General features: G+C 44.7%; 1 protein-coding gene across 1 annotated transcript; it reads right to left on the reverse strand.

The window, feature by feature from the left end:
* Nucleotides 1-11452: 11452 nt before the first annotated feature.
* Nucleotides 11453-39983, reverse strand: lmln (leishmanolysin-like (metallopeptidase M8 family)). The gene is made up of 16 exons (XM_079518339.1): nucleotides 39568-39983; nucleotides 37803-37909; nucleotides 33633-33663; nucleotides 33156-33241; nucleotides 32426-32543; nucleotides 31277-31455; nucleotides 29089-29194; nucleotides 25849-25943; nucleotides 24193-24310; nucleotides 23804-23911; nucleotides 21422-21609; nucleotides 18971-19103; nucleotides 18635-18794; nucleotides 15434-15564; nucleotides 13559-13784; nucleotides 11453-12045 (listed from the first exon to the last, which is right to left on the reverse strand). Exons 1-16 carry the CDS (start codon nucleotides 39673-39675, stop codon nucleotides 11948-11950), a joined length of 1992 nt encoding a protein of 663 aa, XP_079374465.1. The 5' UTR covers nucleotides 39676-39983; the 3' UTR covers nucleotides 11453-11947.
* Between the last annotated feature and the right edge of the window lie 32106 nt (nucleotides 39984-72089).

Below are 72089 nucleotides of genomic sequence, written 5' to 3' on the forward strand. Positions count from 1 at the left end.
GAATATATTTTGGGGGGCAAGTGGCCATGACCTTTACTTGCCCGACGGGCAAGTGCCTCTGAGACCTTAGTGTCAACCCCTGGGATCTCCAGCTCCTGATGTAGTGTTGCAGCTGCTGCAGTCGCAAATGCAAGCTCCCAGGATGCACGTGCTTGACATCAGGGGTGGCAGGTTCCTATAACGGCAGTGGGTGCCCCCCGCCCCGCCCCCCAGCCACCCCGCCTCCCTGCCACCCCCCCCCCCCCCCACCCCCCCCGGCCGCAGCGGGGAAAAAACCTTTTTTTTGGTACTTTATTTACAGTTTGCTAATAAATACAGCGGTGCGCGCTTTCAGTTCACAACAATTAACGAACACATTAAATTGTTTCAGCATCTTGTTTCAACATTTCAGCATGATCAACAGTAAATAATTAAATTGTTTCAGCCATAAGCGGCGGGTGGATTTTACCTTTAGCTAGGTGGGACGACGCAGATTTATTTATTTATTTCCCCCAGATGGTCTAACAATCTCATGATTTGACCAATGTATTACCAATCTCGTACACCATTGCTCACGAAAGCAAGATCCTTGACCAAATTACAGCCACTGCATCTTACCTTTTAATTAAAGTAAAAGTAGTCTGAGGAAAGGGAACAGTTCTGTTCCCCGGACATTGTTTTGGGATATTTTTGCTGAGATGGCTCTGTTTGTCAAGTCTCAAGTCAGTGTGGAGATTGGCCGGCGGTGTTGCTGCCCTCCCCTCCCCTCCCGACTCATGGCTCTTTACAGACGGGCCGACGGTACACAGACAGCAGCCTCTCCGCTGACTGTGTTAGTGTTGTGTTGCTGCAGGAGACGGAGTGTGAATGAACCGTGCGGTCACTGGAACAAAGCCACCGTATTAGCATTCGAATACGTGTTCTGTGAACACCTTAAAGGTGTGTGCCTACGTGACAAAATGACCAGGGGGAGGGGATCTTCAGCCTTAATCTCAGTGGGTGCTATTTGCCTTGTTCTTTTTTCAGTGGGTGCCCAAGCCCTCAGGCACTCCCAAAGTTGACGCCGTTGCTTGACATGGCTTGAAATGCACATCAATGTGCAAATTACAAACATGCAATAACCAACCCCAAGAAGAGGACCTTATTATCACAGAGGTAGCCTTGACTGACTCGGAAATAAAGGACTGAATTTACCAGTGCTCCCATGGGCCAGTGCCCGTGGGAGCCTGGGCAGAGGACTTTTGTGGCGGTTCTGGACAACCGTGGGTCTGACCGACTCGACACCGGGCACTGCACTTATATTGTAAGGACCTCTTTAAAAACAACATTGCTGATAAACTGGCACTTCTTGTTTGTCTCTTCATCTCGAGCAAGAATGCCTGCTTGATTTGCTAACCCTACTGGCCGCCACATAGAACTGGCCATGGCTGAAGAAGTCCCTCATGCAGAAGACCCCAACACGGTGTAGTGTCTGGCCCTGAGACTTATTGAGTCATGCCGAAGCAGGGTCTCACTGGAAACTGTTGGCGGGGCAGAGTGAATGGATAGATGTCGGTTGGACACAGGGTGATGCGTGGACTGAGTGTGCATCCCGCATTGACACCAATCACAGATCTTGCAGCTTTAGGCGTGCATCTCGTGCTTTGTCTGACTCAGCTCTCTGTGCACGCGTGTGTCGAATTTGAAGTAGGTGGGGCGAACGCCGGTTCTCGTGTTACATGGATTACAGACGTACAGCTGTACAGACACAGAGACTTTTATATTTACATTTATAGTTAGATGATACATTGGCTACTACCGGTATATGGACATTGAATATTCCCTCGTTTAAAACCTTTGACTTTGACATGTTAACAAAATGAAATAAGAATGTTGACTCTGTCAATACAATATTCAATCCAATATTTGGATTGAATATTGATTCGGGAAAGTTAGGCAAAATCAGGCATATTTTCCTATATAATACCTAATTTGCATATTTAAATATACAATTTCAGAAAACTTGTAATACAATAAATCATTGTTTGCATGTAATTAATCAACTAGGGAAGTTTCATGGTGATCACTAGTTCTTAATTTTTTTCATCCTATTCACCCATCACGTATATAGGTGAAAATAACAAAATGTGTGATAAATATGAAAAAGCTGCTCCTGTGGAAGTGTTATCATATATTAATTTACTTATATTGACCTTCTAAACAATTTAATATAGGTATGGTTTTGCCCACTCATTTCGTAATGAAAACTTGTCCGGCTCATGGACTAATATCTCTCTTTAGTAATAGGTTGTGGTCACCGTGTATTCTCCGTTTTCGATTGCTGTTGAGATTCCCTCCACCAGTTCCATTACAGCCATCGAAGTGGACCTGTTTGTCCTCAACCCATATTGGTGGTTGCTCATTAGATTGTGTTTTTCAATGAATGGATCTAGTCTTTTAACAAATAGTTTTTCAATTATTTTGGAGAATTGTGACAATAAAGAAATTGGTCTGTAGTTGTTAAAGTGTCTGTCTCCGTTTTTAAAAATCGGAATTACTTTTGCCGTTTTCATTTTGGTTGGAAAGATACCGGTTTGAAAAGATTGGTTGCAAATGTAGGTGAGAGGTTTTGCTATGTTTACTATTATATGTTTAACTAGTGACATATCTCGTCATTGTGTGTTGGCTCCACAATCTCTTTAGCCAAATTAGACCCCACATTTGCAAAATATATATTAAATTTGTCAACAATTTACTTTGGTTCATTTATAGTTGTATTATTATCATTTATGAAGTGATTAGGATAATCAGCTTTTTCTGATTATGCTGTTAATTACCTTCCATAAGAGTGTCACTCTTATGTTTTTCCAATAATTTGTGGTGATATTCCTCCTTCTGTAGTCGTATAATGTTTTATCAATTTGTTTTTATATGTTTTATATCTATTTTCGGTTTCTTTAGTTCTGTTTTTTAAGAATCTTTTATATAATAGGTTTTTCTTTTTACATGCATTTGCAATACCCTTTGTAATCCATGGCTTGTTTGTATTCTTGTGCTTTATGGCTTGTTTTTTCATTGGACAGTTTTTTTCATATAGCTCTAGTAATATGAATAAAAAGGCATCATATGCTTTATCGGGGTCTTCATTGGCATAAACCTCCTGCCAGTCCTGGTTGCTAAGGTCCATGTTGAGGGCTGAAATGGTTTCCGGTGTTTTTAGTCTAGTAAAATTGTAAATATTTTGTTTTGGTTCTTTTTTGGCGTTGAAAGAATTATGGAATATTGCAAAAACGGGAAGATGGTCACTTATGTCATTTATCAGCAGTCCCCCTGTAATTTAACTGTCAATTTCGTTTGTAAATATATTATCTATAAAGGTGGCGGTATCTATCGTTATTCTACTAGCTACTAGCTGTACATTTGGTCTATAAAATCTATTGTTTTTTTATTGCCATGTGGATTAAGAATATCTATGTTGCCTGTAGCTATATGTATTTTACTGTTGTTTAAATTGCCAAACATACCAGCTAGTTTCTTATTGAATGTGTCTAGGCAAGTACCTGGAGTTCTATATATACAGCTGATCATCATGTTTTTAGTTTTCTCTGCAATAATTTCAATAGTTAGATATTCTATAATATTGTCTATCGTATCTGACATGCTATCTTAGAGCTGTATCTACATATATAGCAACTCCTCCTCCTGTTGTACTACTGTCCCTATTTGTTGTGAACAGCTATATATTGTTATAACATTGAATTTATTGAGATATGTTTTGATTTGTGAAAAGTTTTTGTATAGGCTTCTGCTGTTGAAATGTATAAGTGACAAGGCACCTTCCATCACTACGTTACTGATGCATTGTTCATCCGTGTAGTACTCACAATTATTACTTATATTATTATAAAAGTGGTTATCAGGATCAACATCGTTATCAATTCCATATAGTTTGTGCTCATTATGATCAAAAGTTTTAAAGTTCAGATTTTCATATTTAGTATATAATGAGTGCACATCCTCCATACAGGTGTGATCAATGTCAATGTCTTCATTCATATCATGCATGATGAACAGTCAGGAGTCATACAACGCAAGCCCAACCACCGCATGAATGATGTGCTGCGAGCGTGCCCACCCACACACACGTACAGCATACACACAGACGTACACCGGTACGCAGCACAGTACAGCCACACACACACACACACACACACACACACACACACACACACACACACACACACACACACACACACACACACACACACACACACACACACACACACACACACACACACACACACACACACACACACACACACACACACACACACACACACACACACACACACACACACACAGAGAGAGAGAGAGAGAGAGAGAGAGAGAGCGTTAGTTCTTTTTAAACGAGAAAAAAAGGAAAATGAAAACGCCACACTCTCCACTGCCTCCAGTTTCAACCTCAAGTCCTCAGGTGGGGTGAGAAGGATACAATAGAAAAAATGTTCCTTAGCGCCGGGAACAAACCCCGCATACTCCCATACATGCAGAAGCACTGTTCCAAAACGGAAAAATAATCCTTTGCCTGTGTTTAAGACCAATAATCCTGAGAAAAAAGCAGATAGGCCTAAGCGATCATGCCATCTGGGTATAGCCAGTAGAGATGCCATAGCAAAAATAGTCCATGCAAAAAACATTTGAAGGTTAATCCATTCATGCATTTCTTCAGGCATAGCATAGGAATGCGATATTGAAAAAGAAAAGGAAAAAATAACATGCAGAAGGCCTCCACTCAAACGCCATATCCCTACATAGAAATAGTCTGGGCTATAGCTTCTTGCATAGTTTTTGAGAAAACATAAATCGTTGTATGTCATGAGAGAAAACGAAAGGATCCATGCACAGTAGTAGGGCTGGGTGCAATAACCGCAATATCGCCATACCGCCGGTATACAACGCATACCGCGGTATCGGGTTCGTTACCGCGGTAAAAAAGTTTTTACGTTTTTTTTGTCCGTGCTGTTCTGGCGCCCTAGGTTCTAACCCTAACCCTAACCCTAACCCTAGTTCTAAACCTAACCCTGGGTTCTAGGCCTAAGTGCATATGGTTGATATGAAATAAAGTGTATCATAATAAACAGTGAGGCTCAGTCAGTCTAATCATATGCCAGCAACACCAGAGGGAGTTCAACAAACCATGTGCAACCCAGATTCGGCACAAACAAGTATTGATTGATTGATTGATTGAACTATTTATTAACAGTTTGCAGAATTACAGTAGCCTACATTTCAAGCACAACTCAATACAAAGACTGTTAACTGCGAGTGGACGACCCAATAAAGCATTACACTTGTTTACAAGAGGGTCCACCTAAATTAATTTCACTCCTATGCCACAATAATGTGGAACGCCCTACCAACTGTCATTAAGACATGTAAATCCCTTGACTCCACCCACCCCTTTTCCCCCTCACTGTATATGTTTTTCCCCCTTTTTACCTGCTTTATGATGATTTCCTGTTTTTGGCTTTATAGAAGTGTAGTGTACAAAATGTTATGATTAATTGAACAAGGTGGACCCTCTTTGTAAACAAGTGTAATGCTTTATGGTGTCGTCCACTCACAGAGTAACAGTTAACAGTTTTTGTATTGAGTTGTGCAAATGTACTGTAAACTGTTAATACAAACTTAAATCAATCAATCAAGCAATAATGTTAACTCATGGCTTGGGGACTGGGGAGGCGCGCAGTTGCTGCGTGGTGTGGAGCGGCTGGAAGTTGAACCTTTCAATTCATCATATATTAAATCTATCAGTTAACTTGGAATTTGTTTAATATGTTTAAGATTTTAGGTTCCATGATGAGGGGACGTTTTTGAATGGTGAGGTGTTTGTTTCATGCGATGCGCTGCTGAGCGGGCATTTCATTGGAGTGAGAATGGTTGCCATTGCGATTCCAAGTGAGACAGTGTGCGGGATCCTTTTTTTTCTCTACTTCTCAGTTCCAGTTATCCAACGCACCTGTCCATTGTAGGTGTGCAGAAGGACTTTTTCTTATAGTCAGTCAAAAGATAAAAACAGTTCTGTCCGTCCTGTCTGTACAGCTCTCTCTCTCTCTCTCTCTCTCCCCTCCCCCTTTCTCTTCTCTCGCTGACAGACATCAATACAAAGTTGAAACCGTTACAATGATGCGCCCTTATCCATAGGCTACACGTTTAGCCTAATGTTTCTCTCTCCCTTTCTCTTCTCGTCTCTCGCTGACAGACATCAATACAAAGTTGAAACCTGTTACAACGCTGCGCCCTTATCCATAGGCTACACGTTTAGCCTAATGTTTCTCTCTCTCTCTCGGACGGTCTGAGCAATGCACGATGCACCTGGCTGTTACAATAGCGCGAGGTATTAATATTCGCTCAAAACAAAGTCGGACAATGTTTTAAATTAGGCTACTCCAAACCAGACCCACCTATAAATGTTGTCTGTTGTGACATCAATGGGATCGCAGGAAAAAGACGCTCAACACAACTTGTCTTGATCTGAAATGATGTGAAATCCGTTCGCTTTTTTAACAGCGTGCTGCGGGAGATGTCTGACGCAGTTGATTTGATTGACACCAGAACACGTGTTGCGGCATTGACATGCCAATCTTTCCTTAATAAAACAGTAGTCCATAATATCCGTTCCAAAACTCTGTTTGCCTGCACCCCCCGTTACCTCCTCCTGATAGCTAACGCCCCCCCCAACGCCCAGAATGGTTATTTGGCCCAAAAGGATTTATATATATTATAATCACACAATCAAAGTCCGGATCGTTTGCAGCTGGGGTTAATTGCCTCGCGCTGCGCAAGGGTCTTCACAATAGCGCTGTTGTGGATTTCATTTTGGTAAACTGGATAACAACAGAAAAACGTGGAAAAGCTATACGAGTCGTCTTGTCTCTGTAACGGTGCCACTGTGTGTGTGAGCTGTGAGGGGAGGCCGCGCAATGGCGCGCATGGAGGAGGAATGACACTGGAACTGCACTAGAGACACACAGCTGCTCATACATCTCCGTACACGGTGTTTTACCGGATTTTGCAGACCTGCTCTATACATCTCCATACACGGTGTTCCACCGGACTAAATAACACTATAAAACCGGAGGATTTTTTTTTCACGCGCTGGGGGGGAGGTGCGGTAATTATCGCCATACCGGCGGTATGGGGGCCGACAATAACCGCGGTAATAAAAATCCCATACCGCCCCAGCCCTACACAGTAGGCTAGTCTGGTTAGACCAGGAGATTTCAGAGAAAGCGGCAGCATTATCTGTATGGATCTAGGTCTTTGAGTTCTCTTACCATGACAGCTTTAGCTTCTTCCGGGGTCGATCCATTCAGCCGAATCGGAACCTTGCACTTCCTCGTCCAAGTTGCTTGCATTTTTCCGCTTCTCTTCAGAGAGCGGGCCTCGCGTGCGATGTCGGCATTCTTCTTGGTTAGATGTTCATTCAGGTAAACCTGGGTGTCTTTCAGCTTCTTCCACTGCATCATTAGTTTGATTTTGTGTTTGATGATTGCAGGTTTGGACTTTTGGACGTTCCCGTCACGGTCCACTACTGCCTTCCGAGGAAGGGTGTGGCACGCTGAGATGGCACGCTGAGATGCCGTTCGGGTCGACGTGGATCCTTACTCTCGAGGAATTGCAGAACCTGCATCTCCAGCGCTTGCTGGTCTTCGATCCCAGCGTCTTCGCTGACTTGTCCTCCATCAGCTGCAGCTCTCGCATAGGAACGGGGTTTAACTTCCAGTCCCGAAATTATGACATCTTCCATGCGAGTATATTGCTCCAAGTCCTGCACTCTTCTTTCCAGACCCTCCTGTCAAACTCCTGTAAAACCGCCTTCAAACCGCCGCCCGCTCGGAGTGACGTCAGCACGTCAGCGTAGAGCACAGAGAGAGCTGTACGCTGTTCAGCCAATCAAATCATCGCTATGGGGTGATCAGCCAATCATCAGCCCCAATGTTTGTGTTCACACAGACCCACAAAGCTGGGCACAGGAGGGGCTAGCGCCACGCAAAACCCCCACAAAAAACAGACAAACCACAGTACTAGACAGATGAAGATTACACACATTATTTATTTTGATACACAAGTTTTTTTTTTTTTTTTTTTTTTTTACAGTATTCTTGATTTGTCTTTAAAGAGCAGCCCTTCTTCTAAACAGAAACATAAACACACAAACATAATGAAGCTACCGATACACATCTTCCAGGGGCAGTGTGGTTCTTATTTGTATCCTGGGGGGGTTCTAATTTAGACCTGCAGGTTCCCCAGGGGGTCATGGAATCTGTACACTATAAAACTATAACAGCTGCCGGTGGTGAGCCTAGAGAGCCAGACCTGAGAATCCCTGCCTGCCTTTAGAGTTGAAAACCTTTTTAAAAAGCAGTGGTCCGGGGACCACCGGTGGTCCTTGACGGGGATCCGGGTGGTCCCCAGCTAAATGATGGAGAGTTGGAAACCAAATGGACTCAAATCAGGAAGCTTCAGAGTCTGATAATCAGGCTATAGGCAAATTCTCCTTTAGTCTTGTTTTTGTTTTTTTACAGGCCGTTAATCCTATTTTAGTCTTAAATCGAGTAGTTTTAGTCTTGAAAGTGCAACGCAGACACATATTCATAGTTGTAATATAAAACAGGTCTTGTTTTAATTGTAGTATCAAATGACAAGAAATAAGTACACGACCTCGATCCAGTGTTCATTCTGACAGCACATTCAAATTTAGTCTTAAGTCTATTGAATAACAAAACATTTCGTTTTAGTCCTATATTTAGTCATCTTGAAATCGTCTAGTCTTAGTCGACTGAACGTCAAAATATTTAGTCTTTCAGTCTTTTTATAGTCTTAGTCGACAACATGAGCACTGGTTCCAGTGCTTCTCAGGGACCGCACAAACACACGACACCAGGGACTTGAAATAAATAAGACGTTATTCATTAAACAAATAATAATTAATAACTAACAATGCCTTCAACCACCAGGCCTGAATCGACAGCAGCAGAGCAGCTTTGACGCTGTTGGTTACAACCTGGTTTTAGCAGTGGTGGAAAGTAACTAAGTACATTTACTTAAGTACTGTACTTAAGTACAATTTTGAGGTATTTGTACTTTACTTGAGCATTTCCAACACTTTTACGTCTACTCCACTACATCTCAGAGCCAAAATGTGTACTTTTTACTCCACTACAATTATTTGAAAACTTTAGTTACTATAGTTACGTTGGAGATTTTCATTTTGATTAGAAAACATACATGAACCACTTCAACCCTATATACATTTCGGCCATTTGAAAATAGCCGATCTACGAGCTCACAATGCGTCGCAAAGCGACGCATTGTGAGCTTGTAGATCAGCTATTTTCAATAGATTTTGTACACATTTTTAACTTGTGAAATGGGACATTCTGCACAATGAGTACTTTTACTTTTAGTACTTTAAGTACATTTTGATGCCGATACTTTTGTACTTTTACTCAAGTACATTTTCAATTTGTACTTTTACTTGTAATTTAAAAAAAAAGTAGTTTTAAATTGCAGTATTGGCACCTTTACTTAAGTAAAACAATTGAGTACTTTTTCCACCACTGGTTACAACCTGGTTTTAGTGTTACCGCTGCAGGGTACGAAAGGCTCTTTTTCCACCACTGGTTACAACCTGGTTTTAGTGTTACCGCTGCAGGGTACTGGTTACAACCTGGTTTTAGTGTTACCGCTGCAGGGTACTGGTTACAACCTGGTTTTAGTGTTACCGCTGCAGGGTACGAAAGGCTCTTTTTTCAACCGACACTATAGTCTCGCGTTGCCAGACTGTCGTTGCCTCCATTATCAAACGCTTCCGTCATACCAAGGCCTCACTCAGACCTGTACTGCATTGCTGTATGCTTGTTGGATGAATGTTGTGTAGTGTCATGGCCGCCCCAATGCATTTCCAATGGGAGTCACATGGTTTGACACAACATTTGTGTTGTATGAGGGGGAGGGGCGCAGTCGAAACACAGCCGAAAGCCATACAACAGCTTGTAGTCCAAAATGTGGACTACAAACCACGTGACTTCCTTTGGAAATGCATTGGGGCGGCCATGACACTACACAACGTTCATCCAACAAGCGTACAGCAATGCAGTAAAGGTCTGAGTGAGGCCCAAGTCTGGAGCGACGGAAGCTCCGATCGTGAGCGAGGCGATAGAGCGGAAGTGAAGCCTCCTCCCCCGCATTCGTTTCGTCTTTACAGTCAACGCACATGCATCCTAATGATATTAATCGAAAAACCACGGCTTTTCTGCTTAGCAGAAATGTAAATAAAAATAAATAGTGAAAAGATATTTTAAAAATGGCGTTCGGAGATTGTGAAATAGTCGTCTGGCTATAGGCGAGACTATACCGACACACTGATGGTTCCGCTGTATGACGTGCCGCTCTATGGCCAATGAGAACTCTGGCGGCGTTACTTTGCTAAACTATGAACGCCATAAAAAATAAAATCACTCTTAAATAAATACTATAATGTGTTCTAGGGATGCACCGAAAGGGACATTCTTGGCCGAAACCGAATATAGGAAACAATTGGCCGAAAACCGAATAAGATTTATATAATATATTTTTTTTCCCTACCATTGCTGTCATGGCCGTACCTTAAAGCTACCTGATTTATGGCAAAATAAATGGTTATGGCAAAACTTCACTTAAATAATAACCACTATTATGGGTCCATAAAACATTTATTCGGCTCTTTTGAATGCATTCATTGCGTAAACTATTCGGTGATATATTTTCTGCCCGAAACCGAATAGGCCGAAAATGCTTGTCTAGCCATTTTCGGACGAATATTTTCTGCGGCCGAATATTCGGTGCATCACTAATCTCTAATCTGTTCTAATAAAAGGCTAGTTAAACAAACCGGCTGAAATGATACAGCCCCGCTACAATGAACAGCACCGTTGGAATGCTACCAGAAGAAGTCTTGTTCGCACTGCAGGAAAAAAAGCGGGTTGTTTTGTTTTGGGAAATGTGATCGGTTGGGACTGACTGTCCACTCTGTTGTTCAACGATGTGATCTTTAGGACTGAATGTCCACTCTGTTGTTCAACGATGTGATCTTTAGGACTGAATGTCCACTCTGTTGTTCAATCTCTAGGGGGGGGGGGATGCAACTCTCTCTCTCTCTCTCAATGCCTCTGCGTTTTCCTACAACGGAGAGGCTGAATGGGAGGCATGGCTTGTTTCAGCTCATCCACACACACACACACACACACACACACACACACACACACACACACACACACACACACACACACACACACACACACACACACACACACACACACACACACACACACACACACACACACACACACACACACACACACACACACACACACACACACACACACACACACACACACACACACACACACACACACACACACACACACACACACACACACACACACAGAATGGGGAAACAAACAGCTCAAGTCCATTCAGTTCACAGTCTGTGGTTCTGTGTGGATGAGGAGGACGTCACGTCTGAAATGCGAGTGCGGAACGATCTTCGCGTTTCAGTAAATGGTCACCCCCCCCCCCCTCTCCCTCCCAAGTACAGTTTTAGACCGTGACGGGGGGAGGGAAGGTGACATCAGGCCAGAACACGGGAAGGAACGAACAAGGACATTAATAACAGATTACAAGGAGGAAATAAGGAAGTAAGACGAAACTGAAGGACGGAGGGATCAAGGAGACAAGGAAGGAAGCAGTGAAGGAGGTGTGGGTGATTTGGGGCACTGACCCATTTTGGGTCCCAAAGAAAACAGATTACACTTTTAAACGAACAGATATTGGGTCAAATATCTTCACGTCAGTTTGTCTTGTCTTGTCTGTGCGTGTGTGTGTGTGTGTGTGCGCGCGCGCGCAGGTGTGTGTACTACTGTGTGTCAAGTGTGCAGGCTTTCAGCTAGGAGTGGCACAGCAGGATTCCGGCCACCAGGGGGAGCAGGTTGACCAGCAGGAGCCACACAGTGAAGACCAGGGCCGGAGCACCGGAGCAGGGGTCTGAAAGAAAACACGGGAGACGGATCAGAAGAACCTAAAACGGATCAGAACTAGGACTTCAAATCAGGACTTCAAGATTTAGCTTCTCAGACCCATTTGAGCCACGGACCACCATTTGATGACATTTAGCCTCTCAGACCCATTTGAGCCACTAGCCTCTTAGACCCAAAACTGAAGAATATTTTGCTGTTGTTAGATTGTAGATTTTGTCCACAATTCCATGCTGTTGGCAAACGATCAAAAATAACAATTCTTCTACATTCTCTAATTAGCCCTTCACTAAGTCCCTCCCCAACCCTTCCTTGTCCAATAGGCACGTTAGCAGCGAAGAAAGCTTGACCTGCATAGCAACCGTTGCTAAACTATTTGGATTGGCATTGGACAATCGCTTTTTGGGGTGGGATTTAGTGAAGGGCTAATTGTGTAGACTTAGTAATGTAATGCAGATGTTTAACAATAATTTAACTCTTGTCTTGAGAGCGTTAAAAAAAATGTACGCTCTCAAAAGTTAAAGATCTAATAAGGGTCCATTTGGTTACAACAACTCTCCATCATTTAGCTTGGGGACCACCTGGAACTCCCCCTCAAGGTCCCCGGACCACTGGTTGAAACCCACTGAAAGGATCAGGGATCTACTGAATGTGGGATCTACGTTCAGTAGATCCCGTGATCTTTGGTGGCCAGATGTAATTTCCTGGGGTCTAGTAGTAGGACCATAGCAATTAACAATAAATAAATGAACACTCATCTTTTACTTTCTCTAATAACAACCTAAAACACGAACCTTGGTTCTTATCATCATGACGCAACATGTCGATTTGCTCGTCTAGATATGAAAATATCAATGTATTGTCAATGGCATTTAATGTTTGTGTACTTTTACTATTTTTTTTTTCTTTTTGGGGTGGGCTCCTAGGCCCTGCTTTACCAGGTTTGTGTGAACACAAACATTTGACCCAATTTCTCCTTTCATCTTCAATGGCAAATATTGAGACCTGTGCGACCAAAAGCTGTATATAGGAGGGGCTAGCGCCCCTCAAAAATGTGCGGGCGGAAAAGTCAGGACGCAAATTATGATTGGACGGACTGAGATGATGTATCATGATAAGAGCGCCCCTCACTTCACACGGGTATGATAAAAAAACCAAAAACAACCATTTCATCTCTTTTGAGGAATAGGAACATTGTCCTCGCAATCTACTCTGTGGGCTCCATTTTCGTCACCGCTAAGCCCCTTATGCTAAACTTCTTTGCCTTTTTTTTTTTTACTATTTTGCAAAACATTTTTGAATAGTTCAAATGGCCAGTCTACAAGCTCACAACGTGTCAATGTAGATTGGCTAGTTGAACTATTCAAAAATGTTTTTCAAAATAGTAAAAAAAAAAAGGCAAAGTAGTTTAGGGATAAGGGGTTTAGTGGTGACGAAAATGGAGCCCTATATCTCAAATCCAAACAGGCGCACACACACACACACACGCACGCGAGGAGCAGGGGCTGTGCCGTTTTACTGACCAATGGGCTCGCTCCTGGAGGTGTTGCCGGGCAGGTCGGCGGCAGCAGCAGCAGCAGTGTGGGCGGGGCAGTGAGGGCAGAGGTCGTGGCAGGCGGGGCAGAGCAGCGCTCCGCGGTACACCCAGTCGTTGAGGCGCACGCTGACGCTCAGCAGCTGGCCCTGACGAGAGCACAGGAACGAGCGCTCCTGCACGAACACCACCAGGCCCTGGGGAGAGCACGCCACCTGCGGGACGCACGCCGCCATTACAGCCTGAACCGTTTAGGGCCCATTCTTAACAAAACATGGTTTCTAAATCCTGTTTCTATGTCAGTGGTGCTACAATACTTCATGTCAAGAAACCCACAAATTATATGTAATTGGCCACCGACCACCATCTGAAAATATGTATGTTCCAGGAACCCCTCAGAAGCAAAGATTTGAGTTAAAACCCTATATATATATATATATATATATATATATATATATATATATATATATATATATATATATTCAAAGATTTGTGCCACATTTTCACGAATATTGTTAAAAAATAGCAGATCTACAAGCTCATAGCGAGCTTGTAGATCTGCTATTTTTCAACAGCTAAAGTACAACATAATGCTTAAAACACCAAAAGGGGTTCCCGCCCAAAATGAGTTAACCCGTTTAGACCTGAGGCCCATTCTAAAAATGTTCCATGTATTTCAGTTTAAATGTCAGCGGTGCCCAACCGTCCGCGGACCGGACCCTCATCTGAAAATATGTTTTCCCCCCCAGCCCAGAAGCAAAGATTTGAGTTAAAAACGTTCGCTCTGAAAGAATATAGTATTCAAAGAAAGAAAGAAAGAAATAGCAGATTTACAAGCTCGTAGCACGGCACGCGCTATGAGCTTGTATTGTATGTCTGCTATTTTTCAATAGCTAAAAGTATAACATAATGCTTAAAACACCAAACGGGGTTCCCGCCCAGAACAGGTTATCCATTTTGAGCGGGAACCCCTTTTGGTGGTTACATACATTATGTTATAATTTAGCTATTGAAAAATAGCAGATCTACAAGCTCATAGTGTGCCAGTCTGCTATTTTTGAAAAATCGTTAAAATGTGCCTCAAATCTTTCTGAAAATTGTCATGATTTAGAAAACTTTTTTTATAAGGAACCAGGTGGCCATTTGCAGTAGGTCTTTTGAGCGGTGCCTCCGCTCCATTACGGAGCTATGTGTGTCACTCCCTACACGTGTCCCTGTGTCTGTCTGTCTGTCTGTCTGTCTGAGCACGGAAATACTGCAACACGGTAACTGTCATTTCTCGACCGTTTCGGAACAGGGCAGGGCTCGCCGGAACAGGGCAGGCCCCCCTCCTGGGCATGTTCCTGGGGGTCTGGATGTTCCGGGGACCTCCCTGGGGACCTATGGAAGGAGGTAGGGCCCGCACACCATTCTTTTGGTAAAGAATTACTTTATTGAATAAATAGACAACGTTTCGATCTTGACAGATCTCCGTCAGGTCAGTGCGTGTAAATAGGTATGACCTCCCTGGGGACCCCCACGCGTTAACCCCATTTTGATTCTAAAAATGTCTTCTACATCCTGACAGTTTTCTGAAAAAGCTATGTTTCTATGTCAGTGGTTCTTTGATTTTTCAAAAATAGCAGACCTACAAGCTCGTAGCGCGCCACTCGGTGGCGCGCTATGAGCTTGTAGATCTGCTATTTTTCAATAGCTAAAGCATAACGTAATGCTAACACCAAAAGGGGTTCCCGCCCAAAATGGGTTAACTCTGACATTTCTCCTAGCTTATAAAACCCGGAGCCCCAGTCAGTATAGGTTACTATCCTATGGTACCTTATAACACCCGGAGCCCCAGTCAGTATAGGTTACTATCCTACGGTACCTTATAACACCCGGAGCCCCAGTCCGGGTAGGTCATTTTCCGGGTGCACTGCTCCATGACGAAGGCAGACTTCTGGTACAGACACACGGAGTCCGTTCCGTACTGCTCCGCTCCGTAGTTTCTCCACCAGTCTGTGAGTTGGAACACACACACACACACACACACACACACACACACACACACACACACACACACACACACACACACACACACACACACACACACACACACACACACACACACACACACACACACACACACACACACACACACACACACACACACACACACACACACACACACACACACACACACACACACACACGTCGTTCATGAATTGCCTATTTTTACATGCAACTTAGCATAAAACTGGATCTCTTGTCCACTAGTCCCTCCCTAACATTTTAGTCTAGTTTTTTATTTGTTGACGAAATTGTCAATATATTTAGTCATAGTTTTAGTCATCGTAGTTTAGTTTTCATGTAGTTTCCATTTAGTTTTAGTTGGTGAAAAAGGTAGTCGACGAACATTTTTCGTCTTAGTTTTAGTCAACAATGGTTCAGTAGGATGTAAATTGTACCTGATTGGTTCAGCAGGAGTTAGATGTTATACCCGATTGGTTCAGCAGGAGTTAGATGTTACCTGATTGGTTCAGTAGGGCAGTGTTTCCCAACCTTTTTTGTCCCAGGGCACACTTTTCATAGCCTAAAAATCTCAGGGCACACCTAGATATACGGTGTATCTATATACACACATACATACACATGTATGTATGTGTAAATATATATATATATATATATATATATATATATATACACAGTGTTGGGAAAGTTCATTTATTTTAGACTTTATTGAATATAAAAAACCTTGGGGGATTAATAAAGTGACAACTTTTACAATATCTCCATTATTTTTTTAAATAAATTTTGGAGAAAAAAATAGCTCATATGCAATGTGAAATGCCACCTAATTCTTAATCCTTTTCCTTGTCTTTATTATGGGCCAACTTGTGAAAGCTGCATGCTTTTATTGTGAAGTGTCTCAGTTCTCACAGCCTGCATATTTCCACGTGCTGAAAATAGCTGATCGACAAGCTCACAACACGTTGCGTCCGCAACGCGTTGTGAGCTTGTAAATCAGCCATTTTCAGCATGGAACAAGTGTACGACGAAGAATAAATCAGGCATCACTGCGCTTCTGTGGAGGATTTTGTTCGCCGAACGAGGCGACCATGTATGGACACTTGGACAGCTATTTTTCGTGGCACATTATGTTTAATCACAACAACGTCACGTTTACTTTACCTCCTCAGTGTTTGGGTCGGGACATGTAGGACTGTATGTGTCTGCTGTCTACGTGCGCTCCAGTCTTACTGGAGGGGGCGAAATGTAGCGTCTTCTGGATGCATCTCTTTAGCATTATCATTTCAATGGCCGAGGGTCGTTAGTCTCTATTGTTCCGTAGTTGTTGTTATCGCACGTCTAATGGTTAGACGTGTGACAACAACAACGATTGCTTTCGGGGGAGGGTTAGTGTTATTTTCGGTCAAATCAGGCGGCACACCTGGACACATTAAACGGCACAGTAAAGTGCCGCGGCACACAGGTTGGGAAACACTGCAGTGTAGATCATACATGGGCAACTGGCGGCCCAGGGGCCACATGCAGCCCCCACCTTCACTTAATGTGGCCCTCAGGTTAATGTCAGATATAATATTGGTTTCAGCTGTTGCAATTCCACAACATGCAAACAAGACCCGCTTTAATTACTTACAGTCTAAATTAGTAGCTCAATGCTCAACACAAGTATAATTAAAGGCATTTGAAATTACATAAAATACATTTTTCAGGATTCAAATTCAAAAATAGCAATCTGTATATTAGCGGTCCTATGGATGCCAAAAACCAAAACCAGAAAAAAAAATAAGGAGGTGCGCATGGACTCCTCCTGGGGCCTCTATGAAACATGTTCTGGTCATTTTTTACTGTTTCTGTCCTGAGATAGAATCAAGATGCGTTTGAATCTTAATAATAACCACTTTAATGAATTCCTTGAGTCCAAAATATATAGAAAAATGTGGCTATTTGACTTTGAATGTTGTTTAGTTCAAGAGTTATGGTATTTCTATTATCTCCATCTTATGGTTTGTTTTCAGGATATGTGTAAGAAAGGGTTAAAATGAACCCCTTGTGACAGCATTTGACCTGGGTAAAAAGAAGACATCTTAACTAGACACCATAAGGGTCCTAAAAAGCATGTGGTAAAAAATAATACACCTCAAACATTTTGTACAAAGAGAAGTATAGATGTGATTTGAATGTGTTCTGGTAATTTTTTGCTTTTTCTGTCCAGAAATAAAGTCAAGATGTGCTTGAATCTTAATAATAACCACTTTAATGAATTCCTTGGGTCTAAATTATATGGAAAATGTGTTCATTTGTCTCTGTATGTTGTTCAAAAGTTATGGCATTTTCTGTTCTCCATTTTATGGTTTGTTTGGGGGGTAGGGGTAAGAAAGGGTTAAAATGAACCCCATGGCACATTAATTGACCAGGGAAACAAGACGAAATCGTATCTAGACACCATTAGGGTCCTAAAAACATGTGGAATAAAATAATACACCTCAAACATTTTGTTTAAAGAGAAGTATAGATTGGATTGGAACATTTTCTGGTCATTTTTTGCTTATTCTGTCCAGAAATAAAGTTTAATGAATTCCCTGGGTCCAAATTATATAGAAAAATGTGTTCATTTGTCTCTGTATGTTGTTTAGTTCAAGAGTTATGGTATTTTGTGTTAGCTCCATTGTATGGTTAATTTTGGGGGTAGGTGTAAGAAAGGGTTAAAAATAACCCCCATGGGACATTATTTGATCCAGGCAACAAGAAGAAATCATAACTAGACACCATAGGGGTCCCAAAAAAACATGTTACGAAAACATGTCACTCGGGTGCTGTCGGAGCCTCTTAAGTGCCCTACTAAAGGCACCAACCAGCACATCGGGAGCAATTAGGGGTTCAGTGTCTTGCTCAAGGACACTTCGACAGCAACTCTGGGGGAGCCCGGGTTCGAACTGGCAACCTTGCGGTTGCCATCCGGCCACTCTACCCCTGATCCACCGCCGCCCTAGTGAGTGAGTGTGGAAATACAGTGGCCCTCTCCATCGTCAAAAGTTGCCCACCCCTGGTGTAGATGTGTTACCTGGTTGGTTCTCAGCCAGGCGGCAGTAGGAGTTCCTCTGGTATTCTCCACTCAGACTCCAGCTGAACTCCTGGCTGAAGGGACAGTAGTCGGCGATCTCCACAGCCCCTCCGTACCACGACAGCTGATCCGAAGATACCTCGGGGATCTGGTCAAAATACTGACACGCGCACACACACACAAACACATCACACACACACAAACACGTCACGCGCACACACGTTAGTCTTATGCCCAATTTACACTGGCAGCCAAATCCAGCCTGAATCAGACATGCAGATTGGAATCCCATTGGTTTAAAAATGTGTGTGTGTGTGTGTGCGTGCGTGCGTGTACCTGGTACTCCACTGGCAGCTCGTAGGGATATTTCTGCAGATTGCACACGGCCACGGCCAGCTGGTCTGTCCTACAGGTCAGCTGTAGAGGAGACCCTCTGACTGTCTGACAGTACGGAGACACCGTGTGATGTCTGGAATTAAATAATATGAATATTAACCCATTTTGACCCGAGATCAGATTCTAAAAATGTCTTCTACATCCTGACAGTTTTCTGAAAAAGCTATGTTTCTATGTCAGTGGGTCTTCGATTTTTCAAAAATAGCAGACCTACAAGCTCGTAGCGCGCCACTCGGTGGCGCGCTATGAGCTTGTAGATCTGCTATTTTTCAATAGCTAAAGCATAACATAATGCTAACACCAAAAGGGGTTCCCGCCCAAAATGGGTTAATGTAAATACTGTTACAGTACGGAGACACTGTGTGGTGTCTGGAATTAAATAATATGAATGTAAATACTGTTACAGTACGCAGACACTGTGTGATGTCTGGAATTAAATAATATGAATATTAATGTAAATACTGTTACAGTACGGAGACACTGATGTCTGGAATTAAATAATATGAATAGTGGTCTCGCATATACAGCCAGCCAACTGTTTCACAATCTCCGAATGCTATATATAGAGTCTGGAACTACACCTCCCGAGTAAGGAAGCTGGCATTTCGGTTCACGAGAATATATTTAAAAATATTTATTTACTTTTCTGCTAAGCAGTAAGCTATGTATATATGCTTAGATGATGTATATTTATGTTAGGATACATTTGCGCGACTGTAAAGATGAAACGGAAGTGGGGAGGACTCTCCACTTCCACTTTATCGCTTACTCGTGATCAGAGCTTCCGTCGCTCCAGACCGTATGACGAAAGCATTTATATTTTACTCATGATCAGAGCTTCCGTTGCTCCAGACCGTATGACGGAAGCATTTATATTTTACTCATGATCAGAGCTTCCGTTGCTCCAGACTGTATGACGAAAGCATTTATATTTTACTTGTGATCAGAGCTTCGGTTGCTCCAGACTGTATGACGAAAGCATTTATATTTTACTCGTGATCAGCGCTTCCGTCGCTCCAGACCGTATGACGGAAGCATTTATATTTTACTCGTGATCAGAGCTTCCGTTGCTCCAGACCGTATGACGGAAGCATTTATATTTTACTCATGATCAGAGCTTCCGTTGCTCCAGACCGTATGACGAAAGCATTTATATTTTACTCATGATCAGAGCTTCTGTTGCTCCAGACTGTATGACGAAAGCATTTATATTTTACTCGTGATCAGAGCTTCCGTTGCTCCAGACTGTATGACGAAAGCATTTATATTTTACTCATGATCAGAGCTTCCGTCGCTCCAGACCGTATGACGAAAGCATTTATATTTTACTCGTGATCAGAGCTTCCGTTGCTCCAGACTGTATGACGAAAGCATTTATATTTTACTCGTGATCAGAGCTCCCGTTGCTCCAGACCGTATGACGGAAGCATTTATATTTTACTCATGATCAGAGCTTCCGTTGCTCCAGACTGTATGACGAAAGCATTTATATTTTACTCGTGATCAGAGCTTCCGTTGCTCCAGACCGTATGACGAAAGCATTTATATTTTACTCATGATCAGAGCTTCCGTTGCTCCAGACCGTATGACGAAAGCATTTATATTTTACTCGTGATCAGAGCTTCCGTTGCTCCAGACCGTATGACGAAAGCATTTATATTTTACTCATGATCAGAGCTTCCGTTGCTCCAGACCGTATGACGAAAGCATTTATATTTTACTCATGATCAGAGCTTCCGTTGCTCCAGACCGTATGACGAAAGCATTTATATTTTACTCATGATCAGAGCTTCCGTTGCTCCAGACTGTATGACGAAAGCATTTATATTTTACTCGTGATCAGAGCTTCCGTTGCTCCAGACTGTATGACGAAAGCATTTATATTTTACTCATGATCAGAGCTTCCGTTGCTCCAGACCGTATGACGGAAGCATTTATATTTTACTCATGATCAGAGCTTCCGTTGCTCCAGACTGTATGACGAAAGCATTTATATTTTACTCGTGATGTTGATTCTACAAAGCCTGACAGTTTTCTGAAAAACCTGTGTTTCTATGTCAGTGGTGCTAAACCTTTTTCATGTCAAGGAGCCCCAGAATGATATGCATTTGGCCGCGGCTCCCCATCTCAAAATATGTTGTTGCCCCCCCCCCCGCCCCCCCCCCCCCAGAAGCAAATATTTGAGTTAAAAACGTTCCTTCTGAAAGAATATATATTCCCAATTTGTGCCACATTTTTCAAAAATAGCAGATCTACAAGCTCGTAGCGCGGCACTCGGTGCCGCACTATTAGCTTGTAGATCTGCTATTTTGCAATAGCTAAAGTATATCACAATGTTTTAAAAACACCAAAAGGGGTTCCCGCTCCGAGAATGGGTCAAGTGTGTGTGACCTGTGAGCCTGGCGCTCCATCCAGAACTTGCAGCTCTTCATGACGAAGTCGCAGCCCAGGCCTCGGCCCCAGTCCAGCCTCTGGGCCAGGCTGTAGTTGGCCCGGTACCAGCCAGAGTCCTCCATGATGGCCAGCGTCAGCCGCGAGAACACGCGGTTCTGCGTGTGGGAGCCCGTCATGGCCTCGTTCTGGAAAAAACACACGTTAAAAACCCATTTTAGACCCGAGGACGATCCTACAAATATGTCTTTTAAATCCTGACAGTTTTCTGGAAAAACCCCTGTTTCTATGTCAGTCTTTCTCAAACATATGTATTTGGCCGCCGACCCCCCATCTGAAAACATGCAGTGATGTAAATAGGTTCTCAATGTAATGAGTCCCGGGATGCAGGGATGGTCTTTTAGACGAGTCCCAGGGAAATGTTTTGAGTCCCACTTCAACGACGTTATAGGAGTCATATTTTGCCATTTTTACAAATTGCAGCATTTAACTCCCATTTCATTTCATGTAGTTATAATGTGGTTATATTCATGTAGAAAACAGAAGAAGAAATGATTATTATAACTAAAGCTAGCAAAATAAACTAGAATAAAAAACAGTACAGTAGTACAGTAGTGCATCACGTGGATGCAGAAGTCGTTGTTTTATTGCGTCCCTTAACTATAAACTGCGTTTTGGGATGCAAAATGCACCCCATTTTAATCTCTGAATATGTTATTCCAGGAACCCCCCAGAAGTTCCCTCTGAAAGAATATACATTCAAAGATTTGCACCACATTTTCATGATAAAAAAAAAATAGAAAATAGATCTACAAGCTTGTATCGCGGCACCGAGTGCCGCGCTACGAGCTTGTAGATCTGCTATTTTACAATAAAGTATAACAAAATTCTTAAAACACCAAGAGGGGTTCCCGTACTGAATGGGTTAACTCCCATGGTAATCCATAATAAACATCGCTTCCCTGCTGTGTTTTTTAGTGGTGCAACCACTCCTATTCAGTATTTTAGCCGTGACGTAAGCGCCCCCTCCAGAGATACTTCCGGGTCCCACTTTTGCGTCCCCATAGAGTTATACTGTGTCCCTCCGTCGGACTAAATCTGAGACGAAAACAACCACGAAAGTCTAATTTTACCGCTTTCCTTGCAACAACAAAGCTACTGGTCTCCCAAATCTGGCTGTGACAGGCCGTCTGCCCCACACTGAATACTATCGCCATTTTATTTCATTGTTTCAACTAAATCCTCATTAATGCAAACTAGATTCAACATACTCAACCCTGCACACATTCTAAATATGCCCCCGAAATATTGTACTGAGCAAATGGACTGTTACCACCTTCAATAATAACAATAGTCTTTGTTGTCTCCACATCATATATTTTCTTTGTCATGGACACTTGAACACTTGAACAGAACATTAATAATTCTACTCGATTTGGAATCATTAACACTTTAATTGCCCGGAACTATTTAATCCATTACATTCATGCGCCCAGTCGATTTATAAACACGGACGCCTTTTCCGGACGGACCAGCCGGAAGTTCATGATGTTGTGTAGCAGCTAACAATAGCCACAGCACTTTAGAATCGATCGACAACAACGGGAGACAAGAATAAATCTATCGAGACTAGCGACTGGACCGCGGAGCGGCGTCTAACACAGGATCTTTTTTCAGAAAAAGACGGGATGATTTAGATCGCGATTTATGAACGTTTTAAGATTTTCGTTTTCATCAGCTAAACAGAGGAGGGAGTTTTTTGATGACGTCTCAGTCTTGCGCGTCACCGAGGAGAGCCCAGCAGGCGCGCCTGGGCTATACAGCCAGGCGATCTGTTCTCGTATCAATAAACTTCGTCTTTAGGACAATACTTCGTCCTGAGCGTCGGGCGTTACTAATAGAAAGGACAAAGAACTTCGTCCTGGGCGATTAATCTGTTAAGACCCATTTTAACCCTCAATGGCTTCCTTTCTGAAAAATAACGTCATTGTGAAAAGATTCACGCGTTTAGATATTCTATTTATTGACTTAAATACAGAATAGACAGCTATGTGTGTCCCTGGGTCCCTGCCTGGCAGGGTCCGTCCGAGCACGAAAATAGAGTTTGGTTTGGTTGTCACCACCACACACATATTAACTTTATATATGATGATTTTTGGGGTGTGACAGTACAGTACAGTAGAGGGACCCCCTGGGGACCCCCACACGGTAACTGTAATTTCTCAACCATTCCGGACGCGGGGCGGGTCGCCAGAACCGGGCCCCCCCCCACCCTGAGCGCGTTCTGGATGTTCCGAGGACCCCCCTGGGACCCCCACACGGTAACCCTGTCATTTCTCGACCGTTTCTTGCGCACGCACGGTCGCACGCACACGCGTTTACCTCCAACAGTCTCTTCTCCCAGTGGTTGAGTTGAGTTCCTGTTCCTCCCTGGTTCTCCAGTTCCATTCCCTCCAGGATGGGACAGTCAAAATGTCTCCTGGCCTCCTCCTGTTGACCACACACACACACACTGTAACCAAATGAACCCCCGGACCCTACCAACCCTCCCGCGTGCTCAGATCAGCCTGACACAGGGAGGCTGGAAGTACAGTCCACAGCGCTCCGCACTTCCCAAACTCTTCTCCCTTCTGCCTCCAAAACTATGGAATGAACGTCCCATTGCGATCCGCGCGCGCACGCACGCACGCACGCACGCACGCACGCACGCGCGCACACACACACACACACACACACACACACACACACACACACACACACACACTTCTTACCACGACGCGGGGGGTGACGAGCAGGTGCACTTGATGTCGGACCATGACCCCCCCTCTGATGTCCCACAGCCTGGTGACCGTCCTGATCACCCGATCACTCCACTGGTAGAGACCCAGGCTGAGAGAGAGAGAGAGAGAGAGAGAGAGAGACATGAACATTCAGGACATTTCAGAATAAAAGGCGCCAAGCAGATGAGACTCTGACTCCGCCAGATTGCGGCAGTATTGAGTTCACCAGTTCCCTCCTCCTGCCTGCATCTGGTCTCTCTCAAGCAGAAACGATGAACCCGGAAGCAGCGCAACAAGAATCTGATATCTCCATAATAATTTCGAGTTGTAGTCCTGTTAGGTTGTGTTTTACAGGTGCGCCGTGGCAGCGCTTCAATACGTCACCAGTCTCGGCGTTGGTCCCGCCTCTAGCGGCCGCGTACGACCGCGTATCGCTCCGATCAGCATTTTGTTCGGAGCACATCGTCTCTGCCCGAGAGAGTCCAGGTGGGAAGCAGGAAGAGGAACTCACTGCTGCCACCATCTGGCGGAGTCAGGTTAGATGAGGGAGGCGTTGCCTAGTCAACGGCCGTTGACTCCCTGGACGTCCTAGGCACCAGAAGTGTTAATATACAATGAATGCTCATCTTAACTAGCTAACCCGCCCGCACCTGTTTGTGAGGAGAAGCACATCAACATTTAGGACAGCAGTTGTATTAATGTTCTATGAATGTCTTTATTTCCATTATTAGGGCCCTTTTCAATTGAATATTAACACTTTTGTATGCCCCGGAGTGCCCAGCAGATGACATGAGGCGGATTTTACTCTGAAAAGCCCCGCCAGGTTGAGACGTTCCATTACAACCTCGCGCTAATAAGGCTGATCTCTCTCTCTAGAAGCATTAATATTCCAAACGAGATGCATTGGTTAAGTCAGAAATGAGGACAAGAACATCTGCGTTCTGATCAAAACCATGGACAGCGCCGTAGATTCAGAGATGATAGCAAGTTTTGTCGGCCGTAAAAGCAAGGACTATTAAAAGAGGACGGGAAGCGAAGACCGTACGGTGGACTCCATGTTGCTCCCTGGAAGGAAAGAAACATGCGCAATGGGCTATATGCAGCCAACACATCCGCGTTCAGCTTCCTCTGTCTCAACTGCGCATGTTTCTTTCCTTCCAGGGAGCAACATGGAGTCCACCGTACGGTCTTCGCTTCCTGTCCTCTTTAGATAGTCCTTGCCGTAAACCAAGGACTGTCTAAAGAGGACGAGACGCGAAGACCGTACGGGCAACGCCATGTTGCTCCATGGTGCTCCATGGAAGGAAAGAAACATGCGCAGTTGAGACCAGGAAGTTGTACATGCCCCCAAATTTGTGCATGTACAACTTCCTGGTCTCAACTGCGCATGTTTCTTTCCTTCCATGGAGCAACATGGCGTCGCCCGTACGTCTTCGCGTCTCGTCCTCTTTAGACAGCCCATGCGGTAAACCAGGAAGTGAATGGCTGCGTGCGCAGCTAAACGGCTCCGGGACGGACGAGCAAGGCGTTTCCTGCTGGCCACACCTCTCGTTGAAGGCTGTCAGGGTCATGGTCAGGGGTCAGGGGTCACCTCACCTCTTGTTGAAGGCTGTCAGGGTCATGGTCAGGGGTCAGGGGTCACCTCACCTCTCGTTGAAGGCCGGCAGACCGCTGGCGAAGCGCGGCGTCAGAGGCTTGCCGTCGTCATCGTGGTAGAAGGCGAACAGGCCCGCCGAGAAGCCCTGGTGGACGACATGTTTACAATGTAGGCATTCAGCAGACGCTCTTAACCCATTTAGACCTGAGGACGATTCTACAATTGTCTTCTACATCCTGACAGAAGAACGCATGTTTCCATGTCAGTGGTTCTCAAACATTTTCCATGTCAAGGACCACCAAGATTATATTGTAATTGGCCGCCGACCCCCCATCTGAACATATGTCGTTTCAGGGACCACCCCCTCAGAAGCAAAGATATGAGTTAAAAAGTTGAAAACGTTCGCTCTGAAAGAATATATATTCAAAGCTTTGGACTACATTTTCCCGATTTTTCAAAAATAGCAGACCTACAACGAGTACGAGCTTGTAGATCTGCTATTTTTCAACAGCTAAAGCATAACATGCATACAACACCAAAAAGGGTTCCCGCCCAAAATGAGTTAATCCAGAGCGACCTACATAAGCAAGAACAAAAAAGCATGTCTCCCCGTGTCCCCTAGGGTAGGAACCCTCACAAAAAACATGCAGTAATCCTGGTCTCTAAACTGCCTCCCCCTGGCCAGCCGGGGCGCCTGTTGGAGGGGAAAGGAACTTCCCCCCCCGTCAGGTGTAAAGGAGCAACTTGGACACTCAGGCATGAAGGAAGCATGAGTTCAAGTCCGTTGCTCTACCCCTGTCCCCCATATATGGGGACTAGGTTGGCGGAGGGTGTGTAGAGCCCAGGATCGCATTAGATAATTGACACAGGGATGAAAAATGGGTTACAAACAAAAAAAAGTGTATGTGCGTAGTGTGTGTGTGTGTGTGTGGGGGGGGGGGGGGGGGGGGCATTCCGGGCAAACACCGTCTTTTAAAGTGAACGCGTATGCTGGCACTGGGAACTGGGGTTTATGCTAGCAGCTAGCGGTAGAGATAGTTATGTAATGTGTATGCTAAGTAATGCTTGTTTGACAATAATTTAACTCTTGAGAGCGTAAAATGAAACCAAATGGACCTGTACGCCGTACGCTCTCAAGAGTTAAAGATCTGTGAGGGTCCATTTGGTTACCAACTCTCCATCATTTTGCTGGGGACCACCTGGAATCCCTTCTGGTTGAAAACCACTGATTTGTAGAATACAACAGACACAGACACACAGGAACGCACCCAGGGTGCCGGCCCGATTCCGGCGAGCCGCCCCGCGTCCGAAACGGTTGAGTTACCGTGTGGGGGTCCCTCTACTGTACTGTACTGTACTGTCACTGTACTGTACTGGCACACCCGAAATCACCATACAGTTAATATGTGCGTGTGTGTTTGTGTGTGTGTGTTAGGTTGTGCACAGGTGGTGAAAAACAACCATGCCGTTTTCGTGCTCAGACCCACCCACCCAGCCACCCACACACATAGCTCCGTAAGGGAGTGGTTGCAGTTCTACCATTCAAAAATTCAGCCCCTGCATATAGAGCGTCGCAGTCCCGCCCCCTCGAGAGTCCCGGAAAATAAATCCCTGTTCATTTTCCTCAGACTTTTCAGAAAGTATTTATTTAAAGACGTTCACGCCGCGGACAAAGCCAACTCTTGTCGTGACAAAGCATGACAATAAACACAATGTTTTGGGCCAAACAAAGAATTAGAAAGTAGAAAAAAACCGCAGGTTACAACACTTTTGTTGTGGTTTTTCTTCTTTGTAATTATTTGTTTGGTCCAAAATATTGTGTTTGTTGTCATGATTTGTCACAACTCGAGTTGGCTTCGTACGACGCTGAAAAGGTCTTTAAATAAATACTTTTTGAAATGTCTATGGGAAAAATGCTTTGGGAATTATTTCCTGGGCCTGGCGTCGCCATGAAAGGGGGCGGGACTGCGACGCTCTATAGCATTGCATTGGAGAGAGATTACCCATCGGCCCACAGAAGCTAGTGTTGTTTTTTGGCAGCAAAATGTCTATTTTAGTTAATGCTGGGCCGTTATCGGCGTTAACGTGCTGCGTTAACTCGAGACTCTTAATGCGCGATAAAAAAAATATCTCCGTTAATCTATTCTCAAAATTGGGTCTAGGAGCTGGGTCTGCAGCAGCCAGAAGGCGGGCTGTGTGTGCGTGTGTGTGCGCGCATGTGTGTGCGTGTGGGGCGCGTTCGGAAATAGCGCACTGAGCCCACTGTGCAATGCAAACTAATAGGCGAGTGCACTCCGGTGTGGTATTTCCGAACGCGCCCACAGGAGGCGGAGCACAGTCGGAGACTGCACGGAGACGGAGTCAGACAGTCAGTGCACTCGCCCCTGACTTGTAGTCTGAGAGAGGGACGGTAAACAGCAACGCCAACAAAACGTTCTACTTACTAGAAAAGAAAGAGGCAGCGATGGAGCCATAAGTCCATATCCATATTCCATATCCAGGCAGCAGCCTGTTAGCTGTTGTGTGCTAAGCTAAACCACCATCCATGTATCACAATATGATCACAACACCAGGGTTGCCACATTTCGTGACTGAGAGAGAAACAAGCAACCAGGTCTATGAAAATGTTAACAGGCCAGATCAAGTCAGAAAATCCGAAAAAGTCAGAAAATAAGTCTAAAATAAGCAACTATTTTGCTGACTGTCAAACATCATTGTCCAATGTTGTTTTAGAGTAGTGGTTCTCAAGCATTTTCATGTCAAGGACCACCAATATTTTAAAGAAACTTTACAGATAGACAAGTCAAAAGTAGCTTATAATGACTAGACTTGGCAACACTGTGAACAGTTCTACAAACTCACAATATGAAATATAAGGTATTAATAGGCTAGTTGTATCCATAATTAGGGCTCCTGGTCTAAACCTGTTCACAAGGACTTACTTCTGGACATTATTTAGGTAGCGCACACATATTTTCAATGCATTCGGCAGAGTTCAAATGAGCCATTTTAATCGCGATTAACTCCAGGATTGCAGTGCGATTAATCGCGATTAAAAAAATTAATCTATGCCCACCACTAATTTTAGTTTAGTCATAGTCTTTGGAATGAAAATTATATAAATGCACCATTTACTACAATACCCCCTGGAGGTATACCATGTAATATTTACGTAGTATTCAGAGGTATTTCTACAGGTAGTACTGACCCGGGCGTGGATGATCTCGTGTTAGTAGTAAATAGTACTAGTACTAGTAGTAGTAGTAAATAGTACTAGTAGTTGTACTAACCAGGGCGTGGATGATCTCATGTTTGACGGTGGACAGCATGCCTTCAAACTCCTGCGGCTGGGAGGAGATCATGGCAGGACACAGGTTGGCATAGCCAGCTATCGGCCTGTAGGGGGAGACACAGAGCATAGGAGGCCTGTTACAAGACCAACTAGAAAAAACAAATCGCTGCAAGCAGCGATAAGGCAGGACCAAGCAGGAAGGCAATAAGAATAATATGCACAATAAGCCATAGAAACATGGAAGAAGACTGAGTGTGTATGTGTGTGTGAAAGTGTTCTGGAAACTGTACTGCCGCGGAACGCGAACAGCGCAGCGCATCGTGGGAGGAGAGCTTCGACCCCTCCAGGAAATACATGAGGAACGTTACGTGGCAGGGCTCGAAATTGCGACCGTTTTGAACCGCAAAATGCGCCTGAATTTGAATCTGTGTGATATAATATAATTGGGAGCACCAGTGCCACTGCAAAATCATTGCTGTAGAACGACCAACACGATCGCAACCAAAACGGTCGTGGGCCGGTTCCGTCCCGCGAGATGATTTAATCCGACATTAATTTCTGACATACATTTCTGAGCATGTAAAAAAAAAAAGGAAGTTTCTAGTCCATTCCTGTCAGAAGTTATGATTTTTTTTAAAGAAATCTCTCCTTGTTCTGCTCTCCCTCTCCAAAATCCAGGAGAGCTGTCCTTGGTGGATCTTCTGCCATCCAAAATTTCTAATTTAATTTGTGCCTTTGTACCACGACGCTCCCGCCATGTAAAAGCTTCTGACGAAAAGGTAAAAAGTGTGTGCTTGTGCTAATGATACTATAGTGTGTGTAGTGAGTGTGTGTGGGGGGGGCAAGCTCCGACTCTTAACACAATCAGCGCCGGGATTTCTTTCAAAATAGCAGCTCGGGGCGCCGCGCACATATGGCAGCTTTTACTCTGAAAGCCCCCCCCACCTTCCGTTCCGTACAAAAACCGGGAGGAATAATGTTTGCCTACCTCGCTATGACTACGAGTCGCTGAATAATCCCGAGCTCCCTAGATTAGGAGATACGAGGCATCCTTTCTGAGCCGTAAACAGGGAAGTGAACGCCAACGCGCATGCGCGAAACAGCAAGGAGTATGGTGCACAAGGAGAGGCCAACACCCCCCAAAAAAATAAGATAAATAAATCCCGACTATTTTTCTCTCGTTTGATATATATCAAAGAAAATGCGCTAGGACGTGTGTACTGTACACGTCCACGTAATCTGTCGGTTGGATTAGCTATGACGTTTCCACATGTCCTACGGTCTAACATGGGTTAAAGTGAACGCGTATGGTGGCACATGGACCTGGGATTTATGCTAACAGCTAGCCGCAAAATAAAATAGTTAATATATATGGGCCTACCTGTTAGGGCTTTATGCAACTAGTCGACTATTCAACTAGTCGACTATTCAACTAGTCGACTAGTAAATCCACTAGTCGACCTTTTTTTCATTTCATTTATTTATTTAGGACTAGATTTAAAATGGTAATAAAACAAAAAAAAATAAAACAATGGATATCTAATATCCTTATAGTTTATGTTCGAAAAAGGGATAGGAAGAAGTTTAGTTAAAAACGTATCGGGTCCTACCCCTTCTTTGTGTATAAAAAAAAAAAGTCTGGGTCCGAGTCCACTTCAATTCGGCATAGAGTAGTGCAAACATCTCTCACTCTCTGCTGCTTGTACACCCACACAATCCTCTCTCTCTCTGTCGATCTAAGTAATTAGTCTCATGTCACGCAGCTGCGCATAGTTTCTCCCGGCGGATCCTGCCGGGAGCTGCCTATGCCATAAAAAGCATAGGTGAGTTCCAGGCTAAGCATATACTGTACAAGAAGACCCTTGAGGACATACATTTATACACACAAAAACGTATGCGTACACACTGTACCCAGCTATTCTATCCTATATATATGTATTATATCCGTTTTAAACATTTTTTTAAACTTATTCCATGTTTCACATTGTTTCAATTAGTCTTTGACCTTGTTGGTACTAGTTGACTTTGTAGGCCTCAATATCAGGTAGATTATAGTTATAGTCACCAATGTACACAGTTTTCAAATGTACAAATGTTATTTTCCACATAATAGGTAGTTAAACAACTAGTCGACTAGTAAACTAGGCAACTAGTCAACTAGTTAAAACTGACTAGAAGTGAACTACCTGTCCATCTGGGCCTCCAGTTGGCAGTAGGCTGCGTATGCCACGATGTTCTCCTGACCGCATCGCTCCGTGGTCACCCCGCTGACGTACAGCACAAAGTCGGAGCCCTCCACCCCGGGGCCGTCCGGGGGGCCCCGGGGGCCACACCACTTCCCCCCCGCACTGCACACCGCACATTGCTGGGGGGGGGGGGGGGGGGGGGGGGAGGGGGGAGAGGGTGAGAGACATGTTGGTAGGGCTTTCACAATTTCAAATTCAAGTTGACGATTCTTACACAAATAATTGCGATTAACCCATTTAGGCCCGACATCGAAATGAAAAACAAATGTCTTCAAAATCCTGACAGTTTTCTGAAAAACCTAACTAACCTAACCTAAACCTAACTCTATATCAGTGGTGCTCAATATTTCATGTCAAGGACCCCAAAAATGATCTGTAATATGCCTCCGCCCCCCCCCCCCCCCCATCTGAAAATATGTTATTCCAGGGTCCTCTCCAGAAGCAAAGATTTGAGTTAAAATGTTCACTCTGTAATAATATATATTCAAAGATGTGAGGCATATTTTCACGATTTGTCAAAAATAACAGACCTACAAGTTGTAGATCTGCTATTTTTCAATAGCTAAAGTATAACATAATGCTTTAAAACACCAAAAGGGATTCCCGCCCAAAGCGGGTTAAGGATTTACGGATTTTTTTACATTTTACAGTCAACATTGGAACGTTACAATTATAAAAAAAATATTTCTGTTTGAAGTTTAGGCTTCCCTCACTCCTGAACAAGACCCCAGGATACTTGGGGAAGGACGGAGAAAAGGAGATCAGCCGGAGAATCGGAGCGGCAGGGGCGGTATTATATATATATATATATGTATTATATATCGCTGTACCGCTACGTCACTTTGTCACTGTCGTGACGAAAAGAGAGCTGAGCCAGGCAAAGCTACCGAGCAATCTTCGTTCCTATACTCTCACCTATGGTCATGAAGTGTGGGGTCATGACCCAAAGAATAAGGTCACGAATACAATTTGCCGAAAGGTAGTCGACGAACATTTTTCGTCACGGTTTTTAGTCGACAAAATCAACACTGGAGTGACGTCAGGGCTTTGGCGCTCTATCGGGTGTGTGCGCGTGAGAGCAGCGCTGACCTGAAGGTGACGCTGTGGCACGACCACGGGTCCGCAGCGCGTGACCTCGGCACATCCCTCCTGGCAGTAGCGGTGAGGGTCATCTCTCTTCCTGAGGTACTGGTTGGTGGAACATTGTCTGGAAGGGCGCACACGCACACACACACCCACACACACACACACACACACACGCTGCTTTGAGTAAAATTAACTCTGTGTACTAATAACATGTAGATCTCCCTTGTATTGTTTTTGCGTTATGTCATTTCCCTCAAGGTAAGACCCCTCTCTCTCTCTCTCTGAAGCTAGGTTCCATGTAAAAAATAAAAAGACGAGGCCTCTGTCTGTCTGTCTGTCTGTCTGTCTGTCTGTCTGTCTGTCTGCCTGCACACTCTCAGAGTTAAGGGGGGTTCACTGCAAATATATTTGAGAACCACCAGTACTAGTTGGACTCCTAATGTGCCATACATAGTGTCAAAGCAAATGTTAGTGTCACACATATTCTGAAGAATTCCTGGAGCCTTCCTTGACTTTCAGTAATTGGGTCTTATGAAAACAAGAAAAAAAAAAAAAAAGAAAAAAACAGAAAATGTAAAAATGTCTTGCCACAGACATATTTGACCCCTGTATGGACATATTGATGACCCCCCCCACCCCCATCATCAAATCTCGTGTTTCTCGGGGACGGCCCAGGTGACTTTAACACCTTTCCATGACAGATCTCGAGGACTTCGTTTTTTTTAGCACCGACCTGCTGAGCAGAACGGGTCCCACAGCCCTGCGCCTCACACTGAACACACTCTGGAGGTAGTCTATGGCCTGAGGGAAGAGCTGGTCCTGGAGGGAGAGCACGCACACACACACAAGGTCGCACACACACACACACACACACACACACACACACACACACACACACACACACACACACACACACACACACACACACACACACACACACACACACACACACACACACACACACACACACACACACACACACACACACACACACACACACACACACACACAGTGTAGTGAGAACAGAATAGCAGTGTGACTACTAGGGATTGGGACTATTTGGAACCGTTTCTGTGGTACTCAAAACGTGTAGCCTACAAATGCAACCAAATGGACCCATAAGGGTCTCAGAGTTACAGTCCTGTAAGGGTCCGTTTGGTCTCTCTCAGAGTTACAGTCCTGGAATCGTTAAAAGGGAATCGGAACTCACCTTCACCAGTCTTCTGTTGTCTGCAGGAAGCCTGTAGAGATGGAGAACAGCCACATGAGGGCAGCACAGAGCAGGGAGGTGTTTTTGAGTGGTGCTAGTAGGGATGTCTGTGACGGTTAATTTCCCAGCCGGGTAGCTGATAGCATTATCCGGTTAATTAACGGATGTTGATATTTTTGAGTGGTGTAAACCACTCCAACAACTGGCTTTGTACCCGTGTCTGTTCGTACCAAAAAAAGTGATGTACCCGTGTCTGTTCGTACCAAAAAAATCACACCTGTGTGAACTGAGTGGTGTAAGGTCTTATATAGCCTGATCAGCTGTGGTCTGACTTAATGTCTGACGTAATGAAATCACACCCGGGTGAACTGGGTGACCGTAGCAACCATGCTCTTTTTTTCTGCACAGACAGACAGACAGACTAACAAAGCCAGTTGTAGGAGTGGTTTACACCACTCAATAACAAAGCCAGTTGTAGGAGTGGTTTACACCACTCAAAAAGCTATGTACCCGTGTCTGTCCGTACCAAAAATAAAAATCACACCCGTGTGAACTGAGTGGTGTAAGGTCTTATATAGACTGATCAGCTGTGGTCTGAGGTGGTCTGTAATGTATGACGTAATGAAATCACACCCGTGTGAACTGGGTGACCATAGCAACCATGCTCATTTTTTGAGTGGTGTAAACCATTGAGTGGTGTAAACCACTCCTACAACTGGCTTTGTTAGTGCAGAAAAAATGAGCATGGTTGCTATGTTCACCCTGTTCATCCGGGTGTGATTTCATTATTTAGTCTGTCTGTGCTCAAAAAATGAGCATGGTTGCTACGGTCACCCAGTTCACCCGGGTGTGATTTCATTACGTCAGAGCTGATTTCATTACGTCACAGCTGATCAGTCTATATAAGACCTTACACCACTCAGTTCACACGGGTGTGATTTTTCTTCTTTTTAACCCATTTAGACCTGAGGACGATTCTACAAATGTCTTCTAAATCATGACAGTTTTCTTGAACAAAATGTTTCTATGTCAGTGGTTCTCAAACATTTTCATGTCAAGGACCCCCAAAACTATATGTAATTGGCTGCCGACCCCCATCTGAAAATATGTAGTTCCAGGGTCCCCCAGGAGCAAAGAGTCGAGTTAAAAACGTTCACTCTCAAAGAATATATATATTCAAAGATTTGCGCCACCTTTTTCACAATTTTTCAAAAATAGCAGACCTAAAAGCTCAGCTGCCACACTATGAGCTTGTAGATCTTCTATGTTTCAATAGCTGCTAAAGTATAACAATGCTTAAAACACCAAAAGGGGTTCCCGCCCAGAATGGATTAATACTCCAAATGTAATATGCATGTATACATAATTAACGCCGGTAGACGAATGGTATACACTCATGTATGCTCATTTTAAAAGACAAACAAAAGAAGCAACATTCAACAATACAAATAAATTGTTTTAGGTTTAATCATCAAAAAACAACGCATCGTGATCTCCACACATGCATCTGCGCGTCTACCTAGTACAGCTATATGGGGTCCGCTGAGTCCAAAACATAAATAAATACAACACCGTCGTGTCCAGTCCAGATCTGAGCAACCTACCTAATACAGCCACTGGTCGCTTGGGCTAAGCCTTCTTTTTCTCCACAATCTCTGAATGCTATATAGAGTCTGGAACTACAGTTGGAGGCCATCGATATTGTCCTTTTCTTTTTGCTGAGGTTTGCGTGATCTGCGCAAAAGGACAGTTAACCCATTTTGGGCGGGAACCCCTTTTGGTGTTTTAAACATTGTTATAATTTAGCTATTGAAAAATAGCAGATCTACAAGCTCATAGCACGCCACCGAGTGGCGCGCTACGAGCTTGTAGGTCTGCTATTTTTGAAAAATCGTGAAAATATTTATTTCAGAAAACTGGTGGATTTAGAAGGATTTTTTAAAATGTTGAGGTCAGGCCTAAATGGGTCAAATGATAAGGGACAATATCGGTGGCACCCAACTGTACACCTTCTGAATGCTACATAGAGAGTCCCCGCAGGAATCCGTGGAAAAAAAGTCTCGATTCCGCGGCTTAGTTCATATTCCGCGGACATTAACTTATTTAAACCTAAAATGACCAGTTATCAAGCCATTTCTTTCAAAAAATAGCAGATCTACAAGCTCGTAGCGTGGCACTGAGTGCCGCGATACGAGCATGTAGATCTGCAATTTTTCCAACCGCTAAAGTTTGACATAATGCTTAAAACACCAAAATGGGTTCCCGTCCTGAATGGGTTAAAGCAAAATAAAATCTCACGACTGAAAAATGTCGCTATAGGCCAAGTCCTAATAATGTGTGATTTGTGAAACAGCATGAAAGGAGTCACCACACACTAGCGCGCATGTGTCCAATTACACACAGATTTGAGTTAAAAATGTTCGCTCTGAAAGAATATATACTGTATATATATTCAAAGATTTGAGGTACATTTTCACGATTTTTCAAAAATAGCAGATATACAAGCTCTTAGTGCGGCACTCTGTGCCACGCTATGAGCTTGTAGATATGCTATTTTTCAATAGCTAAAGTATGACATAATCCTTAAAACACCAAAAGGGGTTTATGTAAAATGATCATGTTTTGGTCGCCATACATACAGCTAACCAGTTGAAGGGATTGCAGATTGAGGTGTTAACGATTGCGGTTATGATGAAATATCTGAGATCATTAGGGTTTTCTGAGAAGACTGAAAGAACTAATATACAAAACATGGGCTTATCTACAGCCTGGGCTGTGGCTCAGCGGTCCAGGCACCTTGGCTGGTAATCCAGTCTGGCAGTGTGCCGCGGGTTCGACTCCCGATCCTGACCGTCATTACTGCATGCCCCCCCAATCTCCCTTCCCATTTCCTGTCAGCCTACCGTCTATCCCTCCATTTCATTTATTTTTTTAAGTCTAACTCATGTTGATTAGGTGATGTAATGGTGATATAAAACAAACGGTGCAAACACAAACATTAAACGCCACCATTAACAATACAGAGACAATATGACGTAATGACTACTTGTGCCTGATACGGCAGTGGTGTCAGATTACATACATGTATACATGGGGGCATTACCTTTAATCCTCCCGACACAAAAACAAAAACAAACCAATTACACCCTGGCATTGGGTCCTTTAATCCACATCTTTATTACGTCATCATTGAGAGCTAGTTATACCAGTTATACCCCGACGTCATATGCTGGCACGATACATACGCATCAAACGGGGCGCAAAGTAACCACAGTATACCGCTAATCAACTTACAAATTACATATACATAGAGGCATTTCCTTTAATCCACCCGACACTGATCGACATATAAGTCACCATCGAAAGCCGTCGCTTTTACCATACTTCACAATACTACTTTTTTACCTACAAAAACTAGGTACGTAGCAAATAGCTAAACCTAATAATTCAATATTTCAAACGTTCTTTCACAGAGAAGCTGAGATTTGACAATTTGTAGCGGTCGACAGTACTTGCGCGCTCTGCTTGCGCACTAGTAGGCCATTTATGGCTTACTTGTGTGCAACAAGCAAGTAGGCACTCGACAGAGTGCCTGTTCTAGTTGTAAATGCGTTCAAAACAAACATTGAACTAAAGACAAACATTAAACGTGTGTATAGGAGGGGCTGGCACCCCTCAAAAATATAAAATAAAGGCGAAAGCCAGAAAAAAAATACACACAGGACACACTTCTAGAAGACACGCTGACTTCTATGGAATCCAAAATGACTTTAATCCATTCTGGACGGGAACCCCTTTTGGTGTTTTAAAGCATTATGTTATGCTTTAGCTATTGAAAAATAGCAGATCTACAAGCTTGTAGGTCTGCTATTTTTGAAACATCGTGAAAATGTGGCGCAAATCTTTGAATATATATTCTTTCAGAGCCAACGTTTTTAACTCAAATCTTTGCTTCTGGGGGGGGGGGGTCCCCTGGAACAACATATTTTCAGATGGGGGTCGGCGGCCAATTACATATATTTCTGGGGGTCCTTGACATGAAATAGTTTTGAGAACCACTGACATAGAAACATAGGGTTTTTCAGAAAACTGCCAGGATTTAGAAGACATTCGTAGAATCGTCCTCAGGTCTAAATGGGTTTCAATCCATGAATGATGGTAAGAACTTACTGGTCGACACTGGAGTCGTAGATGATCTGGATTCGGAGGTGGAGGTCTTCAGGAGGAGAGCTTCTCTTGGTCAGTCGCTCTGACTTCAGGTAGACCTGGTGCACGACCTGAGACGTGCACGCACGCACACACACACACACACACACACACACAGACGCACGCACACACATACAAACACACACACAGTTAACGTCCAGTCCCCGACACACTGCATTCACGATACTCCCCTTTACCACATCTCCCTTTTTTGTTGGTTCTCCTCGCCTTAGTCCCGTTCGTCAAATCTTCAAAGATTTCATTCTACCTGCTCTCTCTACTAGCCTCGAACAGCTCCTGGACGCAGCACGGTCCGAAGCAGCCTGTTGTGTGCCTTGTACATCAGTGGTTCTGGGTCTAGTTACGGGTCTGAGAGGCTAAATGTCATCAAATGGCGGTCCGTGGCTCAAATGGGTCTGAGAGGCTAAATGTCATCAAATGGTGGTCCGTGGCTCAAATGGGTCTGAGAGGCTAAATGTCATCAAATGGTGGTCCGTGGCTCAAATGGGTCTGAGAGGCTAAATGTCATCAAATGGTGGTCCGTGGCTCAAATGGGTCTGAGAGGCTAAATGTCATCAAATGGTGGTCTGTGGCTCAAACGGGTCAGAGAGGCTAAATGTCATCACATGGTGGTCCGTGGCTCAAATGGGTCTGAGAGGCTAAATGTCATCAAATGGTGGTCCGTGGCTCAAATGGAAAATAAATAATGCACCTTTATATGAAAATAGCCTCTCAGACCCATTTGAGCCACGGATCACCATTTGATGACATTTAGCCTCTCAGACCCAAAACGTAGAATATATTTTTGTTATCGTTGGATAACATTTTGCCTACAATCCCATTGATGTGGTACCACAGATTAAAATAGGGTGCATTTTGCATTCAAACACACATTTTAAAGTTAAGGGACGGAATAAAACAACAACATCCACGGGATGCACTACTGTACTACTGTACTGTTTTTTATTCTAGTTTATTTTGCAAGCTTTAGTTATAATAATCATAATTTCTTCTTCTGTTTTCTACACGAATATAACCACATTATAACCATATCAAATGAAATAGGAGTTAAATGCTGCAATTTGTAAAAATGGCAAAATATGACCCCTAACGTCGTTGAAGTGGGACTCCTAAAATGTGCCTGGGACTCATCTAAAAGACCATCCCTGCACTCATTGCATTGAAAACCTATTTACATTACTGGTACCATCATTAGGACTAGGAGAGATAACAGGCACACGGTTGATCAAAAATAACAACAACTATTCTACATTCTCCAATTGCGTAGTCTTCTTGTAAATGTTTAACAATAACTAAAAACTCTTGGAGAGCGTAAAATGGTTGCATTTTACATTATCAAGAGTTACCAACTCTCCATCATTGAGCTGGGGACCACCTGGAACCCCCACACAAGGACCACTGGTTGAAAACCACTGCAGTGTACAATCATTTGATATTAAATTAAACTATGATTAATTCAGAGGTATCTAACATGTCTCTTGGGGAGGTGGTGGCAGCATAATAATAATATTACTAACAATAACAGATACAATACAATAATAATAATAATCCAACTGTACCTCTATTACTAACAATAACAACAACAATAACAGAAATAATAATAATAATAATAATAATAATAATAATAATAATAATAATAATAATAATAATAATAATAATAATAATAATAATAATAATAATAATAATAATAATAATAATCCAACTGTACCTCGTGCCTCTCGGGGAGGTGGTGGCAGCGCGCCGCCGTGGCCGCGAGGAGGAGCAGCAGGGCCGGGCTGCAGACGGAGCTCAGCCCGGTGTCTGACAACGGGCCCATGTCGGTCCTCCTCCCGATGCTAATGCTAATGCTAACGCCGCGCCGCACACACACAGAGCCTGCAGGCGGCCGGGCGGCGCGTGCATCGCTGCTCTGCTCGCTCCGTCCGACCTATAGCTTGTTTTATGGCATCGTTTTTGTCAGAAAGAAAGAAAGCGGGAAAGAAAGAAGGAAGGAAGAAGGAAGGCAAAAGGTGTGTTTTATAAGATGAAGCCAGGCACATCCTATACTGACTTACTGACTGTAAACACACCAACAGCTGAGCTCAGCCGACCAGTGACTACACTGCCAGTGTTGCCACGTCTGGACTGGAGAGAGAAACAAACAGGCATCTGGGTCAGACAATATGAGCATATGAGCATTATCCATCCACTATTTATTTTGTGATGGGCTAGAAAAAGGGGGGGGGGGGAATTAGTCTATATTTGATCTTTGTTCTGAAACAAACATCACAAAACAGAAAACTTAAATCAGATTATAGTAAGATCCCCTGACCCAACTGGCCAGGGGTCGGGTCATCGAGGACCATAATATTACCAGAAACACATAAATAGATCAATCTGAATGACCATAACAGGTCCGTAACTCTTAGCCCTGGCCCTAATCAGTCTCAGGTGTTGCCAGTGGCAGAGGTATAAAACTATTTTTTTTTTCCGCGGCTTCCGCATTTATTTTATATTTTGTATGGAGGGACAGACAGTAGGCTGACAGGAAATGGGGAGAGAGATGGGGGAGTGACATGCAGTAAAGGCCGTCGGGATCGGGAGTCGAACCCGCGGCACACTGCCAGACTGGATTACCAGCCAAGGTGCCTGGACCGCTGAGCCACAGCCCAGGCGGTAAACCTGTTCTGTATCCTGTGCGTTTGACGGTTTATGTTTGTTTATTTTGTATCTAGAACAAAAGTATAGGACTTTGGTCAGATAATAAATATAATTTAATATGAACTCGGCAACTAGTAGGCCTATCACCCAAGTGTAGGGACTTGGGTGTGACTTGTTTACATCAGGGTCCTCCATTTTCAATTCATCAGAACATTGAAAGACTTATATTCTATATGTAAACAAGGAAATCATCATTATATACTGTTAAATAAAGTTTAAAAAAAGGGAAAAACATGCACAGTCTGGAGGAAAACAGACTTCACAAGTTCACAGGGGCCAGTTGCAGGGGTGGAAATCCCGTAAGAGGGCACTTTTGGACAAAAATAGCAGATCTACAAGCTCTCAACACGTCGCACTGCTACGCGTTGAGAACTTGTAGATCAGCTATTTTCGAGGCTCAACCCTGCACTCTTTAGCTACTGGAGATGCAGGTATAACGACATGGATTTCGAAACAAATTAGTTTAACGCAAAATGCTGCCTTCCGGTATGGCATGGAAAGGAGAGGAGTGCCATTTTGCATTTCTTTCACCATGTAGTAAATGCTGCATTTGTGGTCTGGAGAGGGCAGTTGTTTTACAGACGGGTTAAAGGGCAGGGGGCTGAAGCCCTCTTTGACGTCTATGTGTGCATTATTTTTTACGGGTTAATGCGACGCATTTGAGCTTTTAGATCTGCTATTTAAAAAATAAATAAATAAATATTGAATTATAATTTTTTTATGTGGAATGTAACACAAATCTTGGCGTGAAATGTTTTCAGATGAGGATAGACAAATAAATATTAGTTTGGGTGGGGGGCCTTGACTTGAAAAGGAAACAGTGGTTTAAACAACATTAGGAAACAAAAACCCCACCCACAACTACCAATATTTACAAGCAACTTTACAGAAAAAACAAGCCCAGAGTTGCTTATAATAAGCGGACATGGCAACACCGTCCCTGGATGTTGCCAGGTTTTGCAAGAGAGACAAGTTTAATTGATTGAAAATGCTATTCAGTTTGTAGAATGGGTACAGTTCAACGACAGTCGACAGGTTCAGGTACAGGTCAATACAGAACTCTGAGAATAAAACCCATGGCTGAGGGAAGTAGGGGTGCTGGGGGGGGGGGGGGGGGGGATTTCTGTTAATAGGCCTATGCTGTATCACAGTATCGGCGGCGTAGTTTGTTCATATAACCGAGAGAGGGAAAGTAAAAGGCACGTTTCCGCGAGAAAATGCGCGTGCACCCCCTACTGAACGTTCAGCACCCTCAAATGTAACTATATGGGGACCTCGCAGTATAATTTCCATCCGGCCACTCTACCGCTGACCCACTGCCGCCCGCCATGTACCTCTGAGAGTAAAACGTCTGGGTTTCCCCGAGGCTACTCTGAGAGTGGCATTAATTAATGAGGGCCGTTCTCGGCCTTATGTCCCGCCTGGGACGAAGAGGATTAAGTAAGTAAGTAGTAAGTTCTCGGCCCCACCCCTCTCACATTGTTTATATTGTGTTTAGGATCCAAGATGGCCACAGCACCAGGAGGGGGTGGGGCAGAGGTGGGCGGGCAGGGTCGACATATACCCTTAACTGGGCTGCATTCAAGACACTTGCCTTGTGTCTGAACACAGCTCTGATAGATGTGTTCTGCCCCCCTCCCCCCATCAAACAAAATGTTTGGTCAAATCATATGGGCTTCCATTGGGATATACACAGACACAAGACAGGTGTCTTGAATGTGTGAACGCAGCCCAGTAAGGCCACCCCCTCCTGGTGCTGCGGCCATCTTGGAAACTAAAACACAATATAAACAATGGGAGAGAGGTGGGGCTGAGAAAGGCCCTTATTTGGTTCCATGTGTAGATGCGCGCGCATCCACTTTCATCGCCTGCTCTGTTTTCAGACGGCTGTATCTCCAGAAGCGACATTGGAGGGGTCGCTTTGTCCCAGACAAGCGTTTTCAACGGCCTGTAGCAGGCGCTGTGATACTCGCGGTCCACTTTTTCCACCGACAGAGAGAACAAGCACCAGCTTCGTCAACACACGGAATGGTTTCATAGTAAAATGCGATTACGGATATTTGGCTCTTCAAAGTAAGTGTTACGCGCGATAAAACCCTGGCAGTACGCGACGGAGGGATTAAATAATGGTAGCGGTAAATGGGTTTTAATGATGGTTCCGTAGACTAATGCATGTCAAACTGGGGCTCCAGTTAAATTAAATGCCGTGTGCGTTACTGCTGGCATATCTTTTCAAATGGGGGGTCCGCCGGCTAATAAGTGTCAATTTGCGGGGACCTTGACGTGAAAAAGTTTGGGAACCACTCCTCCGGAGGACACCTCGTAACTCAATTTTTTTATTTTGGTTTTTGATTTTATTCCATAAATCAGTGCTATTGAACACCCTTTACGTCTGTGTGTTTTTTGAAAATATTGAACCAATGGAAAGTAGTAAAAAACGCATTGGACAAAACCTCTTAACTCCATTGGACCCTCAAACTGTGCTAAAACAGCTAACTCCACCACCTCTCTCCTTCTCATGCAAGTAATTGACAATATCTAAAGTCACAACACCAACTTTGATGAAGCAGTATTGCATGGTTTAAAAAATATATGGTTTTATTAATTTCCTTAAAAACGTATAAATCAGTGTCATACATATTCTGAACAAAACCTGGAGACTTGACATTCAGTATTTGGGTCTAAGTATGATAAAAAATAAGAAAATTATAACGGTGTGTAAAACGCACACGCGCGCACACGCATGCACGCACGCACGCACACACACACACACACGCAGTCACGCACACACGGACAAGACCAAGTCCAAGGTATGTTTCTATAGGGCGTCTGGATCTTCCGAGTAAAGACGCTGCCATTTCAGCCAATATCAGTCGTTTCCGGTTTCATTTCAGCCAATAACAGTCGTTTCCGGTTTCATTTCAGCCAATAGCAGTCGTTTCCGGTTTCATTTCAGCCAATAGCAGTCGTTTCTGGTTTCATTTCAGGGCCGGAAGTTCAAAGGCGACAGATTTAAATTCACCGGAAAAGTGGCTTCAAAACGGTCCGCACTGTTACGACGAAAAGAGAGCTGAGCAGGTCGCGAAACGAGTTTTCGCCGACGGGTGGCTGCATGGACTCTCCCTTTAGAGATATAGACGCCGAGACTCGGAGTAGAGTCGCTGCTTCTTCACTTGGAGAGGAGCCAGCTTAGGTGGTTCAGGCATCTTATCTATGGATACTTCCCGGACGTCTCCCTAGGGAGGACCTCGCTGAACGTCCCGCTAGGAGGAGACAGGGCAGACCAAGGACCAGATGGATTATATCTCCACTTGGAGGAGACCCCGGGGCAGACCGAGGACCAGATGGATTATATCTCTACTGGGAGGAGACTCCCGGTGGCAGACCAAGGACCAGATGGATTACATCTCTACTGGGAGGAGACCCATGGGGCAGACCAAGGACCAGATGGATTACATCTCTACTGGGAGGAGACCCCAGGGCAGACTGAGGACCAGATGGATTATATCTCCACTGGGAGGAGACCCATGGGGCAGACCAAGGACCAGATGGATTATATCTCCACTGGGAGGAGACCCCCGGTGGCAGACCGAGGACCAGATGGATTATATCTCTACTGGGAGGAGACTCCCGGTGGCAGACCAAGGACCAGATGGATTACATCTCTACTGGGAGGAGACCCATGGGGCAGACCAAGGACCAGATGGATTACATCTCTACTGGGAGGAGACCCCAGGGCAGACTGAGGACCAGATGGATTATATCTCCACTGGGAGGAGACCCCAGGGCAGACTGAGGACCAGATGGATTATATCTCCACTGGGAGGAGACCCCGGGGCAGACCAAGGACCAGATGGATTATATCTCCACTGGGAGGAGACCCCCGGTGGCAGACCGAGGACCAGATGGATTATATCTCCACTGGGAGGAGACCCACGGTGGCAGACCAAGGACCAGATGGATTACATCTCTACTGGGAGGAGACCCATGGGGCAGACCAAGGACCAGATGGATTACATCTCTACTGGGAGGAGACCCCGGGGCAGACCAAGGACCAGATGGATTATATCTCCACTGGGAGGAGACCCCCGGTGGCAGACCGAGGACCAGATGGATTATATCTCCACTGGGAGGAGACCCACGGTGGCAGACCAAGGACCTGATGGTGGGGATTACATAATCACACCGGCCTGGGAGTCCCCAAGGAGGAAGTGGCTATATAGTGTTGCTCTGGAGAGGGAAGGCTGGAAATCTCTGCTGGAACTGTTGCCCCCGCCACCCGACTCCGGATAAGCGGTTGAAGATGGACGGACGGACGGCAGTCAGTCACACGTCGACATGCTGCAGAGCTTCCAGACCCACACACACCAGGCTTCCCAGTACAGCTCCCACTGCTTCACCAACGCGAGCCAGGCAGCCCAGGCACGACCCACAGCACTTGTCCTCTCCTAAAGAAAAAATTAAAACCATACATATACCATAGTCAATCGTCAGGTCAAAGGTAGAGAATGTGATTGCCCCACCTCATTGTAATAAGTATAACGTTGAATTAGGTCTGGGCTGATTTCCCCATTGAACTCAAGTCGCTGCTTCTTCGCCTGGAAAGGTGCCAGCTTAGGTGGTTTGGGTTATCTGGTTAGGATGCCTCTCTCGGCGTCTCCCTAGGGAGGTCCTCGAGGCACGTCCCTCTGGGAGGAGACCCCGGGGCAGACCAAGGCGCAGTTGGAGGAAACGCATCGACTCACTGGACTTGTAACGTCTCGGCATCTCCCAGGAGGAAGTCACTAATGTTGCTCTGGAGATGGAAGTCTGGAGCTCTCTGGTGGAGCTGTTGCCCCCGCGACCCGACTATGGTTAAGCGGTTGAAGATGGATGGATGGATTATTGGCGCTCCATTTTAAGTACGCGGTCATGTGTTAAAGATTGAGTGCCGTGATTTTGTTCCCCCCTAAAACATCAGGTACTATGATTATACTTGGAGAAAGATTTTGTTTTAAAAGTGTAAGTGTTTGTTGTAAGTTTAACAGAAAGTGTTAAACTTGTATTTTTATGTGGCCACGCCCACCAGTTCATTAAGTATGCCTGGTGGGTGGTGATGGGTGGTGATCCAACTGAAGCCACATCCACAGCTGTTGTCGTGTTATTAATTGTGTGTTTTTTTTGTTTTTTTTTTCAAAATCTTTTTATTCAGGTTTTTCGACAGTAGCCCAGGGGCAAGTATTAGACAGATATATAAAATATAAAAATAAAACTCAATCCCCTATCCCACCCTCCCAACACCCACAATCCCAAGGATAGTCGGAACAGTCTGGAGGAAATAAAATAAATATATATATATATATATATATATATATATACACACACATACACAAAATACATGCATACATAATTACAAAAAATAAAAATATAATAAAATAAAAAAGCAGATTTTTCATAGAGCAGATTTTGTTTCTGTTGTGGTTTGGCATTGGCCGAGGCATAGGCACGGCACACTATGCAGTCTGTGTGTTGTGGTAGAATGTCATAAATGGGCCCCAGGTCTTGTAAAACTTTTTCTCAGAGCCGGCAATTGAAAACCTTAACATCTCCAACTCGAGACAGGACATTATATCACGAAGCCACTGACGGAGCACGGGCGGGGCAGCATCCTTCCATTTGAGCAGAATGGCACGCCTAGCGAGCAACAAGGCAAAGTCGACCATACGACACTCTATGCGTGTTAGAGGAAGGTCATCCCTTCCAGCAGTGCCAAGGAGAGCCACTAAGGGATCTGGGTCTAGATTTTGATGTAGAATGTTGGATAGAGTATTGAACACATTCCCCCAAAATGGTTGTAATTTAGGACACATCCAATACTGATGGATCAAAGTTGCATCACCGCTCTTGCACTTGTCACAGGTAGGAGTTACGTCAGGATAAATACTAGCCAGTCTAGCCTTAGACATATGAGCTCTATGGACTATTTTAAACTGCACTAAGCAATGTCGTGCACAAAGAGAAGACTTATGTATAGAAGAAAAAATAGAATCCCAAACTTCATCAGACAGTGTGAGGCCCAGATCATGTTCCCAGTCAGCCTTTATCTTATCTAAGGGCGCTGGCCTCGAATTTGAAATGATATCATATAATATTGAAATGGCGCCCTTAATCGTCGGGTCAAAAGACAGAAATTCATCAATAGGGTTAGCATTAGGCTTATTAGGGAAGTCAGGTAGTATAGAGCTCACATAATGTCGGGCCTGCAAAAATCTGTAGAAGTGTGGTCTAGGTAGACTATATTTCTTTGAAATTTGATCAAAGGATGCAAAGCTCCCCTCTATAAACAGGTCTTTAAACCATTTGATGCCCTTTCCATGCCAACTCTGAAAGGTCATGTCTTGCGTTGATGGAACAAAAAGGTGGTTGGAAGCAACAGGACTGACCAGGGAGAGGTCTCTATAATTATAAGTTTTCCTGAACTGGGCCCACACTCTCAGCGTATGACGCACCACCGGGTTAGTTATTGAATCAGGCAGGGGGCGGCCAAGCGGTGTACTAAGAATAGCTGGAAGTGATAAATCCCTACACGACTTTAGCTCCAGAGATGTCCATTCCGGGCAATTAGGCTTAAGGTAGAAATTATTCCAAAAGGCAAGACACCGGATGTTAGCAGCCCAATAGTAATGACGAAAATCGGGGAGCCCCATGCCTCCATCCCTCTTTACCCTTTTAAGTAACATTCTGCTCACACGCGGCCTCTTATTCTGCCAAATATATGATGAAATTGTTGAGTCTAAAGAGGAAAAGAACGATTTTGGAATGAACACAGGGACGCATTGAAAGAGGTATGTGAATTTAGGAAGAACATTCATTTTGATTGAATTTATGCGGCCAGCGAGGGACATTGTAAGAGGCGACCACTGCTGTAATGACTCCTTAACTCTGTTTGCAAGAGAGACAAAGTTTTTTGGGAAAAGATCCTTAAATTTGCGCGTAACCGATACGCCTAAGTAGGTAAATTGACCCTTCTCAACCTTAAAGGGTATGTGACTATAATCTAGGTCAGATGCAGCTTCATTGGCTGGAAATATTATGCTTTTATTTAAGTTTATTTTGTAGCCAGAAATACGACCAAATTGGTCAAGTGATGATATAGCTGCTGGCAAGGAGGTTAATGGGTCAGAGACAAACAGCAGCAGGTCATCTGCATACAAGGACACTTTATGCTCTTTATCGCCTTTCTGAATGCCCACAATGTCGGCATTTTGGCGCAAAGAAATCGCAAGAGGCTCGATTGCCAGATCAAAGAGGAACGGACTTAGTGGGCAACCCTGGCGGGTCCCACGGCCCAAGGCGAGAGGCTGAGAGAACACACCGTTGGTCTGTACAGCTGCGGTGGGAGACGCATAGAGCAACCTAATCCAAGCAATAAACTTTGGTCCAAAACCGAGTACCCAAACAACAACAAGTACCCAAACTCAACACGTAATTGTGTGTTTTAGTTTGATTGTTTTTATTGCCTTGTTGACCACTGTACAGCACTTTGTAACTTTTGTTTGGAAAAGTGCTTTATAAATAAAATGTACTTACTTACTTACTCCTGTATATCACTTTCATTTTGATTGGGGCCTTTTGACCTGGGCCTTGATTGGGCCTTTTGAGAAAACAAAAATACACAGGGAATAACACATATTTGAATATTCTAACCATACCCCGGGGTATAATGTTAACTCCATAGACACATACAAAACACAAAACACCTGTGGGTCTATTAGAGTAATGTTAACTCCATAGACACATACAAAACACCTGGGGGTCTATTAGAGTCATGTTAACTCCATAGACACATACAAAACACCTGGGGGTCTATTAGAGTAATGTTAACTCCATAGACACATACAAAAAACCTGGGGGTCTATTAGAGTCATGTTAACTCCATAGACACATACAAAACACCTGGGGGTCTATTAGAGTCATGTTAACTCCATAGACACATACAAAACACCTGGGGGTCTATTAGAGTAATGTTAACTCCATAGACAAAACACCTGGGGGTCTATTAGAGTAATGTTAACTCCATAGACAAAACACCTGTGGGTCTATTAGAGTAATGTTAACTCCATAGACAAAACACCTGGGGGTCTATTAGAGTAATGTTAACTCCATAGACAAAACACCTGGGGGTCTATTAGAGTAATGTTAACTCCATAGACCCATACAAAACACCTGGGGGTTTGTTAGAGTAATGTTAACTCCATAGACCCATACAAAACACCTGGGGGACTATTAGAGTAATGTTAACTCCATAGACGCATACAAAACACCTGGGGGTCTATTAGAGCAGGGGTTCGCGACCCCTCGGGGGGGGGTCGCCAAATTATTTTGGGGGGTCCCCAAATCATTTAAAAAAAATAAAAAAAAAATGTAATGCAACCGAATGGCTGGAAAATGGAAATGAAGAGTTTAGATATAGTACACATAGTACATGCATACACCCTCCCTAATGATTATATCTGGTTTCAGTATTTATTTATGGTTTATTGTCTCTATTATTAAGGTTATTGTAGCAGTCAATTTATATTGGGGGTCGGGAGGGGGCGGGGTGGGGGTCCCGAGACGTTGCCAAAGCATTTTCGCGGGTCCCCGGCCAAAAACGTTGAGAACCCCTGTATTAGAGTAATGTTAACTCCATAGACCCATACAAAACACCTGGGGGTCTATTATAGTACTATTAACTCCATAGACCCATACAAAACACCTGGGGTTTTGTTAGAGTAATGTTAAATCCATAGACCCATACAAAACACCTGGGGGTCTATTAGAGTAATGTTAACTCCATAGACAAAACACCTGGGGGTCTATTAGAGTAATGTTAACTCCATAGACCCATACAAAACACCTGGGGGTTTGTTACAGTAATGTTAACTCCATAGACCCATACAAAACACCTGGGGGTCTATTAGAGTACTGTTAACTCCATAGACCCATACAAAACACCTGGGGGTTTGTTAGAGTAATGTTAACTCCATAGACCTACAAAACACCTGGGGGTCTATTAGAGTACTGTTAACTCCATAGACCCATACAAAACACCTGGGGGTTTGTTAGAGTAATGTTAACTCCATAGACCTACAAAACACCTGGGGGTCTATTAGAGTAATGTTAACTCCATAGACACATACAAAACACCTGGGGGTCTATTAGAGTAATGTTAACTCCATAGACCTACAAAACACCTGGGGGTCTATTAGAGTAATGTTAACTCCATAGACACATACAAAACACCTGGGGGTTTGTTAGAGTAATGTTAACTCCATAGACCTACAAAACACCTGGGGGTCTATTAGAGCAGGGGTTCGCGACCCCTCGGGGGGGGGTCGCCAAATTATTTTGGGGGGTCCCCAAATCATTTAAAAAAAAAAAAAAAAAAATGTAATGCAACCGAATGGCTGGAAAATGGAAATGAAGAGTTTAGATATAGTACACATAGTACATGCATACACCCTCCCTAATGATTATATCTGGTTTCAGTATTTATTTATGGTTTATTGTCTCTATTATTAAGGTTATTGTAGCAGTCAATTTATATTGGGGGTCGGGAGGGGGCGGGGTGGGGGTCCCGAGACGTTGCCAAAGCATTTTCGCGGGTCCCCGGCCAAAAACGTTGAGAACCCCTGTATTAGAGTAATGTTAACTCCATAGACCCATACAAAACACCTGGGGGTCTATTATAGTACTATTAACTCCATAGACCCATACAAAACACCTGGGGTTTTGTTAGAGTAATGTTAAATCCATAGACCCATACAAAACACCTGGGGGTCTATTAGAGTAATGTTAACTCCATAGACAAAACACCTGGGGGTCTATTAGAGTAATGTTAACTCCATAGACCCATACAAAACACCTGGGGGTTTGTTACAGTAATGTTAACTCCATAGACCCATACAAAACACCTGGGGGTCTATTAGAGTACTGTTAACTCCATAGACCCATACAAAACACCTGGGGGTTTGTTAGAGTAATGTTAACTCCATAGACCTACAAAACACCTGGGGGTCTATTAGAGTACTGTTAACTCCATAGACCCATACAAAACACCTGGGGGTTTGTTAGAGTAATGTTAACTCCATAGACCTACAAAACACCTGGGGGTCTATTAGAGTAATGTTAACTCCATAGACACATACAAAACACCTGGGGGTCTATTAGAGTAATGTTAACTCCATAGACCTACAAAACACCTGGGGGTCTATTAGAGTAATGTTAACTCCATAGACACATACAAAACACCTGGGGGTTTGTTAGAGTAATGTTAACTCCATAGACCTACAAAACACCTGGGGGTCTATTAGAGTAATGTTAACTCCATAGACACATACAAAACACCTGGGGGTCTATTAGAGTAATGTTAACTCCATAGACACATACAAAACACCTGGGGGTCTATTAGAGTAATGTTAACTCCATAGACACATACAAAACACCTGGGGGTCTATTAGAGTAATGTTAACTCCATAGACACATACAAAACACCTGGGGGTCTATTAGAGTAATGTTAACTCCATAGACAAAATACCTGGGGGTTTGTTAGAGTAATGTTAACTCCATAGACCCATACATAAACACAAAAAGTACAAACTGATTTACGTAAAGGCTATAGAGATACAAAGAATGTTCCTGTCGGTTATCATCAGCCAATCTCTGCAGTTCACCTGTTATGGAACGTACACCCACGCATGTGCACACACACACGCATGCATGTGCACACACACACACACGCATGCATGTGCACACACACGCATGCATGTGCACACACGCATGCATGTGCACACACACACACACACACACACACACACACACACACACACACACACACACACACACACACCACAAGCTTACCGGCGTCGGGGCTGGCACAGCGGCAATAGTCACAGGAACAACAGGCGCCCATCTCAAGTTGAAGCGGCGGTCGAGGCGCAGTGGTCACTGTTTTATAGCCAATGAATGTGGAAATGTTTTGTCTACGGCACAGTCCACGACTTCACGAACACTTATCTGGTATGCTACATATCAGTAGCATACCAGATAAGACACGCCCCCTCATTAACATATCTTATCAGTAGCATACCAGATCAAGAAGACAAGAACATGTCTCGCGTGGCGCCACTGAGTCATGAGGCCCCATATACACACATGTTCTGTGTCTCGTCTGTGTTTGAAGGCCACCACAATGTTTTTTTTCCAATGGCAGTCGCACGTTTTGACCAAACATTTGTGTCTGATGGGCAGAACACAGCCATCAAACACACATGTTTGGTCAAACCACGTGACTCCCATTGGAAAAGCATTGTAGCGGGCCATTGATTGCATTAAACACAGACGAGACACATTTTGCGCACACGCACGCTATGCCTCCCCCCCCCCCCCCCAAAAAAAAAAGAAGAAATACTGGCTTACCTAGAGTAAAAGTACCAGTAAGACGCCTGAGGGTGAGGTCGCGTGCACGCATACACGTCGTCGACGGCAGACTGCTGGGCGAGTGCTGGCGCTTTGGCATGGGGGGGTCAGATCAACATATGCAATGAATTCTGTACTGGCCATATATGGAGCATGTCTTGAGTGTACAGGGTTTGATGATGTCGGATCAACATTATGGAATGGAATGTCAGAACAGGTCAGCTCCATACAGTATATGGAGAGTATAGTGTAACGCCCGGGATTCGAACTCAGGCTTCCCGCGTGAAGGTCCAACATCTTAACCACTAGACCAAAGGGATATCCCTCTGGACCGTGGGAGATATTAGACTTTTGAGGCCATCAGGCGGAGGCTCTGAGCCACTCTGCTATACACTTACCTCCCTTTTGACCTCCTCCCACGGGGAAACACGATCCGGGTCACGGCACCAATGTAACGTCCAGGATTCGAACTAAGGCCTCCCGCGTGAAAGTCCAACAGGACCGGGTGGAGATATTAGACTTTTTAGGCCATCAGGCAGAGGCTCTGAGCCACTCTACAGTAGCGGGGACATTCTCTTGAGTGTACATGGGTTTGATTGGGTTCCCTAAAGACAGCACTCAAACAGCTTTTTCCCCACCGCTAGTATAATGCTGCTGGTGCCCCCCCCCCCCATGACTAGGGATGGAGCTCGTTCATTTTGTATTGATAACGAGCACCTTATCGATCAGGCTTATCGAGCCGGGTTCTTATCGAGCATTTTCTATTGTTTTGTGGAAAGACGGGAGACGACAGAACCGGTATCTTTTATTATAGGGCCTTCAAATACAGTACTTTTCTAACAGACGAAGGCAATTGACTTTTTTACCAATAAAATAATATTAAAGAAACTGGTTAATGTGGTGGAGGAGCTAGCCACTGGACGAGCTCCAGGAATCGATGGTTTGTCAGCAGATTTTTACAAACACTTTTGGGACTGTATCAGGGTAGTGCTTCTTGAGAGCCACAGGAGAGGGTCTCTCCCAACCTCATGCAGAAGAGCAGTACTCTCACTCTTGCCAAAAAAAAAGGAGACCTGGCGCTGCTAAAGAACTGGAGACCAGTTGCACTACTCTGTACAGACTATAAGATACTATCCAAGGCCCTGTCGAACAGACTTAAAGACTATATGGAGCTACTTGTTCACATGGACCAGACCTACTGTATTCCAGGAAGAACAATCACAGACAATCTCTTTCTCATTAGAGATGCATTAGACATCTGTAACTTACAGGAGATTGATATTGGGGTGATATCTATTGATCAAGAAAAGGCTTTCGACAGGATACACCATGATTTTTTGTTTTCCACCTTAAGGGCTTTTGGGTTTGAGCAAGGTTTCGCGTCATGGGTGAAACTTCTGTACAGTGGAACTTCATGTATGGTGAAGGTAAGAGGAGGGCTTAGTAGGCCAATACAGATAAAACAAGGTATAAAGCAGGGCTGTCCACTCTCCGGTATGCTCTACAGTCTCTCTATCGAACCTCTCTTGTGTAGACTGCGGAGTAAGTTAACTGGGCTCTGCCTCCCGGGTGTACAACATAGCCCTCCAATATCTGTGTGCTTATGCAGATGATGTCACAATCTTTGTAAAAAAACACGAAGACATTCAGCACTTAGTCTCAAGTTTAGAGCTGTATGGGAAGGCTGCCTCAGCCAAGGTGAACTGGAGTAAAAGCGAAGCCCTACTGGTGGGAACATGGACAGCAAGCACAGCTCCCAGTCTGCCGGGAGGTCTTCAATGGGGAAGAAGGGGGATGAAATTCTTGGGAGTTTGTCTGGGGACAGATGAGTTTAAGAACAAAAATTGGGAGGGTCTAGTGGAGAAGGTGTGTGCCAGGTAGGTCTAAATGGAAATGGTTGCTACCCCAGCTGTCATATAGGGGCAGAGCTTTGGTTGTAAACAACTTGGTCGCCTCGATGCTCTGGCACCGGTTAAGTGTCCTACCCCCACCTGGGAGCATGGTGCGGGACATACAGAGGATCCTGGTGGATTATTTCTGGACTGGCCAACACTGGATAAGAGCGGCTGCCTTATACTTACCAGTCAGTCATACTCAGCCAGCCTGCGGTCTTCCCTGAGAGAGGCTGGCTGTGTGAAAATTGGACACCTGATTAAAATGACGGCAACGTAATTTGAGACCTTGGGGCAAATGGCGAAGATTAGGTCATCCAGACTGCTGTCCAGAGTGGTAGAGGAGGTTTGCACCTCCATACCAGCACCACTGAGAACGTTTGTTCAGGACCGTACTCATTTAGAGCAGTGGGCTGAAGGAACTGAATACCGTTTCCCACCCCTGGTTGTTGCTGCTGCGTCGGGGTGTCCTTGGCAGGAATGAGGGCATCGAGGTGGATTGAGTTGTTGGGCCATGGCAATGGTCCGAAAGGCTGCTGGCGGTCCCTGTACAAGCCTCCCATTGAGAAAAGGGCTGGCGACCTTCAGTGGAGGATTGTGCATGGTGCTATAGCTACGAACAGACACAAGGCACACCTGGATCCTAGCATTGGGGAGGGATGCCTGTTTTGTTCACAGACTGAAACAGTGGCACATCTATTTATCCAGTGTTCAAGGCTGAGGGACTTATTGAACAGGTTGACTCATTGGTTTCAAGGGCTGGGGGAAGTACTCTCTAATGAAGTGTTTGTGTTTGGGCCAAAATATTCCTTCCGGAATAAGGTTGCACATAACATGATTAATTTTATTTCTGGCACAGCAAAAATGTCTATATGGCTGACTCGGAAGAACAAAACAGAGGGAACTGGGAACACAGACCCAGTACAGGTACTCGAAGGACTGGTGGCAGCACGCCTTAGGGTGGAGTTTGCCTACCACAAACTAGTGGACAATTTAGAGGCTTTTAGACTTTTCTGGGCTCAGAGAGACGTGCTATGTGTGGTGCAGGACGGGGAATTGTGCCTTTCCTTTTGAAAAAAAAGGTGTTATTTATATTAAGTATTTTCATATGAGCTAACTGCAATTTTGAAGTGACATATTTTATGTACTGCAGAGTTTTAATAAAGGTGCTTTTAAAGGTCAAAGGTCTCTCCCTCTCTCCTAGTGCTTCTCCCCCACCTGAACATAGGAGTCTCTCTCTCCTCTCTCTCTCTCTCTCTCGGTGGCAGAGTAGCTGCCCCTGCTAACAGTGCAGTAACTAACAGTAAGACCTCACCTACTAGTGGGGCAACAGACAGTCCAATGGAGGTGCAGCAGCCTGTTATGCTGTCTAGCCAGTTAACAAACACTGATGACGAGGAAGGTGAGGAATTTGAAGAAGACTTTCTACCCGTTCTTGACGCTGCCAAGAACACTGATGTTTATTCCTTAAATGAGATAAATGACTTTTTAGAGGACACTTTTGGCAAACCTGTAAAGGTGTCTGAGCATTTCCAGGACGGCCAGAAATGCATCAGGTCTGTTACCCTTCTCTTGAAAATGGTTGGTCTTGATGTGCTGGATGAAAAGAAAAGATTCAGATTAAAAAAGTTGTTAACTGCAACAAGGAAATGTTTAAGCAAGAGTGTGAAAAAGTCCAAAAAGAACAAAAAATAAATGATGAACATGTATCACAGGGTGTTTTCCTCCTTGTTGGTTTTATTGGTATCCATTTTCTTCTCCTTCGTATCCTCTTTAATGCCGGGACTAAGAGTGGGGTCGCTAAACATTAACGGCGGCAGAGATAGACTGAAGAGAGCCTTGGTTGTCCAAGGGGTTGTCCAACAGAAAAAGTTGGATGTAATTCTACTTCAGGAAACACATAGTGATCAAGATAATGAAGTAGATTGGGGCCTATGGTGGGAGGGGTCTATTTTTCTGAGTCACGGAACTAATTTCAGTGGGGGGGGGGGGTAGCAATACTTTTTGCTGCTGGTTCTCCAAGGAGTTAGTGAAGGGGAGGGCGCTTTTGGTTCAAGCACAAATTGAGGGATTTGATTTTTCTTTTATTAATGTGTATGCTCCCAACCAGGGATCGGACAGATTTTTATAGGCAGTTAAAGGTATATTCAGTGATTTCACTTCATTCAAATATCACTTTTTTTTTTGATAATCCTCCCTACTATAGAGTGTGCTGACCATATAAGGAGTTCCTCCCTGTCCCCAGTGAGCCCATGGGGTCAAAAAACCCTAGTTTCAGTTTTGGTGGCGGGTGGCAAAGCCTTCATCCAATCAGGATGAGAGGGGCCTTCCTCCAATCATGATCGAGTGGGGTGGGCCTTGGTGCACGTGCTGTTGGCCTGTTGCACTTCCCTCCACTGTAGTGAGTGCATGTGCACATTTTGTTAACCGGGTGGTTTTCCAAATCACCCAAATCACTGAATGCTCCTTTAAGAGAAAGTAGTGCAACTTAACCTAGATATTACCTGTATGGGTGGAGACTGGAACTGCACTCTCCAGTTCACAATGGACCGTATAAATGAAGAGCCACACCCACAATCCTCCAGTGCATTGGGAAGGCCAATTACTCAATTGGACTTAGTGGATAATAATAATAAACTATATTTATAAAGCGCTTTTTAAAACAGAGTTACAAAGTGCTTTCCAGTGGCATATAAAAAGGCAATACATCAGTTAAGAGGCACATTACTGAAATAAAACAACAACAACGTTACAGCAATTACACAAAATAAATAAATACACAATACCAATAGAACAATTCCACATAATGAGACAATACAATAAATCTAGGGGAAAGCCTGTGTGAATAGGTGGGTTTTTAGCAGTGATTTAAAGAGAGCCACTGAGGTGGCGTCCCTCAGGTTCTGGGGTAGGGCATTCCACAAGTAAGGAGCCCTGGCTGCGAACGCGCGGTCACCCATGGAGACTAGTTTGGTTTTCATGGGAGTCAGGAGACCCCTACCCACCGATCTGAGGGTACGCGGGGGGTTGTACGGCTTTAGCATGGCAGAGATGTAGGAAGGGGCCAGGCCTCGCACAGCTTTAAAAGTTGTCAATACAATTTTAAAATCTATTCTAAAATGTACTGGCAACCAATGAAGGGAGGCCAGTACAGGGGTGATGTGTTCATGCCTTTTCGTATTTGTTAGGAGTCTTGCTGCAGAATTCTGTACCATTTGTAGGCGAGCTATTGCTTTTTTGGTGAGCCCAGAGTATATGGCATTGCAGTAGTCTAGGCGTGAGGATATAAATGCGTGAATAACTTTTTTGAGGTCTGTGCGGATGAGGAATGGTTTGATTCTGTGAATGTTTCTCAATTGGAAAAAGCAGGACTGTATGACTTTGGTCATTTGCCCGTCAAAAGACAGGTCAAACCATACTCCCAGGTTGCGGGCTGAGGTATTTTCATTTGTAGCTAGGCTGCCTAGCTGTGCCTGGATGGAGATGGTGGCGTTAGGGGGACCAAATAGGAGGATCTCGGATTTTGACTCGTTCAGTTGGAGGACATTTTGGGACATCCAGCATTTTATGTCTGAGAGACATTCAAGGATCCGGGGAATGTTTTCTGTATCATTTTGTTTCACTGGAATGTATAATTGGGAGTCATCTGCGTAACAGTGGAAGTTGATGTTGTGGTTTCGGATAATCTGACCAAGTGGGAGCATGTATATTGAGAAGAGGAGTGGAGCCAGGATTGATCCCTGGGGGACACCGCATGAGAGGGGGACCTTGGAGGAAGACGCCTCTCCAATTACCACCGAGAAACTCCTGTCCGTGAGGTATGAGCGCAGCCAAGTTAGGGCTGTGCCCCTGATACCAACCCATTTTTCTAAGCGATTGATAAAAATGGTGTGGTCTACGGTGTCGAAAGCCGAGCTAAGCTCTAGGAGTATTAAAATGGAACAGTTTCCGGAGTCAGCCGCCAATAATAAGTCATTGGTGACTTTTAGAAGGGTTGTTTCGGTGCTATGGAACGCCCGGAAACCTGATTGAAAGTCCTCAAAGATGCTGTTAAAATTCATAAAAGACGTGAGCTGGTTTGACACAATCTTTTCTAAAACTTTGGCTAAGAAAGGGAGCTTACAGATCGGCCTAAAGTTGCTTAAAATCAAGGGGTCGAGTGTTGGTTTCTTTAGGAGAGGTTGTACTAGGGCGGTTTTTAGTGAGGAGGGAAAAAGGCCAGTGAGCAGCGAGCAGTTTATAATATTTAAAATAGTGGGCCCCGAGTGTCTGTAAAACTTCTTTAAAAAATCTGGTCGGAATAGTATCCAGAGGGCAGGTGGAGGGTTTCATCTTGGAGATGGTTTTTTCTAGGGTGGACAATGAGACCTGGTCAAAGCTGGTTAACAAGGCTGGGGGTACTGGGCAGACTGAAAGGGCTCTGGACTCTGGGGTGATCTGTTGTCTGATGACTTCAATTTTAGTCGTGAGGTATGTGAGGAGTTCTTCACATTTTTGCGGTGATGCTTCTAGTGGCTGGGCAGGGGGTGGACCGATTGCTAAATCTATTGTCTGGAATAGAACTCTGGGGTTATGGCTTTGTGTGCGGATTAAATGGGAGAAATATGCATTTCTGGCCTCCTTGGCGGCTCTCTGATAGCTGGTCATAAGGAGTTTCAGTGTGTTAAGGGATGTAGCTTGCCTATCTTTTTGCCAGCGACGTTCGGCTCTTCTGCACTTTTTCTTAATTTCCCTTGTGAGGTCATTTAACCAGGGGAGAGTTTTTGGTTTCTGTTTTTTTGGTTTTAAAAAAGGTGCTATTTTGTCCAGAATAGTGGTGGAAATCCTGTTAAAATCATTTATTAGGTCATCAACAGAGTGTTGAGCCTGGAGGGGGGTGGGGGGGGGGCGCTCAGGAAGGCCTGCTGGAAACGAACAGCCGAGTTCACATTAAAAACACGAGAGTGGGAGGATGATAGGGGCTTGGGAGCAGGCAAGGGAAGCAGGGTTTGAAACATCACTGCTTTGTGATCAGATGGTGGGAACTCTATAATGTCGAAGTTGGTTACAGTGAAACCAGATGAGAGCACTAGGTCCAGTGTGTGGCCCCTAGTATGTGTGGGGCCAGTGACAGATTGCACAAGGTTAAAAGATTCATACAGTTTGATAAAATCGGTTACGACCACAGATGTGGAGGGACACCTGTCATACCGTGGCATAATAAGTGTTAACAGTTCTGAAAATTCTTCTAAAAAGGCTGCACTGTAATTTGGTGGTCTATAGATTAAGACACATAAAAGGGGAGACTTGCCATAGATTAAAAAGCTAAAAATCTCAAATGAGGTAAAACTGCCTAGATTTATTTGGGAGCATTTAAAGTTCTCTAAAAATAACAGCGAGGCCACCACCCCGGGTCCCTCTGGGCTGATTAAAAATAAGAGAAGTCAGGGGGACAGGCCTCTTTAAGAGGGGCTATGTGTTCTGGCATCATCCATGACTCGGTAATCATAAAGAGGTCTACCTTGTTGGACGTGATGAAATCTTGACATATAAATCCCTTTTCATTTAGTGACCTAATATTTAAAAAGGCACATTATGACTGGAGGGCAGGCAGGGGTGGTGGGGGGTGCTGGTTTTTGGCAGGTAGGTGGACTGACTAGGTTATTGAAATTGACCATATGCCCTGGGGCTGTATGCCAGCAGGGTCTGTTATTGATGACAACAGGAATATGGGTAGGGATAGGTGAACTGATGACCAGAGAGTGAGCTATTTCCATTTCATTGCATCAGAGAGGGTTCATTTCAGGAGCGATGCAGTGAATGAAATTGAAAACTAGCTGCTTAGTGCCTTCCATATTCAGATGGAGCCCGTCTTTTTTAAATAGGGGGTGCTTACGCCAAAAATCGTCGAAGTTGCTGATGTAACTATAACCAACAGCCCGACAGAAATGTTCCATCCATTGATGAAAGCTAAAGATGCGACTGAAATGTTCAGGGCTCTTGGAGAAGCTGGGGAGGGGTCCAGACACAATGCAATGCTTTCCCCGGTTTTCAATTTTGTCACATAGTGTCTCCAGGTTCTTGTGAAGCTTGGTAGCATTTCTAGCCATGTCATCATTTGTCCCTGTGTGTACAATGATTGTGTGCACAGAGGGGTGACGATCCATGAGCACAGGGATGAGATCAATGAAGTTCCCAACCTTCCCACCACTTAAACAGTAAGTAATGGCTCCTGGGACCCTGGCAAATCTAACAAGGGAGTCGCCCAATATCAGTAGTTCAGGTATGGGGCTCCCATCGGTGTAAACTGACAGCTTGGGGGGGAGGGGGGGGGGGCAGTTAGAACTGACGTCATCGTGGCCGGAGTTGTTGACGCTCGGGCAGGGGGCGGGGTGGTGGTCATGTCAACGTTTGTTTCAGCTGGGGTGGGAGTGAGACTAGCAACTGGAACGATACCTGCATTGGGGGGGAGGTGGTGGGACACAGCTGGGGGCGGAGGAACGGTGTTTACCGCTGCTGCTGGGCTGTGCGAGGCAGGAGAGGAGACTTCGGCTGGCCTGCACAGCGTGCAGCGTCGCTGGTCCACCGGTGGAGCCTTTATTGGGGTGGAGGTGAGGGTCGAGGGGTCTATACTGGACTTGGGGGACGAGTCGGGGCCATTTCGTTTCTGAGGACGGGACCTCGGGTTCGTTCGTTGTGATCGTCTGGGCATGCCAGGCGAGTTAGCTGTGTGCATTGAATCCTGTAGTATGGCGAAGGGGTTGGAGCATGGAAATCCCGTGGTTAGGTCCCGATCTTCTGATGCAGATGGGTCAAAGAGGGACAGTTGCATCCTCCTGAGTGGACCCTTCTTGACCGCTGAAGCCCAGGAGGACGGTGCTCCTGGGCACGGTTGGAGAGTACCGCCGCTTGAAACAGCGGCTCCCGGGGTGTCGGGCACCCGAGAAGCAGCATCTCCACGCGCCGGCGGGGCGTTTACGGCGCTCGGGGCGCCACTACCCGGGAGATCGGTTTTGGCTAGAAGGTCCCGGAGTTGTGAATGTCGCTGGATAAGTTATTTTAATAGACTCGTGATTGAGGCAAGCTCCGTCCTCATGGAGCCTATCTCGGCTGCTGATGGGGCCATTTTAGTGTGACCCTGGTCGGATCTACGTTTCCAGTCTCTCGTGGAAGTACCACGCCTGGCCAAGGTGAGTAAAATCCGACAGCAGAAGGAATCCTCTGTGACGGTCGTTAGCCTGGATATCTGTATGGGCCCCGTTTGCTAGCTGTCCATCAGCTGTCATAGTAGCCCCAGGGCTAACGCCGATCCAGACACAGTCGTCATAAAAGTCGATGGGGCTCGAGAAGTACGCACCCGATCGCCGAGAACGGGTTGTTATATTAAAGCATATAAAAACATCAACCAGATTCAGATGAACCTGATGAATAAAATGTGTCTGAAATTGTAATAGGAGAGATAAAAGGCTGAGTTTAGGAGGAGCTGTCAACGGAGGACGGAGGACTAAGCATCCAGATGTTAAACAGTACACATGGGTTAGAGCAAATAACAGAATAAGCGCTGCAAGGTTAGATAGGATTTTCTCAGAGCATGAGATCCAGACTGAATAGCAGCACAATCTGTCCAGTAGGTTTCACAGATCACCATCTCACCATGGTAGACGTGTCCCTGTCTACCGGAATGAGAAATAAATCCTACTGGCATTTTAACACAAAACTACTCCAAGATAATGACCTTTGCCAAAGTTTGGAGCTTTTCTGAGGAGAATGGAGGAGAAGGAAGAGCGAGTTTGAGTCCCTGAGCCAGTGGTGGGAGGTCGGCAAAGTTCAAGTCAGACTTTTCTGCCAGCAACCTTTCTGCCAACCTCAACGAAGGTGAAAGCAGCTGTCCAGTAACTGGAAAAGGACATAAAAGACATGGAGCAGAGGCTGGGCACTAACGAAAGCCCCGGCAGCAACAGTACACTGGGAAGAAAGAGACAGGAGCTAGACAACTTCTTGCAGGAGAGGGTGAAGGGGCCGCTAGTGCGATCTCGCTTCCTCAATATAAAGGACATGGACGCACCAACTTCCTTTTTCTTCAATCTGGAGAAAAAGGAGGCAAGAAAGAAAAGCATGACCTGCCTTAAGCTTCCTGGAGGCAGAGTGACTTCAGACCCAGAGGAGATGAGGAGGCATGGGGTGGAGTTCTATAATGGTCTCTTCGGGGCAGAGGACTGTGATGAACACTGTGCCACAGAGCTCCTGGAGGGGCTTCCTCAGCTCAGTCCTGGAGAAAGGAATATTTTGGATAGGAGCCTCAGTTTGGAGGAGCTGACCATAGCAGTAGGCCAGATGGCCTCTGGCCGTGCACCAGGGCTGGATGGATTTCCCATTGACTTTTTTAAGCGTGTTTGGGATCTTATGGGACCGGATCTACACACAAGGACTGCTGCCAACCTCATGTCGGAGGGCAGTACTTTCGCTGCTACCGAAAAAAGGAGATCTGGCGTTATTAAAAAATTGGAGACCTGTGGCGTTATTGTGCTCCGATTACAAAATACTGTCAAGAGTACTGTCCAATAGACTAAAGGACCATCTGGGAATGGTGGTGCACATGGACCAGACCCATTGCGTCCCAGGCAGGACTATTATGGACAATATTTTCCTCATGAGACATTTTAAATGTTTGTGATGATTATGATTTGGACCTGGGGGTTTTATCACTCGATCAAGAGAAGGCTTTTGACAGACTGGACCATGGTTATCTTTTTTCTGTCCTTAAGAGCTTTGGTGTTGGGGAAGGGTTCAGGTCATGGTTAGGTCTGTTATACAGTGGGGCAACTTGCATGGTCAAGGTGGGAGGGGGGCTCAGTCGACCCATCTCAGTGCAGAGGGGGATAAGGCAGGGCTGCCCACTCTCGGGACACTATATAGTCTAGCCATAGAGCCACTTGTAAGCAGACTGAGAAGCAGGATCCAGGGTCTTTCTCTACCAGGGACGCAAAGCCCTCCACTGACAGTGACAGCCTATGCTGATGATGTCAAAATTTTTATAAAAAACCAAGGGGATGTACAGGTCTTAGTGGAGACTCTAGCGCTGTATGAAAAGGCCTCATCAGCCAAGGAAGCCAGGAAGGTGGAGAGGAAGAACAGTGGGGGAACCTGGGGGACTTCAGTGGGGGAGGAATGGTATGAGGGTGTTAGAAACAGAACTGGGAGGGCATAGTGGAGAGTGTGTGCAAAGTTGTCTACATTGAAATGGATGCTACCCCAGTTGTCATTTAGGGGACGAGTTCTGGTTGCTAATAACCTGATTGCCTCGACACTGTGGCACAGACAGGTTGTTCTGCCTCCTCCAAGAGGACTGATAGAGGAAGTCCAGAAGCTGCTGGTGAACTTATTCTGGTCCGGACAACACTGGATACGCGCTGCTGCCCTATATCTCCCAGTCGAGGAAGGGGGCCAAGGTCTAATTGACATTCAGTCCAGGATACTGGCCTTCAGACTCGAGGCGGCTCAACGGCTGCTTCACCACTGCGGAGCAAGATGGCTGGAGACTGCTGAGCTGCTTCTACAGAGAGCTGGCCGGTTGGGGTACAGTAAGCAGCTGTTCCTATTGAGACTTAACGAGGTAGATCTCAATGGGCTAACTCCGTTTTATAGCTCCGTACTTCAAGCTTGGCAGGTCCTGGAGGCCACCAGGGATCGTGAGGAAACACCAGGAATGTGGCTCTTTGAAGAGCCACTATTCTACAACAGCTTATTTGATGCACAGACTTTATCCTCTGCAAGCCTGCGGTCAGCCCTGCGGGAGGCAGGCTGCGTGAAACTGGGCCACTTGTTGAAGGCCACAGAAACATCTGTGGAGGTCTTGGGACAGATGGCCAAGGTCAGGTCTTCCAGACTGCTGACTAGACTGGTGGAGGAGGTTGTTTCCTCTCTCCCGGATCCTATGAGGAGATTTGTGGAGAACTGTACACCATCAGAACACTGGGATGAGGGGGCGGAGTACTGCTTCCCTGCCTTGACTGTTGGCTCTGCTGTGGGAGAGTGGGAGGAGGGAGAGGAAAAGTTCCTCTCTTTTTCGGTTCCGCAGCTTGGGAAGTTTGAGGAGATGGAGAAAAAGTCAGCATACCAGGCCTGTGTCAAAGTGTGTCACATACGGTCCTTGGAAAGGATGAAAGTGTCGAGGTGGTCAGGGTTTTTTGGCACAGACAAGTCCCCAAAAGGCTGCTGGCGGACCCTGTACAAACTGCCCATTGAAAAACGGACAGCCGACCTCCAGTGGAGGATAGTGCATGGAGTGATAGCCACGAACAGACACATAGCACACCTCAATCCTAGTCATGGGGTGGGTTGTGTTTTCTGTGGCCAGGAGGAAACTTTAGAGCACCTGTTCATACAGTGCACCAGGCTAGGGGGTTTATTTGGATTAATGGTCTCTTGGTTTCTGGGGTTGGGGGAGGTTTTCTCACACAAACTTTTTGTTTTTGGTCCAAAATACTCTGCTAATAAGAAAAGTGTCCATGTGCTCATGAACTTCATGTCAGGGGTGGCTAAGCTGGCAATCTGGATAAGTAGGAAAAACAACCGGGGGGGCGGGGTCTGTAGACCCTGTGCAAGTGATGCAAGGGCTGGTGGCAGCCCACATCAGGGTAGAACATGCCTACTACAGGACAGTGGACAATCTAGAGACTTTTGGTGCAACATGGGCTGTGGGAGGGGTGCTGTGTATGGTGGGGGAGCATGGGGAACTAATTCTCTCGTTTTAATATTTATTCTTAAGTTTTAATGAAGCATGTGAAATGATGTGATTTGGTGCGGCAGTATTCAATAAAGGTACCTTTAAAATCAAAATCTCTCTCTCCTAGTGCTTCTCCCCCACCTGAACATGGGGGTCAGAGGATTTTACGTCACTGATAGAGCTGTGCCCACTGAGTTGCTCGTTCACCTCCACCTCCAGGCCAGCCGGGTCCAACATCGGAGGTGGCTTGGCTACTATATGCAGAGACTGTTTTTCTCCCCGGGCAGTGAGTTCTGATACATATAGCTCCTTTGAACTTTTAATTACTAAAGTAGGGCGTACTGACCCTTTTTATTGTATTTTAATCTATCGCCCACCTGGTTTTAGCAGCTCCTTTTTATCTGACTTTAGCAACCTTTTAACCTCCATTATTAAGCTTGAGAAATATGTATTACTGGGAGATTTAATTTTCATGTCAACAAAAGCACTGACCTTTCTGCCATGAACTTCCTCAGCATCACTGAATCCTTTAATCTGGTTCATCATGCTACAGGTCCCACCCATAATCAGGGAAACACCCTCGATCTTGTTTTTAGTTTTGGCTTAGATTTGGAAAACATTATTACCAATGATCATGCCATGACGGACCATAAATCCCTTGTTTTTAATATATATTTTAGTCCCGACTGTATGGCCGGAACACGCATTAAGCGCTCACGCATTATAAATAGTGTATCAGCCGAAAAGTTTTCTGCTGCTTTCAACAATATAATTCAACTGCCCCCAAATATAAGCGATGATATTGATGTTTTAGTTCGTTCTTTTAACTCTCACTGTACTGTACACTTTAGATGTAGTTGCTCCTTTTAAATCTTGCACTGTCCGCATTTTAAATAAAACCCCATGGCTAAACGAGGACACTCACCGTCTCAAACGTGAGTGCAGAAGGGCCGAGCTCCAGTGGAAGTCCTCCAATCTCGAAGTCCACCGCCTACATCTTAAATCGCTTTTAATTGATTTGAACTCTATGGTCAAAAATGCACGAGCCATGTATTTTAACTAATTTTATCCAGTAAACGAAACCCAAAGGTCCTTTTCGATACCATTAACAATATTGTCTGTCCTCCCACACCCAATCCTTATGTTTTCTCTGCAAAGGATTGCAATGAATTCCTCCTATTCTTTGTAAACAAAGTTGCCAACATTAGGGCAGGTATCATGCCCTCTAATCCCACCCACCATCTAGTCCCTAACCACCATCATCAGTCAATCCTGGATACATTTGCACCCATTTCCCTCCATCATTTAACACAGATAGTAAGCAGCATGAAAACCTCCTCCAGTCCACTAGATATCATCCCAACCACCATGCTGAAAAAAGTTTTTAGCTGCATAGGTCCATCCCTGCTCAACATCATTAATCACTCACTGGTCTCCAGCCAGGTACCCTCCTATTTTAAAAGTGCCACTGTTCAGCCACTTTAAAAAAAAGTCTGGTTTAGATCCAGCTCTGCCAAGTAGCTATCGGCCCATTTCAAAGCTCCCTTTTATTTCCAAGATTTTAGAAAAGATTGTTGCTGAACAACTTAACAGTTTTAAATAAAAATGACATTTTAGACAAATTCCAGTCCGGTTTTAGACAGATGCACTCCACTGAGACAGCACTTTTAAGAGTATCAAACGACTTAATGATGGCATCTGATGCCGGGAAAGGGTCAATTTTGGTCCTGTTGGACCTCAGTGCCGCTTTTGACACGATCGATTACACCATATTAATTGATAGGCTCAGAGATAGAGTGGGGGTCACGGGTAAAGCCCTGGACTGGTTTTCCTCCTACCTTATAGGCAGAAAGTTTTCAGTGGCGGTGGGCCCCCATGTTTCCGATTGTGTCCCCCTCTCCTGTGGGGTGCCCCAGGGCTCGGTGCTTGGTCCAACCTTATTTTCGCTATATGCTACCCTTAGGACACCTCATTAGCACTTTTAATAATATTTCATACCACTTTTACGCAGATGACATCCAGCTCTATTATTCTTTTAACACCAAGTGCCCAACTGATTTTAATTTTAAAGTTTTACTTGACTGTATATCAGCCATTAAGGCCTGGATGGCAGAAAACTTCCTGCAGTTGAATAATGAAAAAACAGAAGTAGTCATTGTAGCCCCCGAAAACATTGTTCCCAAGGTGATAGACTGTATTGGGCCACTCAAACCCAACGTGCGTCCTACCCTCAGAAACCTTGGCGTCTACTTTGATCAGTCAATGCACCTCGACACTCACATCAAATCAGTTACCCGGTCATGCTTTTTCCACCTCAGAAACATCGCCATGCTCAGATTCATAGTCTCATACACAGAACTGGAACTCATTATTCATGCATTTGTCTCTTCACGCCTGGACTATTGCAATTCTCTTTTTACCTGTTTAAACAAAACCTCCATGGACCGCCTCCAACTGATCCAAAACTCTGCAGCCAGACTTCTAACCAGGTCCAGCAGACGCTGCCACATCACGCCAGTCCTGGCCTCCTTGCACTGGCTCCCGGTGAATTTCAGGGTCCAGTTCAAGGTTCTGGTGCTCACTTTTATAGCCATGCATGGTCAGGCCCCGGGTTACTTAATTGACCTGGTGCCACGTTATGTGCCCAGTAGAGCCCTCAGGTCTGCAAAACAGGGTCTTTTAGACCCACCCTCCACCAAACTGAAGACAAAAGGTGACAAAGCTTTTCAGGCTGTAGCAGCCAAACTCTGGAATGCTCTTCCAAAAGCCCTGAGATTTGCCCCCTCTGTGGACATTTTTAAAAACAGCCTTAAAACGTTCCTTTTTGCACAAGCATTTGTAGATGGTTCAACCTGATTTTCCTGTTTCACCGTATATTTATTGATTCATTACGCTTGTATTGTCATTTTATTTGAATCGTACAGCAATTTGTATCTGCCTTGTTTTCCTTTTCTTGTATTTTATTGCATCATGTAAAGCACTTTGTGAGTCCTCTCTGTGAAAAAAAAATTGTACTGAACATAGGAGTCACTAGCTCTAGTCATGATGAGCCATTGAAAGGAATGCAGTGTCACTTTGCTGCTGCACCATCCTGACAGTCAACAATAATAATAATAATAATAATTATTATTATTATTGTAACAATAGAATTATTGTTACAATAATAATTATTATTGTTAATTTTAACAAGTATTATTATTGTAACAATAATAATAAATATAGCTGCAAGCAGCGATGAGGCGGGACCAAGAAAGAAGACAATACGCAATAAGAACAATATGCACAAATAAGACTCATGGGCTGAGTTGTCGGCACCCGGTTTTGAACCAACAACCTTGTGGTCCAAGGGCAAGAGCTCTACTGACTGAGCTACACAGAGACAATCAGTGACTACAATGTAAACAGGAAAATCATTCAGTGTGTTTGATAACAATCGTGTGTCCTCGTTTTGGGCATGTCATTATCCATTACTACAGTGTGTTCGAACATGTTCTCACGTATAAAGTTATCTTCAACTGGAATTTCAGATAATGGTCCATACACTGTGTGTAGAATGTGTCACGCAAATTGCTCAAAAAAACAGGCAGAAAATCAGGTATTAGCATTCTTCAAACTGCTCAAAATGGCGGAAAATCTGAGGGCGGAGCTTACTTTTCAAAGCGACAGATGTGTTCCCCATGAGTCAAGGAACATGTGGAAACAAGTGCCATGAATTTAGGCCAAACGAGGCATGAGTTATGACTGTTCAAAGGTTTCATTTTCAAATAATTGCCATAGCGCCCCCCTTTGACCAATTGGAGTAAGACTGGTTACAGGCCTATTTGGCATGACCCTCTACCATACTGTAAAGTGTAATAAGCAAATGACGCTTCATGTAGGTAATAGGTGCAGAAGAAGACGTTTAAGAAAACAGCAATTTTCATTGGCTCATAAAAACTTTTCACTTAACAAAAATGTGCTACGATTATTTGTTCGTATAAGTACAAAGTTCACGTGTACAAGTTTTCGTGCATTTTGATCAAAGATCCTGGGAGCAGATACACCAACTGTTTTTCATATAATTCAAAATGGTGGGTGATCTAAAGGTCAGAGGTCAAAAGTCAGAACACAAAAGTTGTTCGGCATGAGGAGACACATCAAAGTGTCATTGCCAACGGTCAAACGGTTCATAAGATATGCACGTTCAAAGTTTGCATTTTCAATTGAGTGCTATAGCACCACCATTTGGCCAATCGTCTTGGGCTTCGCATAGTCACCGTTTGGCATGGCCCTCTACCAGATTACCGCGTTTCGCGAAAACCGACTGCACGGTTCAGCCAGAACAGCTATTTTTGGCGGAAGGAGAAGGAGAAGAAGAAGAAGAAGAAGAAAAAGAAAAATATAGCTGCAAGCAGCGATAAAGCGGGACCAAGATAGAAGACAACAGAAAACAGAAAACAACAACCTTGCAGTCCAAGGGCAAGAGCTCTACTGACTGAGCTACACGGAGACAATCAGTTACTCCATTGTTAACAGGAAAATCATTCAAGTACTCAAACTTTTAGAAATTAGCACATCTACATGCTCATAACATGTCCCAGTACAGTACAGTACAGTACAGTATTTCACTATTACACTTATTACACTATTACACTAAATCCACTTATTACACTATTACAGTTACTAGTATCTCAATTATTGTGATGCCATGTTCTAGTGCCTGATGGGTCAAAAAGTGTGGTCAAATGTAATCTACTTCAATATTTCTATAGTTGAGTCATCACAAAACTTGCAGCACACAATGCATACACTGAGTTGTCTTTACCCGGATTTGAACACACAACCTTGTGGTCCAACGGCGAGAGCTCTACCGACTGAGCTATGCAGACACAGTCAGTTGACTCATTCTACACAGTAACATCATCCAGTATTCATATTATCGTATTAGGTGAAGAAGAAGAATTTTCACAACCCAGCAATTTTCAGTGGCTCACAAAAACTTTTTCACTTTTTTTATTGTCCGTATAGGTCCAAAGTTCATGTGTAGAAGTTTTCGTGCATTTTTATCAAAGATCCTGGGGGAGATACATTTTAAATGTTTTTCATATAATTCAAAATGGCGGGTGATCTAAAGGTCAGAGGTCAAAAGTCAAAACACGAAAGTTGTTCGGCACGAGGAGACACATATGTGTATCAAAGTGTCATTGCCAACGGTCAAACGGTTCATGAGATATGCACGTTCAAAGTTTGCATTTTCAATTGAGTGCTATAGCGCCACCATTTGGCCAATCATCATGGGCTTTGTATAGTCACCGTTTGGCATGGCCCTCTACCATGTTGACAAGTTTCGCGAAAACCGACTGCACGGTTCAGCCAGATCAGCTATTTTTGGCGGAAGGAGAAGGAGAAGGAGGAGAAGAAAAATAAACACAAAAACAATAAGTGACCAAAGTCACTACGTGACTTCTTGGTCCCTTAATAAACACAAAAACAATAAGTGACCAAAGTCACTTTGTGACTTCTTGGTCCCTTAATTATTATTGTAGGCTATACGGTGCTGCGTTGCTACTCGCCCATTGGGCCATGGCTCTTTAGTCGACTGGTAACGTACGTGCCTAGCTGGGGAATGGGGAACCCGGGTCCGCCTCCCGGGCCGAGGCTACATTGGTGGCAGCGGTGTGTATGGGTAACATCTGTAAGCATGTTCCCCGGGCGGCACAGACCGTAACCCTGGTAGTCGACAGTGCATTCAGTCTGCCTGGGGTGGAGGTCAGTCCAGCCTAGCTCCTGGCTGGGGTGGAGGTCCCCCCAGTCAGTCCAGCCTATAGCTCCTGGCTGGGGTGGAGGTCCCCCCCAGTCAGTCTATAGCTCCTGGCTGGGGGTGGAGGTCCCCCCAGTCAGTCCAGCCTATAGCTCCTGGCTGGGTGTGGAGGTCCCCCCAGTCAGTCCAGCCTATAGCTCCTGGCTGGGGTGGAGGTCCCCCCAGTCAGTCCAGCCTATAGCTCCTGGCTGGGGTGGAGGTCCCCCCCAGTCAGTCCAGCCTATAGCTCCTGGCTGGGGTGGAGGTCCCCCCCAGTTAGTCCAGCCTATAGCTCCTGGCTGGGGGTGGAGGTCCCCCCAGTCAGTCCAGCCTATAGCTCCTGGCTGGGGTGGAGGTCCCCCCAGTCAGTCCAGCCTATAGCTCCTGGCTGGGGTGGAGGTCCCCCCAGTCAGTCCAGCCTATAGCTCCTGGCTGGGGCTGGAGGTCCCCACAGTCAGTGGAGCCTAGCTCCTGGCTGGGGCTGGAGGTCCCCACAGTCAGTGGAGCCTAGCTCCTGGCTGACGCGCTTCCAGGTGAACAGCTAATCTCCGGCACCGTTAACCGGTTCTCAGGAGTGCTCAGTTTCAAACAAAATGCTGCAAATCATGAACACATCGTGTGATTTCCGTGAAATTGCGCACGCACATTCCCACTAGGCAGAGGAAGAAATGCAACGTGAACATTTTCAACTCAGCCTCATGGTGGCGCTATAACTGGCCGAAAAGTGTTTTTACCTCCAACTGCACGGATTTGTGGATAACTTTGTATGCCAACTCTCTAGAGGCCAAGGAAAAACCTTTTCCTGGAATTTTTCACATCTGCTCTTTATAGCGCCACCAGGAGGCCGACATATGTAAAACACATTTTCTAATATTATCCAAATTTCACGCAAATCGGTACACATGCGCTCCATAGTCATGTGATCAAGACGGGTTTGTTTGATTTCTCATAATCCACCTTCATTGCCTACGATTGGCTTCTAAACTTTTCAGGAGTTGCCCACTTTGGACCCGTTTTGTACAAATCGCCACAACTACTCAACGCAGCAGTTTAAACTGCATGCATATTCCCACTAGGCTGAGGAAGAAATGCCACTTGACAGTTTTCAAATCAGCCTCATGGTGGCGCTACAACAGGCCAAGCTGTCACTCACACACACACACACACACACACACACACACACACACACACACACACACACACACACACACACACACACACACACACACACACACACACACACACACACACACACACACACACACACACACACACACACACACATTTTGTCTGTGTCTGTCTGTCTGTGAGACAGACAGAGTTCAGAGCAGAGAGTTTTCTTGGCACAGTACCATGGGTGTGTACGCATAACAAAACCATGATGCTTCTATGCAACGATTGGGATGAAAACGTCATTGAAGCTGGGATTAATGTGGTTGACACGCCGGGTGGACATTGTGTGTGTGTGTGTGTGTGTGTGTGCAATATTTTGTTTTCAACAGTGTTGCTGTGCACAAATGAAATACAGAAACCCCCTAACTATTAGATTTATCTCCCTCTATTTCCCATTCCAAGTGCATGTATTGCCAGCGCCCCTATTCTAAAGCCCCCTCAGGTACATATTTAAACTATTTTCACCAATGGTGGGTAGATCTTGTTGAGCTGATCATTTTTTAAAGTAGCTCTCATGTCATAAGTGTGGGCACCCTTGATTT

The sequence above is a fragment of the Electrona antarctica genome, assembly GCF_951216825.1.
Source record: "Electrona antarctica genome assembly, chromosome: 13".
Lineage (NCBI taxonomy): Eukaryota > Metazoa > Chordata > Actinopteri > Myctophiformes > Myctophidae > Electrona > Electrona antarctica.

Coding starts and splice junctions, on each gene's coding strand:
- lmln (XM_079518339.1), bottom strand. CDS start 39,675: ATGGGCCCGTTGTCAGACACCGGGCTGAGCTCCGTCTGCAGCCCGGCC. Junction 33,242..33,632: donor ACAACAGAAGACTGGTGAAG/GTGAGTTCCGAT, acceptor CTCTCCCTCCAG/GACCAGCTCTTCCCTCAGGC. Junction 12,046..13,558: donor CTCCAGGAGCGAGCCCATTG/GTCAGTAAAACG, acceptor GTTTTCTTTCAG/ACCCCTGCTCCGGTGCTCCG.